The sequence below is a fragment of the Triticum dicoccoides genome, chromosome 1B (genome assembly GCF_002162155.2).
Source record: "Triticum dicoccoides isolate Atlit2015 ecotype Zavitan chromosome 1B, WEW_v2.0, whole genome shotgun sequence".
NCBI lineage: Eukaryota > Viridiplantae > Streptophyta > Magnoliopsida > Poales > Poaceae > Triticum > Triticum dicoccoides.
In genome coordinates, this window is record NC_041381.1 from 151024882 (window position 1) to 151096970 (window position 72089).

General features: G+C 42.8%; 1 protein-coding gene across 1 annotated transcript; it reads left to right on the forward strand.

Annotated features, from left to right (window-relative positions):
• Positions 1-34206: 34206 nt before the first annotated feature.
• On the forward strand, positions 34207-40267 carry LOC119324441 (mitogen-activated protein kinase 14-like). The gene is made up of 10 exons (XM_037598238.1): positions 34207-34361; positions 35430-35835; positions 36732-36859; positions 36947-37006; positions 37876-38025; positions 38097-38252; positions 38353-38564; positions 38931-39032; positions 39133-39293; positions 39416-40267. Exons 2-10 carry the CDS (start codon positions 35439-35441, stop codon positions 39697-39699), a joined length of 1650 nt encoding a protein of 549 aa, XP_037454135.1. The 5' UTR covers positions 34207-34361; positions 35430-35438; the 3' UTR covers positions 39700-40267.
• Positions 40268-72089: the final 31822 nt, after the last annotated feature.

The window sequence follows — 72089 nt, forward strand, 5'->3', positions numbered from 1 at the left end:
GTATCCAAGCAATTGATGCCATGGACTCCTTCGTACAACCTTGTAAGCAAAAAAGAAGTTGCAGTGTGCCTGTACAAAGAACTAGCATAAGTTCAGTTACCTGCTTTTCGGAATTTTAGTTAGCCACTTATTGCAAAATTGTTCAATTATATTGATTGGCTTAATTTAGTTTGCTACTAATTACATAATGCCATAGCCTGTTAATCATATTGTAGACTGCGCCTAGATATGTGTTTGATACTTACTATTAATAATTACATGTTTGCCTTAACTTAAATATCTACTTGTTTGTTTAACTGCTTTGCTGATGCAACAGCGGGTTACAATGATGTTAATAACTACTTTCCAGCATCCAATTGAAACTCTTTAATTCCTTGTTTGTTTAACTGGTTTGCTGTTATAACTCCCAGTTGAGATGTTTTGCTAGCTTCAACTTTTCTGAATCCAATCTGAACTTTAATGGCAAAACAGGTTAGCCCAAGATCAAAGAGCGAGGTCACCATGGATGTTGCATCATCCCACAGCAGTGGCACCGGCCCAATCGTGCATTATGAATTGCCAACTGCTGATGCTCTAGAGGCTAAACTAGTGGTAGAAAGAGAGTCTGCTTCTGCACTTAGAGATGAAGTTGACATGTTGAGGAAGCAAACACCACAATCACAAGCAGTACTCAAGATAACCATTAAATATTTGGTGGATTTCAAAACGAAGCAAACTGAGACTGACCAGATTGTTAAGGTCCTGAAGGAAAAAAGGAAATTAAATTCCTACTTGGTAAATCATAGGTGAAATGTTCTTTCCATCGTTGAATAACCTTTGTGTTGTCTGTTCATGTAATCAATCAAACCATTTGTTTTAGAGATCTTGTAATAAAAAAAATTTGGTTTTTTGGTTTGTAATTTTATTTGAGCACAAGTCCGTATTAATTGATAAGACTCGGAGACATTTCATTTGGATTGCTGTGCCAGACCTATAAATATGCCAATCGGGCTGAATGTGCATTCAGCAATAGTAGTAGTATAGATGGACCATAAGTGGCACGCATCGGAAAGGGCCAAGATGCTGGCTAAAAAAGGCTGTTGTTCTAGCCAAAAAAAAGTACAGCGGCCTGACTTATGTATGTTAGTTTATATTATTGATCCATATACTCTATAAGTGTTTATATGTCTGTTAGTTCTGTACATTCTTGGTTGATTGACTCGGTATTTGACTCTTGATACATTGCTTGTGTACATATCTAAATGGGAGTACACATTATGCTGCGTGTGACATTTGAGTTGGACATGAAGTGTTCCAAATATTCGAATTCACCTTAAACTGGATTCTAGCTTCTGAATTTGAGTATCGGCATTTTTAAACCATATTCATATATGACAGTGGAATACATCTTTGTCTTCCTTTTAAAGATATATAAAAACACGTAGAATAATTTATAAAGATTGATATAGGAATACAAAATGGATTTGAATTTAGTTGCCAGGGTAAACGTGGATGCTTATTGTCCCAAAATTCAAAAGAAGCGGCAAAATGTCCACTCCAACGTCGGCTGCCCGAAGCCAAGTGTTTGGGAGATGGAAGTTACTGTCTACCCATTACACGGACAATCCATCGGCCCGATTTCCACTGCTCTAAATAGGGGTAGGTCAGTAACTTCAATTAGACGTGACACGACCGCCTCTGAGCCCATTCCGACACGGTGGGTGTCAAACATGGGCGGAAAAACACATTTGATTCAAGCTCGTCCGAAAGACCTCTGTTTCTCCCTCCATTCCCCATTCATACACGGTGGGCGGCAAAACAAACTCGACTCGGCCGAAATTGATGTAGGCAAATATTTTCAATAGGGGCGGGTTTGTAACTTCACTCAAACGTGACACAATCGCCCTACCTGTCAGCCCCGTTCATACACCGTGGATGCCAACCATGGGCGCCAACCACCCTCTCCTCGCCTGAAATCGCTCTGGGCAAATATTGGCGAGATGCGAGATTACCTCCTATCCCCAACCAACGATACGTCCAAATTTTAAACGGGGGCTAAGTTCGTAACTTTCCCATATTTCAGACAGGCGCGTCCCAAAAACATTGTTCCCTGTACCTCTCCCTCCATTTTCCGATTCATACACCGTCCGCGCTAGAACACCCCATCCCCACACCAGCCTCCGTCCGCCACCCCATCCATCGCCGCCGTCCTCCACCACATCCATCGCCACCGTCCTCCACCATGTCAGAGCGCCTACCAAGACCACGTCGTCCACTGCTAGAGATGGAAGTTTCTCATCCACGGCGACAGACCAATAGCCTTGCATCGCGTCCTCTCGCTTCATCAGCGCCATCGTCCTCTTTGGCGGGGCCACTCACACGACCTTCTCTTCCACCGCAACGGGACTTATCCCCCGATGCACCCATCTACCGTCGCAGATCTGCTTCAACGACACCGACAGCCATCGCCCCCCGGATGCCTACACGGCGCCGCAAGAGAGGTGGTACTTCATATCTCCTCAACTTTTTGATCTCAACCAGAAAATAGATCTTAACTTGGTTACTCTACTTTCTTTTCAGCTCTTAGAATTTAGTTCTTAGTTCGAAGCAAACAATGGATGCTAAATATCATTTCTTCGATTTGCAGCTTCAAATCTGCCATGGCACAGCCATATATGGTTTAATTGATCATGCTTAGGGTTTAATTGATCATGTTGGTTCCATGGTGGTTTCTTTAATAGAAATCGGAGGGGAAACCCTCTTTTGCTAAAAAAATATGCTTAGAGTTTCCCCCTTTTATGATCACTATACGATCAGAATACGTGCTTCTTGTCATAATAACACTGCTCCACCCATCAAGCTAAACAAGCTTAATTGTTCAAATACGAATCTGATATTATTAAAACAGAGTTGTTTAATTGGTCAGCCAAATGTTCCTAAATTAGTTTCAAAAATGCATGTTCGCCACTCGGGTGTGTATCTCTACAAGGTGCCCATGGTGGGCCAGCCCACCCTGGGATTTTGGGTCGTCCCAGGCCCCGATTCCCCTCTGTTCTACTGCGCGCTTCCGATCTCTACTCGCCCCCAGCCGCCTGCCTCGCCGGCGACTTGCCGTCCCCGGACAGCATGACTCTAGGAGGAGACGCTCGACTAACAGGAGGCCAGGAGCCGCTCGCCCAACAGCGCAACCGCTCCCCGGGCGCGCCGCCGTGCCTACCTTACCAGTCTGTTCAGGGCTCAGGCGTGCAGCACCCACCAAGCCAACCCGCTTTATCCTGAGATACGTCCTCAACACTCAGCAGCCACTCCTCATCACTCATTTTCTAATTGATTCATTACTCATTAGGCAGGACTGTCATTAGGGTTTGTTGTGTGCTCAGTGCTACCTACACTTACTGGTTCAGATGTATTTCGGTAATCTTTAGTACCTCTCAAGTTCACAGGGTTTTCAAAATTCCGGCCCTCGGAACAGACACTAGTCATTTTGGATTCTTGGTCGTAGGGACATTGACCCAGATTACTGCTGCAAGCCAGGTTTGTTGACAATTTTACTTGTCTTTCTTACTCATTCGATATAATATCCAATTATTCATGTCGATTAGTTGCAAACAATAAGTGCTAGACAAACTTCTTCATTCAGATTTTGGACGGTCTCTTAGTGCAGTTACAATTCTGCATACTTGTCCTAGTAAGCTCACAAGTAAATGATTGATTCACTACATCTATGCGCCTTGTCATATTTGTTGTCAATATTCTTTTAGGGTGGACCACCCTGTTTCTAAATACTGGAACCGTAGACATGAGTGAATAGTATTTCTCTATATGATCTCTTCCATCATGTGTGGCCAACGAACACTGCATTGTATAGAAAGAAAGTGTCATTTCCCGCTTTTACATAGGTTTCGATCTTTTACATGAAATACAATCTGCCTACTTGCTTTGTGTCGCACTACCAACACTCCACCCTTGAAGCTAAACATTATGCCACTCATAATTGCTTAGTTTATTTGTTCAAATACGAATTTCATATGATTCTAATGTTCCTACTTCAGTTTTGAAATGTGTGCCTGCCTATTATAGAGACATAAGGGGTTTGTATTTCTGTGTGTGGTCTGGTCAGCATGGTTGGGGGTGAACTTTGCATATGCAGGGGTTTATAGGGAGACACTCTTCGAGTTGAATCCGCAATGCATTCCATAGATAATCTGACTACTTTTTATGTTTTCATGAATCTCAGATTCTGAACAGCATCATAATGATTATGAGCTTGCGCGCATGAAAAGAATAAAGCAGAACAATGCCATGGTTGTCAAACTTGGCATTAAGGGACTGAAATCAAGTCTGGGTGCAATGCAATGCAAACGCTCTCCACCTACAGATTCATGCTCAGAATATGATCCTAGCGGTGATTCTGAGCTAGAGGGAGACCTAAGTCAATGTAGCTCCCTAGTGGAGGAGTCAGAGGAAGATGCCCCATCTTATTCACCCATCAAGGTACTTGCTCTAACTTTCCAAGGTTACATTGCTCGCACATATCTTTCAGCTGATGCTTTGCATTGCTTCTACTTTGTTGAACTGCCATTAGCTTAGTTTACACGTCGTGTATGTGAATACACCCTGCCTATCCATTTTCAGTACATATTCCATCTGTCATCATACCATATTTATCCATTCAAATGTTGTTCTTGTGTATCAGACGTTCAAAAGGAAGAGGGCGATTGCTGATCGTGGAGGAGCACAAGCAAAGTATTTGGAAAAGGTAGTGGCACCTAATAAATCAAATAGCCCATTAGGTGTAGTTGCAATATCACCTGACCCACAAAACACCCCAACTCTAGCAGACTCTAGCCCTACTACACTGGTCATTTCTGATGCCCCAACTCAGCAGACCCCAACTGTAGCAAACAGTATGATTATGCCAGTTGACATAGCACCAGCTCTACGACGCAAAACCCCCATTCCAGCAAAGAGTACACCAAATCCAGTTGCTAAATCCCTTTTCGAACCAGAGAGAGCCCCAATTGCAGCAAATAGGACCCATGTTCCATTTCTTCCCAGTTTAGAAGACGAAGCTTATGCTGTTGTCAGGAACTTTGTGCGCATCTTTCCTTCATGGAAAGATTATACGCAGACACAGAACAATTTCCAGTCTTCCTCTGCAACTTACGCGTAAGTAATGTACTAATGTTATTCATGGTCATTACTGCATATGTTTCTGCTGACAGAAGACACAAGACTTCATTCTTTTAAATAGGCGAGGAGCAAACTAGATTGTGAAGACGAGCAAGGGTTGGTTGCACTTTTCAAGCACTCGTTGATGAAGTATCGTTCCTACCTGAGGCAAGCGCACTTCGATGGCAAGCCTCTGAATGAAATTTCTTTGGTGCTACATTTATCCGACGGTGACTGGAATAATCTTGTTACACATTGGTCTTGGCTGCAGCGTAATGTACTGTCTATGATATCACATCACAATTTGAACTACATTTCTGCATTTGTCTTAATGTCTCACTTGTACGAAAACTGTTAGCAGAAGAACATTGGTTCTCAAGGGACCACAGAATCTCGCAACTATACTGCACAGTGCATTGCTCTTGTGAGTACCTCTTGCCCTGTATGACCATACTTACTTTTATAGCTGTTTGATTATGTAGCATCACTGCACATGTTAGCCTTGTAATCGTCCATTTGGTGGACATTATAAGATCCGTATGGACTCTTACATAAATTTAGAATCAACCCAATGCTTTTGAAGAGGTTTAGCTTTGCAGTCCTCTTGTAAGGACTGAACGTGGTCTATCACTATACTTACATTAACAGCTACTCCCTCCGTCCCATAATATAAGAACATTTTGTACAGTACACCAGTGTTCAAAACACTCTTGTATTATGGGAAGAGGGATTGGTTCATTATGTAGCATTCTGCATCTTATCTCCCCCGCCCACCATTTACTAAAAAAGATCAGATCTATATTTAATCTTACCAACAAGTAGAATACAGACAATGCCAGTGCAAAAGTGTAGCCCATTGCTCTTGTCAGTATATTTTGTCCTATAATGCTTGTACTTCCAGGGATTGGTAGTTGATTATGTAGCATCAATCTGCATCTTATCTTCATTATCCTCTATCCCTTCCAGTATTATCATATCTTTAATTACTCTCTATAAAATATAGAGTACAGGCAATGCTTATGAAGAAGATTATGTGCTGAAATTCTTGAGTTATCCTTCCCTTGACATGGAGAAGGGCATTATAAAGCCGGTGTTAACTGTTAATGTAAGTCAGTCCTTCTAAAGCCTTTATCCTCAACTGCTGTTTAATTTGCTCATACTCCCTATCGTTTACTGCTGTTTAGTTTGTTGTTTCTACCAAAATGTGTTCGCAAGAACCGTAAGTTCTAAGTTTTACTTGTAAAACCAAATTCCTTATTCATACCATGCACATTACTTAATACTCCCTATATGTATGCTTGTTTTTGTGGATCTATAATCCAGTGTGTGGTGAAGCAGCCCAGGTTTGCACCTTGTCATCTCATGTTTTATCTTACTGATGTGGCTGATGATATGAACAACATGCCATGCACATTATCCAAAATAGATACAATGATTTTATTTGCCCTTCATCTATGCTTGTTATGTTGACATGGTAATCCAGTAGTGTGGTGAAGCTCCCCGCATTATGAACAATGCCAAATTATGCTATTGATATTTTGAACTTACTCTTTATTTTCTAATTTGAAATTGGATGGAATTGACAGCACAATTATCATCTTTGTTTATACACGTGCAAAACATGTCATCTCTCTGCTTTGTTTCAGGGTGATATGCCTGATGGCATGCATAAGTCTGTTGAAGGTTGTGAGACAAACCCAACATATATTGCAGCAAAGAAGGCAAAACATCTTGAAGATAGCGAGACAACCCCAAAGTCTTGTCTTGATGCAGTGTTCAAGTTACTTGAGACTAGCAGCCAGACAAGCTCACAGAATTCGTTATCTGAATCAGTTCGACTTCTTTAGTCCCAAGTTCTAGCAAAAAGGCATTCTACAACTCAACTTCGACTTGAAGTCCTATCTCTAAGAAAGATTGCGAAGAACACCAATGAGAACCTCATCGCTAAACAGCTACACCTGGAAGCTATGACCGACATGCTAGGCCGGTCTCACAGCCTTGCTCAGCAGCTTGCGCAACAGTTCCCCCGCAAGGCTAACCTTTCTTGAACTGTCTTGGAAGTGGTCTCGGTTCAGTATTATTTTGTTACGCTGCAATGGTGCCCAGTTTTTGTAATCTGCTTCTTCGTTGCGCTTTATGATCACTGGTGGCAAACTTCGATGCCCAGTGGATGTAATATACCTTAAATCCTTTATTGTATAGTGTAGGTTTATTCTTAGTTACTATGCCGTAATTTCTTTATTGTATAGAGTAGGTTTGTTCTTAATTCCTACTAGTTACTACCTTCATTCGCTATCTGAAAAAAAACAGATGTAGTCGACCGGGCCGAAACATTCGACTCTAATGGGCCTGGTTTTTAGCGGGCCACAATTGGGCCGGCCTGCATCTTTCTTGGGCCCGAATGATTGGGGCCTTCACACATTGCGCCAGGCCCAAACTTACACCGGCCTATATTTTAGTTGGGCCTTTTGTTGACCCAGCGCTTAGTTTGGCCCAGGTAGCGTTGGGCCATTAACATGCTGAATATTGTACTGGCCTGTTACGGCCGAGATGAAACCACGGGCCTTTAGCAGGCCAAAATGCATGTTGGGCCTCAATTTTCACTAGTCGTCGACGGGCCTTCAGCAGGCTGAAATGTAGACCGGGCCATTTTGGGCCCAGTTAGCTCACGGGCGGTTACCAGGCCGAAACATATCTCGGGCTTTAGTTGGCCCACTGATATCATGGGTCTTTAAGAGGCCGAAAGCTTAGTACAGGCATCAACGGGCCGAATTACGCGGCAGGCCTTTAACAGGCCCAAAGTCACGTTGGGCTTAACTGTTACCACCTTTAGCACGGACCATTAGTGGGCCCAATGTCCCGTCGGACCATATATGGCCCATGGGCAGCACAGGTCATTCCCAGGCCGAAAGTCACACCGGGCTGAAATGGGCCCATGTCTACATCAGGCCTCAAACAGGCCGAAAGTCACACCGGGCTAAAATGGGCCCATGTCTACATCAGGCTTCTAACAGGCTGAAAGTCAATAGGCCATAGTTGGGCCCAAATATTTAGCAAACAATTAACGGGCCAGATCTGGCTTCGGGCCGCAAATGGGCCCAATTATTGGGCGAACAATTAACGGGCCTGATCTGGCTTCGGGCCGTAAATGGGCCCAAATTTTGGCCGAACAATTAACGGGCCAGATCTGGCTTTGGGCCGTAAATGGGCCTTTATTAAGCAGGCTCTTGTTGGGCTGGCCCACTAGTACCTGATTAAGTACTACGGGCATTTGATTGGGCTGGCCTTTTTAACCTATATGGGCCTCTGTTGGGCCCAGCCACATGTCGACGTATCATAGACATGTCTCCTCCAATGGACGGGCGACATCTGGCCCACTGATGAGCTGACAGGTGTTCCCTTCGGCCAATCAGAATTTTACACGTGGAAATTTCCCATTGGTCTGGGCTGTTAACTGGTTATTGGATCTAAAACCCGACCCGATAGCTTAACAACGTTCCGTTACGGTGGATGCCACGTGTCGGTCACCCTTGATGAAAGCACTTCTGTGACGCGCGATTTATCGTCATGGAAGTGGACACTTCCGTGATGATAATTTTGGTAATGTCCTGGAACACTTCTATGACAGCACAGGTATGACTATCTTGATTCTGTCATAAAATCGTCATGGATGTACATGCATGACAAAAAACGCGACCTACTGTGACAAACACGTATCATCACGGAAGTGTATTTTTTTTGTAGTGTGTCGTGCTTATCTGTGGTGACAATGGGATATTCACGTGATCCACTTGATGTATGTTTTGGTGATCAACTTGCGGGTTCCGCCCATGAACCTATCGTATAATCATGCCCACGGATACTTGAGGTGACAATGGAGTATCTAGGTGACATTAGGGTTTTGGTTGATTTGTGTCTTAAGTTGTTATTCTAGTATGAACTCTTGAATAGATCTATCCGAAAGAATAACTTTGAGGTGGTTTCGTACCCTACCATAATCTCTTCATTTGTTCTCCGCTATTAGTGGCTTTGGAGTGACTCTTTGTTGCATGTTGAGGGATTGTTATATGATCTATCTATGTTATTATTGTTGACAGAACTTGCAGTAGTGAAAGTATGAACCCTAGGCCTTGTTTCCTATCATTGCAATACCATTTGTGCTCACTTTTATCACTCGTTACCTTGCTGTTTTTATAATTTTAGATTACAAATACCTTTATCTACTATCCATATTGCACTTGTATCACCATCTCTTCGCCGAACTAGTGCACCTATAGAATTTACCATTGTATTGGTTGTGTCGGGGACACAAGAGACTCTTTGTTATTTGGTTGCAGGGTTGTTTGAGAAAGACCATCTTCATCCTACGCCTCCCATGGATTGATAAACCTTAGGTCATCCACTTGAGGGAAATTTGCTACTGTCCTACAAACATGTGCACTTGCAGGCCCAACAACGTCTAAAAGAAGAAGGTTGTGTAGTAGACATCAAGCTCTTTTCTGGCGCCGTTGCAGGGGAGGTGAGTGCTTGAAGGTATATCTTTAGATCTTGCAATCGAATCTTTTTGTTTCTTGTTTTATCACTAGTTTAGTCTATAAAATAAAACTACAAAAAAATGGAATTGAGTTTGTCTCATACGCTTCATCTTTTTAATATCTTTCGTGAGAACGATGGTAAGGAAAATTGTGCTCAAGTGCTAGAAGAGGAAATCTATAAAATGTTTGGCACTAAATCTTTGAATAAGGAGCATGATTGCAATGTTATTAGTATGAATTCTTTGAATACCCATGATGCTAATGATATGCAAAGCCAAAAGCTTGGGGATGCTATGTTTGATAAAGATGATATGTTTAGTCCCCCAAGTTTTGATGAGAATATTTATTGTGATGAAAGCATGCCTCCTATTTATGATAATTATATTGATGAAAGTGGATTTGGAGAGGTCATGACTTCATTTAGTGATGAATCCACTATTTCTGAAGAGGTTCCAATTGATTATGAAAGTAAAGTTGCTATCTATGATGATTATTGTGATGACACGTATGCTATAAAGAATAAAAATAACCATGAAATTTGTCATCATGATTTTAGTTTTCAATTGGATTATGCCTCACATGATAGTTATTTTGTTGAGTTTGCTCCCACTATTATTCATGAGAAGAAATTTGCTTATGTGGAGAGTAGTAAAAATTCTATGCTTGTAGATCATGAAAAGAATGCTTTATGTGCTGGTTATATTGTTGAATTCATTCATGATGCTACTGAAAATTATTATCAGGGAGGAACATATGCTTGTAGGAATTGCAATAACATCAAGTTTCCTCTCTATGTGTTGAAAATTTTGAAGCTATGCTTGTTTTACCTTCCTATGCTAGTTGATTATTGTTCCCATAAGTTGTTTGCTCACAAAATCCCTATGCATAGGAAGTGGATTATACTTAAATGTGCTAGTCATATTCTTCATGATGCTCTCTTTATGTTTCAATTCTTAACTTTTATGTGAGCATCATTGAATTCATCATGCCTAGCTAGAAAGGCATTAAAGAAAATCGCTTGTTGGGAGACAACCCAATATTTACTCTTACTGTTTTTGTGTGTTCACATGATTATGCTACTGTAGTAATCATGTTTTATAGCTTTCGTTTCAATAAAGTGCCATGTAGAGCCTTTGGGAAGGCTTGGGTGAAGTCTATATGATCTTGCTGTAAAAAACAGAAACTTTAGCGCTCGTGATATTAGCTGCCATTTTTACTAGAGAGTGCTTTTAGGTTGATTATTTTTGCAGATGATTAATAGACAAATTCCTCAGGTCCACCAATGTATTTCAGAATTTTTGGAGTTCCGGAAGTATACGTTTGATACAGATTACTACAGACTGTTCTGTTTTTGACAGATTCTGTTTTCTATGTGTTGTTTGCTTATTTTGATGAATCTATGAGTAGTATCGGAGGGTACGAACCATAGATAAGTTGGAGTACAGTAGATATAACACCAATATGAATAAATAATGAGTTCATTACAGGACCTTAAAGTGGTGGTTTGTCTTCTTATACTAACAGAGCTTACGAGTTTTGTCTTGAGTTTTGTGTGGTTGAAGTTTTCAAGTTTTGGGTATAGACTCGATGGACTATGGAATAAGGAGTGGCAAGAGCCTAAACTTGGGGATGCCCAAGGCACCCCAAGGTAATATCAAAGGACAACCAAGAGCCTAAGCTTGGGGATGCCCCGGATGGCATCCCCTCTTTCGTCTTCGTTCATTGGTAACTTTACTTGGAGCTATATTTTTATTCGCCACATGATATGTGTTTTGCTTGGAGCATCATTTTCTTTTGTTAGTATTTTCTTGCTGTTATTTAGAATAATGTTTTGCATCTCTATTTTAAATAAGAATGTCAATGATAGCCTTTACCATGCTTATTTTGCTAGTATACATGTTGCTGTTTGAAAACAGAAAGTTTACAGCTGTTGCAAAAATTCCCTAGAAAAGTCAGAGAATGCTATAATGTTGAAACCTCTTGCATGATAAGCTCTGATAAATTTACTACAGTGAGAATTTTCTTTCATAATTTTTGGAGTTAGGGAATTATGATGAATCTTGCATTCTTTATAGACTATACTTTTTGGCAGATTGCTGTTATGTTTGCATTGTTTGCATATGTTTGCTTGTTTAATGATTCTATTTGAGGATAGGGGTATTAAATATGCAGAGACATTTACCATTAAATGTTGAATAATAATTTTAGTGATTTGTTACAGTAGAAGATTATTATGTTTTTGCATTGGTTTATACTAACCTATCTCACGAGTTCTTGTTGAGATTTATGTAGATGAAGTTTTTGAGAAATAGAAAAACCATGATATGAGAGGAATTAAGGAGACACAAAAGTTCAAGCTTGGGGATGCCCAAGGCACCCCAAGATAATATTTCAAGAAGTCTCAAGCATATAAGCTTGGGGATGCCCCGGTAGGCATCCCACCTTTCTTCTTCAACAACTATCGGTTAGTATCGGTTGAGCCTAAGTTTTTGCTTCTTCACATGAGTTGTTCTATCCTTGCAATGCAATTTTATTTTGTTTTGCTTGATGTTTGAATACAATACCAAGATCTGAAATTCTTAAATGAGAGAGAGTCTTCACATAGCTACATAATTATTTAGCTACTCATTGATCTTCACTTATATCTTTTTGGAGTAGTTTGTCATTTACTCGTGTGCTTCACTTATATCCTATGAGTAAATGTTTGAATGAGTTGAATGTCATAAATCTGAAATTATATAAGCCTCATTTTCTTATCCCATGGGGAGTAATGACTTCACATCTAAGAAGTGGAGGTTGTAAATTTATTGAAGGTTAGCAAGCATTGTATTGGTCAGTTGAACAATTCATGAAAGAATATTGAAGGAAGAGAGACTTCACATATAAATATACTATCTTAGACATCTTTTATAATTGTGAGCACTCATTAAGTATGACATGCTAAAGATTTGATGTTGTACAAGGAAGACAACATAATGGGTTATGTTTTCTCACATCTCAGTTAAAGTATATTGTCATGAATCATTCAAACATGTCGAGCTTGCCTTTCCCCCTCATGCTAGCCAAAATTCCTTGCACCAAGTAGAGATAATACTTGTGCTTCCAAATATCGTTAAACCCAGTTTTTGCCATGAGAGTCCACCATACCTACCTATGGATTGAGTAAGATCCTTCAAGTAAGTTGTCATCGATGCAAGCAATAAAAATTGCTCTCTAAATATGCATGACTTATTAGTGCGGAGAAAATAAGCTTTGTACGATCTTGTTATGGAAGCAATAAAAGCGACGAACTGCGTAATAAAGGTCCATATACAAGGGGCAATATAAAGTGATGTTCTTCTGCATTAAGATTTTGTGTATCCAACCCTAAAAGCGCATGACAACCTCTACTTCCCTCTGCGAAGGGCCTATCTTTTACTTTATGTCTTTTACTTTATGCAAGAGTCAAGGTGATCTTCACCTTTCCCTTTTTCATTTTATCCTTTGGCAAGCACCTCGTGTTGGAGAGATCCTGACATATATATCCAATAGAATGTACGTTAGCATGAACTATTATTGTTGACATCACCCAAAGGTGAATATGTTGGGAGGCGAAATTATAAGCCCCTATCTTTCTCTGTGTTCGATTAAAACTTTGGACCCATTAATATAACGTGAGTGTTAGCAATTGTAGAAGACTATATGATAGTTGATTATGTGGAGTTTGCTAAATCAAAGCTCTGACATAGACCCTTCCTGAAAATAAGATGAATTGCAATTGTTTGATGACTAAGAATGAAGTTTGCTAGTTTTCAAGAAAGTTTGTGGTCTCGGCTTTAACATGTGAATAGCTTGTTACTTGATCATGAAAAGTTCTATGAGATGAACTACTGTTATGACATATAAACATGCTAGAAAAGGTGATTGAAATTATCATTGATCAAACTTGTGCACCTGCTAGCATTCACACTTCATAAATTCTTTCTTTTATCATTTACCTACTCGAGGACGAGCAGGAATTAAGCTTGGGGATGCTGATACGTCTCCAACGTATCTATAATTTATGAAGCATTCATGCTATTTTATTATCTGTTTTGAATGATTATGGGCTTTATTATACACTTTTATATTACTTTTGGGACTAACCTACTAACCGGAGGCCCAGCCCATATTGCTGTTTTATTGCTTGTTTCAGTATTTCGAAGAAAAGGAATATCAAACAGAGTCCAAACGGAATGAAACCTTCAGGAGCGTGTTTTTTGGAAAGGATATGATCCAGGAGACTTGGAGTACAAGCCAGGGAAGGTTCGAGGAGGCCAGGAGACAGGAGGGCGCGCCCACCCACCCACCCCACCCCCCTGGGCGGCCCCCTATCTCCTGGGCCCCTCGAGGCTCCCCCGGCCGACTTCTTTCGCCTATATAAGTCCACGTACCCTAAAAACATCGATAAAGAAGATAGATCGGGAGTTCCGCCGCCGCAAGCCTCTGTAGCCACCAAAAACCTCTCGGGAGCCCATTCCGGCACCCTGTCGGAGGGGGGGATCCCTCACTGGTGGCCATCTTCATCATCCCGGCGCTCTCCATGACGAGGAAGGAGTAGTTCGCCCTCGGGGCTGAGGGTATGTACCAATAGCTATGTGTTTGATCTCTCTCTCTCGTGTTCTTGATTTGGCGTGATCTTGATGTATCGCGAGCTTTGCTATTATAGTTGGATCTTATGATGTTTCTCCCCCTCTACTCTCTTGTAATGGATCGAGTTTTCCCTTTGAAGTTATCTTATCGGATTGAGTCTTTAAGGATTTGAGAACACTTGATGTATGTCTTGCCGTGCTTATATGTGGTGACAATGGGATATTCACGTGATCCACTTGATGTATGTTTTGGTGATCAACTTGCGGGTTCCGCCCATGAACCTATGCATAGGGGTTAGCACACGTTTTCGTCTTGACTCTCCGGTAGAAACTTTGGGGCACTCTTTGAAGTACTTTGTGTTGGTTGAATAGACGAATCTGAGATTGTGTGATGCATATCGTATAATCATGCCCACGGAAACTTGAGGTGACAATGGAGTATCTAGGTGACATTAGGGTTTTGGTTGATTTGTGTTTGAAGGTGTTATTCTAGTACAAACTCTTGAATAGATCAATCTGAAAGAATAACTTTGAGGTGGTTTCATACCCTACCATAATCTCTGCGTTTGTTCTCCACTATTAGTGGCTTTGGAGTGACTCTTTGTTGCATGTTGAGGGATTGTTATATGATCTATCTATGTTATTATTGTTGACAGAACTTGCACTAGTGAAAGAATGAACCCTAGGCCTTGTTTCCTATCATTGCAATACCGTTTGTGCTCACTTTTATCACTTGTCACCTTGCTGTTTTATAATTTCAGATTACAAATACCTTTACTACTATCCATATTGCACTTGTATCACCATCTCTTCGCCGAACTAGTGCACCTAAACAATTTACCATTGTATTGGTTGTGTTGGGGACACAAGAGACTCTTTGTTATTTGGTTGCAGGGTTGTTTGAGAGAGACCATCTTCATCCTACGCCTCCCACGGATTGATAAACCTTAGGTCATCCACTTGAGAGAAATTTTCTACTGTCCTGCAAACCTGTGCACTTGCAGGCCCAACAATGTATACAAGAAGAAGGTTGTGTAGTAGACATCACTTACGAGCATGTCATAATTTGATTCGGCGGTATTTTTGGATGAAGCGGCTCATACCAACATTACGCGTACGCTTACGGGAGATTGGTTCTACCGACGTGCTACGCACACAGGTGGCTAGTGAGTGTCTATTTCTCCAACTTTAGTTGAATCAAGGGTGGCTATGCCCGATCCTTGTTGAAGGTTAAAACAGCACACTTGACGAAAAATCGTTGTGGTTTTTGTGCGTAGGTAAGAACGGTTCTTGCTAGAAGCTCTTAGCAGCCACGTAAAACTTGCAACAACAAAGTAGAGGACGTCTAACTTGTTTTTGCAGGGCATGCTGTGATGTGATATGGTCAAGGTATGATGTGATATAAATTGTTGTATGAGATGATCATGTTTTGTAACAAGTTATCAGCAACTGGCAGGAGCCATATGGTTGTCGCTTTATTGTATGCAATGCAATCGCCATGTAATTGTTTTACTTTATCACTAAGCGGTAGCGATAGTCGTAGTAACAATAGTTGGCGAGACGACAACGATGCTACGATGGAGATCAAGGTGTGGCGCCGGTGACGATGGAGATCATGACGATGCTTCGGTGATGGAGATCATGAGCACAAGATCATGATGGCCATATCATGTCACATATTTTGATTGCATGTGATGTTTATCCTTTATGCATCTTTCTTTGCTTAGTATGGCGGTAGCATTATAAGATGATCCCTTACTAAATTCAAGGTACAAGTGTTCTCCCTGAGTGTGCACCATTGCTACAGTTCGTCGTGTCGAGACACCACGTGATGATCGGGTGTGATAAGCTCTACGTTCACATACAACGGGTGCAAGCCAGTTTTGCACACGCAGAATACTCGGGTGAAACTTGACGAGCCTAGCATATGCAGATATGGCCTCGAAACACTGAGACCGAAAGGTCGAACGTGAATCATATAGTAGATATGATCAACATAGTGATGTTCACCATTGAAAACTACTCCATCTCACGTGATGATCGGACATGGTTTAGTTGATTTAGATCACGTGATCACTTAGATGATTAGAGGGATGTCTATCTAAGTGGGAGTTCTTAAGTAATATGATTAACTGAACTTTAATTTATCATGAACTTAGTACCTGATAGTATTTTTCATGTCTATATTGTTGTAGATCAATGGCCCATGATACCGTTCCTTTGAATTTTAATGCATTCCTAGAGAAAGCTAAGTTGAAAGATGATGGCAGCAACTACACGGACTGGGTCCGTAACTTGAGGATTATCCTCATTGCTGCATAGAAGAATTACGTCCTGGAAGCACCGCTAGGTGTACCACCCGCGCCCGCAACTGCAGACATTGTGAATGCCTGGTAGACGTGTGTTGATGACTACTCGATAGTTCAATGTGCCATGCTTTACAGCTTAGTACCGAGACTTCAATGATGTTTTGAACATCATGGAGCGTATGAGATGTTCCAGGAGTTGAAGTTAATATTTCAAGCAAATACCCAGATTGAGAGATATGAAGTCTCTAATAAAGTTCTACAACTACAAAATGGAGGAGAATAGTTCTGTCAATGAACACATACTCAGAATGTCTGGGTACCACAACCACTTGACTCAACTGGGAGTTAATCTTCCCGATGATAGTGTCATTGATAGAGTTCTTCAATCACTGCCACCAAGCTACAAAAGCTTCATGATGAACTATAATATGCAAGGGATGAACAAGACTATTCTTGAACTCTTCGCAATGCTAAAGGCTGCCGAGGTAGAAATAAAAAAGGAGCATCAAGTGTTGATGGTCAAGAAGACCACTAGTTTCGAGAAAAATGGCAAAGTAAGAAGGGGAACTTCAAGAAGAATGACAAAAAGGTTGCTGCTCAAGACAAGAAACCCAAATCTGGACCTAAGCCTGAAACTGAGTGCTTCTACTGCAAAGGGACTGGTCACTGGAAGCGGAACTGCCCCAAGTATTTGGCGGATAAGAAGGATGGCAAAGTGAAAGGTATATTTGATATACATGTTATAGATGTGTACTTAACTAATGCTCGCAGTAGCGCCTGGGTATTTGATACTGGTTTTGTTGCTCATATTTGCAACTCGAAACAGGGGCTATGGATTAAGCGAAGATTGGATAAGGATGAGGTGATGATGTGCGTGGGAAATGGTTCCAAAGTCGATGTGATCGTGGTCGGCATGCTACCTCTACATCTACCTTCAGTATTAGTTTTAGACCTGAATAATTGTTATTTAGTGCCAGCGTTGAGCATGAACATTATATTTGGATCTTGTTTGATGCGATACGGTTATTCATTTAAATCATAGAATAAATGGTTGTTCTGTTTATATGAGTAATATCTTTTATGGTCATGCACCCTTGATGAGTGGTTTATTTTTATTGAATCTCGATAGTAGTGATACACATATTCATAGTATTGAAGCCAAAAGATATAAGTTCAATAATGATAGTGCAACTTATTTATGGCACTGCCGTTTGGGTCATATCGGTGTAAAGCGCATGAAGAAACTCCATGTTGATGGACTTTTGGAATCACTTGATTATGAATCACTTGGTGCTTGCAAACCATGCCTTATGGGCAAGATGACTAAAACTCCGTTCTCCGGAACAATGGAACGAGCTACTGACTTGTTGGAAATAATACATACCGATGTATGCGGTCCAATGAGTATTGAGGCTCGTGGTGGGTATCGTTATTTTCTTACCTTCACAGATGATTTGAGCAGATATGGTTATATCTACTTAATGAAGCATAAGTCTGAAACATTTGAAAAGTTCAAAGAATTTCAGAGTAAAGTGGAAAATCATCGTAACAAGAAAATAAAGTTTCTATGATCTGATCGTGGAGGAGAATATTTGAGTTACGAGTTTGGTCTTCATTTGAAACAACATGGGATAGTTTCACAATTACCGCCACCTGGAACACCACAGCGAAATGGTGTGTCTGAACGTCATAACCGTACTTTATTGGATATGGTGCGATCTATGATGTCTCTTACTGATTTACCGCTATCATTTTGGGGTTATGCTTTAGAGACGGTTACATTCACTTTAAATAGGGCACCATCAAAATCCGTTGAGACGACGCCTTATGAACTATGGTTTGGCAAGAAACCAAAGTTGTCGTTTCTTAAAGTTTCGGGCTGCGATGCTTATGTGAAAAAGCTCCAACCTGATAAGCTCGAACCCAAATCGGAAAAGTGCATCTTCATAGGATACCCAAAGGAAACTGTTGGGTACACCTTCTATCACAGATCCGAAGGCAAATTTTTTGTTGCTAAGAATGGATCCTTTCTAGAGAAGGAGTTTCTCTCGAAAGAAGTGAGTGGGAGGAAAGTAGAACTTGATGAAGTAATTGTACCTTCTCCCTTATTGTAAATTAGTTCATCACAAAAATCAGTTCCACGATTCCTACACCAATTAGTGAGGAAGTTAATGATGATGATCATGAAACTTCAGATCAAGTTACTACGGAACCTCGTATGTCTTCCAAAGTAACATCTGCACCAAAGTGGTATAGTAATCCTATTCTGGAAGTCATGTTACTAGACCATGATGAACCTACGAACTATGAGGAAGCGATGATGAGCCCAGATTCTGCGAAATGGCTTGAGGCCATGAAATCTGAGATGGGATCCATGTATGAGAATAAAGTGTGGATTTTGGTGGACTTGCCCGATGATCGGCAAGCCATAGAAAATAAATGGATCTTTAAGAAGAAGACCAACGCAAACGGTAATGTTACTGTTTACAAAGCTCGACTTGTTGTGAAAGGTTTTTGACAAGTTCAAGGAGTTGACTATGATGAGACTTTCTCACCCGTAGCGATGCTTAAGTCTGTCTGAATCATGTTAGCAATTGCTGCATTTTATGATTATGAAATTTGGTAAATGGATGTCAAAATTGCATTCCTGAATGGATTTCTGGAAGAAGAGTTGTATATGATGCAACCAGAAGGTTTTGTCGATCCAAATGGTGCTAACAAAGTGTGCAAGCTCCAGCGATCCATTTATGGACTGGTGCAAGCCTCTCGGAGTTGGAATAAACGCTTTGATAGTGTGATCAAAGCATATGGTTTTATACAGACTTTTGGAGAAGCCTGTATTTACAAGAAAGTGAGTGGGAGCTCTGTAGCATTTCTGATATTATATGTGGATGACATATTGTTGATTGGAAATGATATAGAATTTCTGGATAGCATAAAGGGATACCTGAATAAGAGTTTTTCCATGAAAGACCTTTGTGAAGCTGCTTACATATTGGGCATCAAGATCTATAGAGATAGATCAAGACGCTTAATTGGACTTTCACAAAGCACATACCTTGATAAAGTTTTGAAGAAGTTCAAAATGGACCAGTCAAAGAAAGTTTCTTGCCTGTGTTACAAGGTGTGAAGTTGAGTCAGACTCAAAGCCCGACCACTGCAGAAGATAGAGAGAAAATGAAAGTCATTCCCTATGCTTCAGCCATAGGTTCTATCATGCATGCAATGTTGTGTACCAGGCCTGATGTATGTCTTGCTATAAGCATAGCAGGGAGGTACCAAAGTAATCCCGAAGTGGAACACTGGACAACAGTCAAAAACATCCTGAAATACCTGAAAAAGACTAAGGATATGTTTCTCGTTTATGGAGGTGAAAAAGAGCTCGTTGTAAACGGTTACGTTGATGCAAGCTTTGACATTGATCTGGATGACTCTAAGTCGCAAACCGGATATGTATTTTTATTGAATGGAGGAGCTATTAGTTGGTGTAGTTCCAGGAAAAGCGTCGTGGCGGGATCTACGTGTGAAGCGGAGTACATTGCTGCTTTGGAAGCAGCGCATGAAGGAGTTTGGATGAAGGACTTCATATCTGATCTAGGTGTCATACCTAGTGCATCGAGTCCAATTAAAATCTTTTGTGACAATACTGGTGCAATTGCCTTGGCAAAGGAATCCAGATTTCACAAGAGAACCAAGCACATCAAGAGACGCTGTAATTCCATCCATCATCAAGTGTCGGAGGGGGACATAGATATTTGCAATATACACATGGATCTGAATGTTGCAGACCCGTTGACTAAGCCTCTTCCATGAGCAAAACATGATCAGCACCAAAGCTCCATGGGTTGAATCATTACAATGTAATCTAGACTATTGACTCTAGTGCAAGTGGGAGACTGAAGGAAATATGCCCTAGATGCAATAATAAAGTTATTATTTATTTCCTTAATTCATGATAAATGTTTATTATTCATGCTAGAATTGTATTAACCGGAAACTTAGTACATGTGTGAATACATTGACAAAACATATAGTCCCTAGTATGCCTCTACTAGACTAGCTCGTTAATCAAAGATGGCTATGTTTCCTAACCATAGACATGTGTTGTCATTTGATGAACGGGATCACATCATTAGGAGAATGATGTGGTGGACATGACCCATCCATTAGCTTAGCATTATGATCATGTTAGTTTCATTGCTACTTCTTTCTTCATGACTTATATAAGTTCCTCAGACTATGAGATTATGCAACTCCCGAATACTGGAGGAACACTTTGTGTGCTACCAAACGTCACAACATAAATGGGTGATTATAGAGGTGCTCTACAGGTGTCTCCAAAGGTGTTTGTTGGGTTGGCATAGATCAAGATTAGGATTTGTCACTCCGTGTTTTGGAGAGGTATCTCTGGGCCCTCTCGGTAATACTCATCACTATAATCCTTGCAAGCATTGTAACTAATGAGTTAGTTGCGGGATGAAGTATTACGGAACGAGTAAAGAGACTTTCCAGTAATGAGATTGAACTAGGTATTGAGACACCGACGATCGAATCTCGGGCAAGTAACATACCGATGACAAAGGGAACAACGTATGTTGTTATGCAGTTTGACCAATAAAGATCTTCGTAGAATATGTAGGAACCAATATGAGCATCCAGGTTCCGCTATTGGTTATTGACCGGAGACGTGTCTCGGTCATGTCTACATAGTTCTTGAACCCGTAGGGTCCGCACGCTTAACATTCGATGACGATTGGTATTATGAGTTTATGTGATATGATGTACCGAAGGTTGTTCGGAATCCCGGATGTGATCACGGACATGACAAGGAGTCGCGAAATGGTCGAGACATAAAGATTGATATATTGGAAGGCTATGTTTGGACACCAGAAAGGTTTCGAGAGGTTCGAGCATTTTTCCGGAGTACCGGGAGGTTACCAGAACCCCCCGGGGAGTCAATGGGCCTTAACGGGCCATAGTGGAAGAGAGGAGGAAGAGGCCAAGGTGGGGGCGTGCCCCCCCCCCAAGCCCTATCCGAATTGGGAGGGGGGCCGGCCCCCCTTTCCTTCTCTCCCTCTCCCTCTTCCTTCTTCTCCTACTCCAACTAGGGAAGGGGGAAACCTACTCCTACTGGGAGTAGGACACCCCCACTAGTAGGAAAAAGCCTAGTAGTAGCGCGAGTTAAAAGCTAGCAGTAGCACGGGTGCCTGCGCTACTACTATGACGTTGCAGCTAACAAGTAGTAGTAGTGTGGTGCATTGCGCGCTACTAGTACATGTGTTAGTAGTAGCGCGGGTTCGACATGCACTACTACTAACTATCTGTAGCGTGTGTCTATGACCCGCGCTACTACTATTAATTTCAAAAACCAAAAAAAAACATTCGACCCCGTGCATGCTGTCAATGGTGTCAATGGTTCGATCCAGCGACGACAAGGGTCGCCGGTGGTCCGAACGGGCAGTGGAGACCAGATCCAACGACGGCTGTTGTAGAGGGACCGGATCCACTGTAGAGGAGAGCAAGACGATGGTGTGAGGGTCCTCTTCACGGCCAAGGCAGAGAGCTCCTTGTTGGCCATGTCGACGACCTGCGCGGGCATGGGCATGGGAGGTGAGTAAAATCGGAAGGACATGGAGAGGGAAAAGGGTAAACAAGGAAGAAAGGAATGAGATGGAGGGCGCACCGGGGCTCGTCGCCGGTGGTGAGGTGGTCTGATGTGGTGGCATGGATATGCGGGGAAGACTGGCGAGCTCCGGGACGCCGGCGGCGCGAGGCGGCCTCCCTCTTTTGGCGCCATGGAAGAGGAGGCACACGACGCGAGAGGTGAACTCGTTGGGCGCCATGGAGGAGAGGTGTGCAACACCTTGGGAGGGCCTATGGAGAGAGGGGGGAGAGTGAGGGAGAAAGGAGGGATTCGGCTGAGGTTATGGGGATTTCACCTACCTTGTACTTACTAGTAGCAAGGTGATACGTCTCCAATGTATCTATAATTTTTGATTGTTCCATGCTACTATATAACCTGTTTTGGATGTTTATGGGCTTTGCTAAACACTTTTATATCATTTTTGGGACTAACCTATTAACCTAGAGCCTAGTGCCAGTTTCTGTTTTTTCCTTGTTTTTGAGTTTCACAGAAAAGGAATACCAAACTGAGTCCAATTGACATGCCAATTTTTGACGAATTTTTATGGACCAAAAGAAGCCCCGGGAGTGCAAGAGTTGGACCAGAAGAGTCCCGGGCTGCCCACGAGGGTGGAGGGCACCCCCCAGGGCGCGCCCCCTGCCTCGTGGACAGCCCGGAGACCCCCCATGACGTGAGACCTACGCCAAAAATTCCTATAAATAACGAAACCTACAGAAAAGAACCTAGATCGGGAGTTCTACCTCCGCAAGCCTCTATAGCCACCAAAAACCAATCGGGACCCTGTTACGGCACCCTGCCAGAGGGGGGATCCCTCACCGGTGGCCATCTTCATCATCCCGGCGCTCTCCATGATGAGGAGGGAGTAGTTCACCCTCGGGGCTGAGGGTATGTACCAGTAGCTATGTGTTTGATCTCTCTCTCTCTCTCTCTCTCGTGTTCTTGATTTGGCACGATCTTGATGTATCGCGAGCTTTGCTATTATAGTTGGATCTTATGATGTTTCTCCATCTCTACTCTCTTGTAATGGATTGAGTTTTCCCTTTGAAGTTATCTTATCGGATTGAGTCTTTAAGGATCTGAGAACACTTGATGTACGTCTTGTCGTGCTTATCTGTGGTGAAAATGGGATATTCATGTGATCTACTTGATGCATGTTTTGGTGATCAACTTGCGGGTTCAATGAACTTATGGATAGGGGTTGGCACACGTTTTCGTCTTGGCTCTCCGGTAGAAACTTTGGGGCACTCTTTGAAGTACTTTGTGTTGGTTGAATAGATGAATCTGAGATTGTGTGATGCATATCGCATAATCATGCCCACGGATACTTGAGGTGACATTGGAGTATCTAGGTGACATTAGGGTTTTGGTTGATTTGTATCTTAAGGTGTTATTCTAGTACGAACTCTATGATAGATCGAACGGAAAGAATAGCTTCGTGTTATTTTACTACGGACTCTTGAATAGATCGATCAGAAAGGATAACTTTGAGGTGGTTTCATACCCGACCATAATCTCTTCGTTTGTTCTCCGCTATTAGTGACTTTGGAGTGACTCTTTGTTGCATGTCGAGGGATAGTTATATGATCTAGTTATGTTATTATTGTTGAGAGAACTTGCACTAGTGAAAGTATGAACCCTAGGCCTTGTTTCAAAGCATTGCAATACCGTTTATGCTCACTTTTGCTATTAGTTACCTTGCTGTTTTTATATTTTCAAATTACAAAAACCTATATCTACCATCCATACTGCACTTGTATCACCATCTCTTCGCCGAACTAGTGCACCTATACAATTTACCATTATATTGGGTGTGTTGGGGACACAAGAGCCTCTTTGTTATTTGGTTGCAGGGTTGTTTGAGAGAGACCATCTTCATCCTATGCCTCCCACAGATTGATAAACCTTAGGTCATCCACTTGAGGGAAATTTGCTACTATCCTACAAACCTCTGCACTTGAAGGCCCAACAACGTCTACAAGAAGAAGGTTGTGTAGTAGACATCAAGCTTTTTTCTGGCGCCGTTGCCGAGGAGGTGAGGGATTGAAGGTATATCTTTAGATCTTGCAATAGAATATTTTAGTTTCTTGTTTTATCACTAGTTTAGTCTATAAAAGAAAACTACAAAATAATGGAATTGAGTTTGTCTCGTACGCTTCATCTTTTTAATATCTTTCGTGAAAATGATGGAAAGGAAAATTGTGCTCAAGTGCTAGAACAAGAAATCTACAAAATGTTTGGCACTAAATCTTTGAATGATGAGCATGATTGCAATGTTATTAGTATGAATTCTTTGAATACCCATGATTCTAATGATATGCAAAGCCGCAAGCTTGGGGATGCTATGTTTGATAATATTTTTTGTCCCCCAAGTTTTGATGAGAAAATTTATTATGATGGAAGCATGCCTCCTAATTATGATGATTATATTTATGAAAGTGGATTTGGAGAGGTCATGACTTTATTTAGTGATGAATCCACTATTTCGGAGGAGGTTCCAATTGATTATGAGAACAAAGTTGCTATCTATGATGATTATTGTGATGACTTGTATGCTATTAAGAATAATGATAACCATGAAACTTGTCATCATGATTTTAGTTTTCAATTGGATTATGCCTCACATGATAATTATTTTGTTGAGTTCGCTCCCACTACTATTCATGAGAAGAAATTTGATTATGTGGAGACTAGTAAAATTTCTATGCAAGTAGATAATGAGGAGAATGCTTTAGGTGCTGGTTATATGGTTGAATTCATTCATGATGCTACTTAAAATTATTATGAGGGAGGAATATATGCTTGTAGGAATTGCAAGTTTCATGTCTATGTGCTTAAAGTTTTGAAGTTATGCTTGTTTTGCCTTCCTATGCTAGTTGATTATTGTTCACATAAGTTGTTTGATCACAAAATCCCTATGCGTAGGAAGTGGGTTAGATTTAAATGTGATAGTCATATTTTTCATGATGCTCTCTTTATGTTTCAATTCTTATCTTTTATGTGAGCATTATTGAAATCATCATGCCTAGCTAGGGGCGTTAAACGTTAGCGCTTGTTGGGAGGCAACCCAATGTTATTTTTGTTTCTTGCTTTTCGCTCCTGTTTAGTAATAAATAATTCATATAGACTCTGGTTAGATGTGGTTTTATGTTTTAATTAGTGGTTGTGCCAAGTAGAACCTTTGGGAAGACTTGGGTGAAGTCTTTGCAAGCTTGCTGTAAAAAACAGAAACTTTAGCTCTCACAAGATTAGCTGCCATTATTTATTGGGGAGTAGTTTTAGGTTGATTATTTTTGAAGATTATTAATAGACAAATTCCTCAGGTCCACCAATTTATTTCAGAATTTTTGGAGTTACAGAAGTATTCGAATGATACAGATTACTACAGACTGTTCTGTTTTTGACAGATTCTGTTTTCTATGTGTTGTTTGCTTATTTTGATGAATCTATGAGTAGTATCGGAGGGTATGGACCATAGAGAATTTGGAATACAGTAGATATTACACCAATATGAAGTTATAATGAGTTCACAACAGTACCTAAGTGGTGATTTATTTTCTTATACTAACGGAGCTTACGAGTTTTCTGTTGAGTTTTGTGTTGTGAAGTTTTCAAGTTTTGGGTAAAGATTCGATGGACTATGGAATAAAGAGTGGAAAGAGCCTAAGCTTGGGGATTCCCAAGGCACCCCAAGGTAATATTCAAGGACAACCAAGAGCCTAAGCTTGGGGATGCCCGGAAGGCATCCCCTCTTTCGTCTTCGTTCATCGGTAGCTTTACTTGGAGTTATATTTTTATTCACCACATGATATGTGTTTTGCATGGAGTGTCATTTTATTTTGTTAATATTTGTTTGCTGTTATTTAGAATAATGTTTTGCATCTATATTTTCAATAGAAATGTCAAGGATAGCCTTTACCATGCTTATTTTGCAAGTATACATGTTGTTGTTTCAAAACAGAAAGTTTACCGCTGTTGCAAAAATTCCCTAGAAAAGTAAGAGAATGATATAATATTAGAACTTTTTACATATTAATATATGATAAATATTCTACAGTCCAGTATTTTTCTCATAATTTTTGGAGTTAGGGAAGTATGATGAATCTTGTATTCTTTACAGACTATACAGTTTTGGCAGATTGCTGTTGTGTTTGCATTGTTTGTATATGTTTGCTTGTTTAATGATTCTATTTGAGGATAGGTGTATTAAATATGCAGATACATTTAGTATGCAATGTTAAATAACAATATTAGTGATTTGTTACAGTAGAAGATGATAAGGTTTTTGCATTGGTTTATACTAACTTGTCTCACGAGTTCTTGTTGAGTTTGGTGTGAATGAAGCTTTCGAGATTTAGGAAACCGAGATATAAAAGGAATTAAGAAGAAAAAAAAGCTCAATCTTGGGGATGCCCAAGGCACCCCAAGATAATATTCTAAGAAGTCTCAAGCACCTAAGCTTGGGATGCCCCGGTAGGCATCCCACCTTTCTTCTTCAACAACTATCGCTTAGTATCGGTTGAGCCTAAGTTTTTGCTTCTTCACATGATGTGTGCTATCCTTAAAATGTAATTTTGTTTTGTTTTGTTTTGCTTTCTATTTGAATAAAATACCAAGATATGAAATTCTTAAATGTTAGAGAGTCTTCACATAGTTGCATAATTATTAGAATACTCTATGTGCTTCACTTATATCTTTTGGAGTAGTTTGTCATTTGCTCTAGTGCTTCACTTATACCTTTTTAGAGCACGGTGGTGGTTTTATTTTTTATAAATTATTGATCTCTCATGCTTCACTCATATTATTTTGAGAGTCTTTTAGAACAGCATGGTATTTTCTTTGGTTATAAAATTAGTCCTAATATGATGGGCATCCAAGATAGGTATAATAAAAACTATCATATATAGAGCATTGAATACTATGAGAAGTTTGATACTTGATATTTTTTTTGAGATATGAGGATGGTGATATTAGAGTCATGCTAGTTGAGTAATTGTGAGTTTGAGAGATACTTGTGTTAAAGTTTGTGATTCCCGTAGCATGCACATATGGTGAACCGTTATGTGATGAAGTCGGAGCATGATTTATTTATTGATTGTCTTCCTTATGAGTGGCGGTCGGGGACGAGCGATGGTCTTTTCCTACCAATCTATCCCCCTAGGAGCATGCACGCAGTACTTCATTTTGATAACTAATAGATTTTTGCAATAAGTATGTGAGTTCTTTATGACTAATGTTGAGTCCATGGATTATACGCACTCTCACCCTTCCACCATTGCTAGCCTCTCTAATACCGCACACCTTTCGCTGGTATCATACACCCACCATATACCTTCCTCAAAACAGCTACCATACCTACCTATTATGGCATTTCCATAGCCATTCCGAGATATATTGCCATGCAACTTTCCACTGTTCTGTTTATTATGACACATTCCATTATTGTCATATTGCTTTTGCATGATCATGTAGTTGCCATCGTATTTGTGGCAAAGCCACCTTCATAATTCTTTCATACATGTTGCTCTTGATTCATTGCATATCCCGGTACACCGCCGAAGGCATTCACATAGACTCATATTTTGTTCTAAGTATTAAGTTGTAATTCTTGAGTTGTAAAGTAAATAAAAGTGTGATGATCTTCATTATTAGAGCATTGTCCCAAGTGAGGGAAGGATGATGGAGACTATGATTCCCCCACAAGTTAGGATGAGACTCCAGACTTTATGAAAAATAAAAGAGGCCAAAGAAGCCCAAATAAAAAGAGGCCAAAGAAGCCCACCAAAATAAAAAAAATAAAAGAAATGAGAGAAAATGAGAGAAGGGACAATGTTACTATCCTTTTTTCACACTTGTGCTTCAAAGTAGCACCATGATCTTCATGATAGAGAGTCTCCTATGTTGTCACTTTCATATACTAGTGGGAATTTTACATTATAGAACTTGGCTTGTATATTCCAATGATGGGCTTCCTCAAATTGCCCTAGGTCTTCGTGAGCAAGCAAGTTGGATGCACACCCACTTAGTTTCTTTTTGAGCTTTCATACACTTATAGCTCTAGTGCATCTGTTGCATGGCAATCCCTACTCACTCACATTGATATCTATTAATGGGCATCTCCATAGCCCGTTGATACACCTAGTTGACGTGAGACTATCTTCTCCTCCTTTTTGTCTTCTCCACAACCACCATTCTATTCCACCTATAGTGCTATGTACATGGCTCACGCTCATGTATTGCGTGAAGATTGAAAAAGTTTGAGAACATCAAAAGTATGAAACAATTGCTTGGCTTGTCATCGGGGCTGTGCATGATTAAATACTTTGTGTGATGAAGATAGAGCATAGCCAGACTATATGATTTTGTAGGGATGGCTTTCTTTGGCCATGTTATTTTGAGAAGACATGATTACTTTGTTAGTATGCTTGAAGTATTACTATTTTTATGTCAATATTAAACTTTTATCTTGAATCCTTTGGATCTGAACATTCATGCCACAATAAAGAAAATTACATTGAGGAACACGCTAGGTAGAATTCCACATCAAAAATTCTATTTTTATCGTTTACCTACTCGAGGACGAGCAGGAATTAAGCTTGGGGATGCTTGATGCGTCTCCAACTTATTTATAATTTTTTATTGTTCCATGCTATTATATTACCTGTTTTGGATGTTTATGGGCTTTACTAAACACTTTTATATCATTTTTGGGACTAACCTATTAACTTAGAGCCCACTTCCAGTTTCTGTTTTTTCCTTGTTTTTGAGTTTTACAGAAAAGGAATACCAAACGGAGTCCAATTGACGTGCAAATTTTTGATGAATTTTTATGAACCAAAAGAAGCCCCGGGAGTGTAAGAGTTGGGCCAGAAGAGTCCCGGGCTGCCCACGATTGTGGAGGGCGCCCCCCTAGGGCGTGCCCCCTGCCTCGTGGACAGCCCGGAGACCCCCCTGACATGAGACCTACGCCAAAAATTTCTATAAATACTGAAACCTCCAGAAAAGAACCTAGACCGGGAGTTCCGCCGCCGCAAGCCTCTATAGTCACCAAAAACCAATCGGGACCCTGTTCCGGCACCCTGCGAGAGGGGGGATCCCTCACCGGTGGCCATCTTCATCATCCCGGCGCTCTCCATGACGAGGAGGGAGTAGTTCACCCTCGGGGCTGAGGGTATGTACCAGTAGCTATGTGTTTGATCTCTCTCTCTCTCTCGTGTTCTTGATTTGGCACGATCTTGATGTATCGCGAGCTTTGCTATTATAGTTGGATCTTATGATGTTTCTCCCCCTCTATTCTCTTGTAATGGATTGAGTTTTCCCTTTGAAGTTATCTTATCGGATTGAGTCTTTAAGGATTTGAGAACACTTGATGTATGTCTTGCTGTGCTTATCTGTGGTGACAATGGGATATTCATGTGATCTACTTGATGTATGTTTTTGGTGATCAACTTGCGGGTTCAATGAACTTATGCATAGGGGTTGGCACACGTTTTTGTCTTGACTCTCTGGTAGAAACTTTGGGCACTCTTTGAAGTACTTTGTGTTGGTTGAATAGCTGAATCTGAGATTGTGTGATGCATATCGTATAATCATGCCCACGGATACTTGAGGTGACATTGGAATATCTAGGTGACATTAGGGTTTTGGTTGATTTGTGTCTTAAGGTGTTATTCTAGTACGAACTCTATGATAGATCGAACGGAAAGAATAGCTTCGTGTTATTTTACTACAGACTCTTGAATAGATCGATCAGAAAGGATAACTTTGAGGTGGTTTCGTACCCTACGAAAATCTCTTCGTTTGTTCTCCGCTATTAGTGACTTTGGAATGACTCTTTGTTGCATGTTGAGGGATAGTTATATGATCTAGTTATGTTATTATTGTTGAGAGAACTTGCACTAGTGAAAGTATGAACCCTAGGCCTTGTTTCGAAGAATTGCAATACCGTTTATGCTCACTTTTATCATTAGTTACCTTGCTGTTTTTATATTTTCAGATTACAAAAACCTATATCTACCATCCATACTGCACTTGTATCACCATCTCTTTGCCGAACTAGTGCACCTATACAATTTACCATTGTATTGGGTGTGTTGGGGACACAAGAGACTCTTTGTTATTTGGTTGCAAGGTTGTTTGAGAGAGACCATCTTCATCCTACGCCTCCCACAGATTGATAAACCTTAGGTCATCCACTTGAGGGAAATTTGCCACTGCCCTACAAACCTCTGCACTTGGAGGCCCAACAACATCTACAAGAAGAAGGTTGTGTAGTAGACATCATGAGGGGTATAAACCTGCGCTACTACTAAGTTGATAGTAGTAGCGCGGTTTTGTACCCCTCGCTACTACTATGGCATTGTCCCCGGGGGGCACGGTAGAGACCACTTAGTAGTAGCGAGGGTTATAAACCCGCGCTACTACTATCAACTTAGTAGTAGCGGTGGATAAAAACCCGTGCTACTAGTAAGTAGCAGCAGCGAGGGTTATAAACCCGCGCTACTAGTAAGCGTCTGCATATAAGCTTTTCCCTAGTAGTGCCCCCTTGGGCGCGCCATAGAGGGCCGACCCTCCCCCTCCTCCACTCCTTTATATACGGGGAAGGGGGGCACCCCATAGACACACAAGTTGATTGTTTAGCCGTGTGCGGTGCCCCCCCTCCATAGATTTCCACCTCGGTCATATCGTTGTAGTGCTTAGGCGAAGCCCTGCACCGGTAACTTCATCATCACCGTCAACACGCCGTCGTGCTGACCTCAGCTGGATCTAGCGTTCATGGGACGTCACCGGGCTGAACGTGTGCAGATCGCAGAGGTGTTGTACCTTTCGGTGCTAGGATCGGTCGGATCGTGAAGACGTACGACTACATCAACCGCGTTGTCATAACGCTTCCGCTTTTGGTCTACGAGGGTACGTAGACAACACTCTCCCCTCTCGTTGCTATGCATCACCTAGATAGATCTTGCGTGATCGTAGGATTTTTTTTGAAATTACCGTGTTACCCAACAGTGGCCCCCATCAGCTTCTCCGCCTTCAGGTCGTCCTCCATCTTCTTCATCAGTGGCCTCAACTAGGGGTCGGTGATCTTCTCAGAAGACCATCCCTTCTCAGAGGTCGGGAGCTCGGTCGACAGCTCCAGCAAGACATGGGAGCACTTGGCATCCATGAGGACCCATTTGTTCCGGACATCCTCCACCTTCTTCCCAGCGCGCGAAATCGCATTGCTGCCATGGGCCGCGATGAAGCCAGCACACCCAGCGGGCTGGTGGTCGTTCACACGGAGGTAGAAGAAGTGGCGGAGCATCGCGACGGAGGGCATCACTCCCACGAACACCTCGTAGTAGAAGGTGAAGATGGACAGAAGGAGGACAGAGTTGGGATGAAGGTGGAGTGCGTGGAGGCCGTAATGGTGGAGAACATCGTAGAAGAAGCGGGGAAAAGGAGGAATCAACCCTGCATAGACGCTGAGCAGGAAGAAGGGGTAGAAGGTGTTGTTCACGGGCTCCGACTTGGTGGAGGCGACATGGAGCGCCGTCTTCCCCCATTCGCCATTGTCGCTCGCCGTCAGGAGAAGCGCAGTCTGGAGCTTCTCCTCGGCGACGAAGGGCGAGATCAGCGCCGACTTGAACCAGGCGGGGCCGGCAGCCGGGGCAGGAGCTTTAGCTTTCTCGGCGGCCATCGGTCGAGAGCTTGGTGGGGAGGACTGGCATATCTGGAGGTTTTTTCTGGCGTGGAGAAAAGGGGATCTGGAGCAAGACGGAAGGAAGGCAATGAAAGCTCAATGGCAGGTGTCAGCCCCTTTTGGCAGCCAGGAACGGTTGCCGAGGCAGCGTGGGGAAGCGGAGACGCCTACGTCTCATCAATCGCCACGCGTCGTTCAAGGCCGCAGGCGGTTAGGGCCCGCGGCGCACCGCACTTGCCCCTTGGCTTCGCCTAGAAGCCAAGTCCGAGCACGCCTTGGGCCCGGGGGCTACTGTCGGCATTTTGGATATGGGGGTACCCAGACTTGCCTGCATGCGGCCCACTGCATGACTCCATCGACGGCCTGGTACGGCCCAGCTTCAGCATCAACAACTCAAGACCCTCGTGAGGGGCCAAGCCTCGCAAGGCGGACGATGCCAAGACCTCCAAGGGGATCGGCCTCCTCAGGCTGGCTCCCGAGGAGCGAAGACTTCTATGCAAGGTGCACCTCACGAGGTTCGGCTGACATGAGCCATGACGACCAAGGCCAGGCGGGTGCCAGCGAGCGCAGAGCGCTAGTTTCCTCTTTGGTGCAAAGGAGGCAAGCAACAGGCGCGGAGTCCCGAGGAATCAACCAAAGGTTTCCATTCTGGTGCAATAAGACCAAGACCGCCAGGACGGCAGGACGGAGGTCATCGCCGAGCCCACCGCAGCGTCAGGACCATAGGCTTTTGCAGGCGAAGACCACTTTAGTCAGGATAGGGTGTACTTCTTGTCCCCCTTCAAATCTGGCCGTTGTGGGATCCTTTCCCGCCAACATTTGGGAAGAGTACCAAGTCCACTATAAATAGGACTTAGCCGCCACCCAAGAGAGAGAAACAGATAGATCGATTCCACACACACCACCTCACCAGCTCATCCGAGCTCAAGAACACCTCGCCTCCTGAGGCTGTTCATCCATTGTACTAGTTCATCCTCAGCCCCTCGAGGCAATCCACCATAAAGTTGGAGTAGGGTATTACACCGCAAGGTGGCCCGAATCAGGATAAACTGTTGTGTCTCTCTGTCCCTTTGAGCTCGACGCGCTAGGCTGTAAGGATCGCGAGTAGGTAGGCTAGGCAGGTTGAGATCTCCGCACATACCCCAGAGTTCGAACCTCTCAAGGGTTTGCGGAACCCGAAATCCAGTAGTATGCAAATAAAAGAAAGAACATAACAGTTACTGCAAAATAAAAACAGAAAATAACCCAAAAGTTAATCCTATGAAATCATAAAGACGTAAACAACTCATGCTATTTTTCCCGTGGTTTTCTTATATGAACGCTTTCTTCTCTCACCAAGCTGCTTTCTGCATTTCCCCCAGTAAAGTTCGTTTTATCTTTTTTTGACCCCCGCTAGAACTCTTACTTCGGAATATACCTGGCCATAGGAAGCCCGGCCCGAAAAAGCCCGACCCGGCCCGGCCCGACGTTGCTCCCGGGCCTAGATTTTGAGCCCGATGGCCGCGCCGGGCCTGGGCCCGTCATTTTTGCACTTTTCTGAAGGGGCCCTGCCTAAGACCCGAGGCCCGGCGTGCTTTTTACGCATTCGGGCCGGGCTTGGGCCCAAAAACCAGGCCCGATGGCCGGGCCAGGCCCGGGCCTAGGTTTTTTTGCCTCGGGCTTGGCTCCCGAAGCCCGGCCCGGCCGAGGTTTGGCCAGGTATACTTCGGAACCTTGTCCGACTCACCGGCATATGTATTTCTTTTCTCTTTGATTTGACATCGGCTTTATGAAAACGTATCAACCCCAACAAAAAACATTAAACAAACCCAAAACGAGTCAATCATTGAATCGTGCCTTAACAACCTACGTGCTCCACTTTACTTAATGTGGCGACCAAAGCGAGCAAGACAAGAAGTTCAATCACCACAGACGCATTCCACTTTCCCAATTGCCATCCACACAACCCCTTAACCATACCTCGCCACACATCTTCACCGGAAAGCCAAAGACACATCATTCCCCAACCTAACAAAGTAACAAAGCCGTGCAAACGAGCTGTCCTCAACAAACCCAGCCTCATCGTTGCCAAACAGCACGTAAAACGGGAAAGGAAACGATGCGGCACGACGGCTGGCTCCACGCCGCCCCTCTCCCTCTCCCTATCGGAGTGGGTGCGCCTCCAAACCCAACGAGGCCAAGCGATTTCCTTCTCTGTTTTTATTGTATATATAAACAAACAGATAAACAGAAGCAGGCCCGGAAATCTAGTTAAACAAGGAGAGAAATAAATCTCGGGTATAAATTCCGAAAGCGGAGGCCACCGGTGGCCTTCTCTCTCCTGACCTCCCAGCTACCACCGCCCCCCTCCCCTCTGTCCTCGAGCTTCGCCTTGGATCGCAGCGCAGCGCAGCTGGACTCCTCCCCCTCGTCGTCGTGTGCGCGCGTGAGCGAGTGAGCTCCCTTCCCTCCCCTCCCCGCCCTGCTTCTCCCCCGTCCCCCCTCTCTCTTGCTGGATCGGGGCTGCTCAAAGATCTCGCCTTTCTCGCGCAAAGATCCCCTCTCCTCTCCTCTCCTCCTGGGAGAGATCTGCCGCGAGGAGTGCGGCAGGGGCGGGCGAACAAGGCCGCGCCCCTCTCTCTGTTCCGCGGAGACTTTCCGCCGTCCCCGTGCTGGGACTTGGCGGCGTTCTTTCTTTTCTTGGAGTAGATTGGTAGTGTGTTCTTCGCTCGAGATCTTGGCGAGTTTGGAGCTTCTGTTTGCCCAACCGCGAAGCTGCGGTGTTCTGGTATTAGGTCTGTTTTGTCCCTCGCTGTGAAACTTGGCGGCCAAACGGATCCACTCGATTCGGAGTAGCTTTGCTTTACAGATTCGCGAGCGTAATAAGATGCCAGCAGTACGTTTTGGTGCAAAGAATTGGCGCCGGCTGTTTTGCTCCTGTAGGCCTTGTCGGCTCCTCTTTTCTAAATCGATGACGCTCGGTAGTAATGGCGCTACTGTTCATTCACTGATGATGCCCTGCTACAGGGTTTCTTTTGAGTCACCTCAGTTCGAGCCATGAAATGAACCCAACTTGGTTACTTGAGTCGTTGCTGTTGTGTTTACATTTATTTTTTTTACCTGCCTCTCAGTGCGGCAATATGCATGCTTCATGTCAATCCCAATTCGGCAAAAGTTTCATCGTGTATTGGAGAACGAAAGTAATGAATGCCCCCTAGTCCATCATTGCACCATGTGGTTCTAGTGCTGTTCTTTTGCTTCCAAGCAACTTTTCAGATAAAATTTATTACTTGATGTTTAGATCATGCTAGTTTGCCTTGTATAAATTCTCCATGGAACTTAATTTTCCATGTGGTCATTTTCGCATATTATTTGGCTAGTGTCCTTTTGTACATAGTCCTCGTCGCTTGCCAAATTATGACTCTAATATCTATTTTGAGTGTCACCATCTCACCATGTCATACTAAAGAACACAATTCGTCAGTGCTCAAGCTGACTCGTATTCTGTTTCTTGTGACACAGACATCTCAAATGGACTTTTTTACCGAGTATGGCGAGGGAAACAGATACAAGATAGAAGAGGTTATAGGAAAAGGGAGTTATGGCGTGGTCTGCTCTGCTTTGGATACTCACACGGGTGAGAAAGTTGCTATCAAGAAGATAAACGACATCTTTGAACATGTGTCTGATGCGACACGGATACTCCGCGAGATCAAGTTGCTTAGGCTCCTAAGACACCCTGATATTGTGGAAATAAAACATATTCTACTTCCTCCGTCGAGGAGAGAGTTCAAGGATATATACGTTGTTTTCGAACTCATGGAGTCTGATTTGCACCAAGTTATAAAGGCGAATGATGACTTGACTCCAGAACATTATCAGTTTTTCTTGTATCAGTTGCTCCGAGGATTGAAATACATACATACAGGTAACCGATTTATTTTCGCATCAAAGATGGCTCTTCTGCATATTCCAACAGCTGGATGTCAGGCATTTCAATTTACTAATAATTGTAGCAGCCATAAATGGTCAATGTGTTTAAAAGTGATACACATGTCAGTAGATAACAATGCCATGTCAAATTCGAAACTATATTTCTAGTATCTGGTGACGATGTATTGGTCGTGTTGGTATTTGTGAAAACCTTTAAAACCCATGGTATGTTTCACAAACTTTGTAGTCAAGAGAGCAATACGGGTCACACAGTTCGCTATAGTGCTCAGAGAACTCTGGAAATCCAGGTCTTATTTGTGATTTGTTGAATTTGTGCTAGCTTGTCACAGCCTGAGTTGTGTGTTCTAGTCTAATCACCTAGTAACTGACCAATGCTGTGATGAAAAGTTACTGTTAATCATTTACGTAGCTACAATCTGGACGTGCTCCCAAAGCTTCTTGTGATGCTACAACAGAACTGTGGTCCTAGTGAGGATGCTATTGGTGCTGCTCTTTGTGCCAAAAGTCAGTGACTAGATAGGCATACTAATCTTGTGAAGCACTGTTTGAGGCTAGAGAACTTCTGTTTAAACTTTTTTATAAATATAAATAACTTATTTGTGATCAAGTAGTTATTTTCAGTTCTCTTTTTATGGCATGCTAAGAAATAATATTTTGCTGGTATAATAACAATGAAAAACGCATGCGTCATCTCTCCATTCAAAGAGCAATACTGTAGAAATCCCTATTTTTCAGATTATTTAAACAGATGAGAATTAATACTTTTGCTATAGATACAAATGTGGCATTATGAGTTGATTGGCAATAATATAAAACAAGACTCATAGAAAACTCATTTTGGCTGATGCATCTTCCAATAGCTTCTTGCAGCAAATGTATTTCATCGAGATCTCAAACCAAAGAATATCTTGGCTAATGCTGATTGTAAGCTCAAAATATGTGACTTCGGTCTTGCAAGGGTAGCTATAAGTGATACTCCAACCGCCATATTTTGGACGGTATTGCAATTTCCCCCTACCATGCTGACCATTTCTTTTGGCTACTCAATATCAATAACAGCAGCTAATTTCTTATCCTGTTTCTAGGATTATATCGCAACAAGGTGGTACCGAGCACCTGAGCTATGTGGATCTTTTTTCTCCAAGGTTTGTATATGTTAAATTTCATATGAATCATGGTATCGACAGTATTTTTCATTATTTTTCCCTCATGAATCTGATTTACTTCGTTTACTGTTTAAGGCTTTAAGGGTGCTGCAACTTTGTGACAGCAAAGCAAAGTAACCTCCCCCTGTCATTTCCTTAGTAGTTCTTTTCCTATTTCGTAACAGGTTATGTTCTAAGGGCCTCTTTGATTCAAAGGATTTTCATAGGATTTTTTAAGGATTCGAACCCTTAGGAATTTTTCCTGCATTGATCGTTTGATTCACAGGATTGAATCCCATAGGATTTTTTCCAATGGATTCATTTGTACTACATTTCATAGGAATTCCAGCATCCACTCCAACCTCTTGGAAGAAATCCTTTGTTTTTCCTGTGATACAATCAAACAAACTCAAATCCTATAGAAATCCAATGTGCATGTCATTTCAATCCTACATTTTTCCTATTCATGTGTTTTTGCAATCCTGCGAATCAAAGAGGCCCTAATATGTATTAGCTATGGGAAACAATGCCAATCAGCCAGCATGGTTAAAAAATAAATGTTTAAGAACACATTCCAACATCTGGCACAGTTCATGTTTCTTTTTGTCTTTCCACCCTCAACGGATCAAATATTTCTTAATGTGCATATTGTTTTTATGTTCAGGGTAATCATATTGCTTCAATGTCATTCAGGAACGACCTTGTTTTCTGTATTTCTTTTCGCAAACCGAATGCTTGAGCTGTCAAAGGAATAAGGGCACCTCTAGTTGTAACTCAAGTACTCTATGTCTAGGTTTGATTAGTCCAGCTAAACATATTCTGGAATATCTTGAGTGCTGTATAACATTATGTTCTTCAATATCTTGCAGTACACACCAGCAATAGATATATGGAGTATTGGATGTATATTTGCGGAACTTCTAACTGGCAAACCTCTTTTTCCTGGGAAAAATGTGGTGCATCAACTTGATATAATCACAGATCTACTGGGAACGCCTGCTCCAGAAACAATTGCTAGGGTCAGTATGGTTGGCATAAATAAGCGTGTTGTTTCCAATACAATCCTCTGATGTTTGTAGCTATCCTACAGATTCGAAATGAGAAGGCCAGACGCTACTTGAGCAGTATGAGGCGGAAAAAGCCTGTACCGTTTACACAGAAGTTTCCGAATGCAGATCCACTTGCATTAAATTTGTTAGAGAGAATGCTAGCATTTGATCCAAAATACCGGCCAAGTGCTGAAGAGGTAGCTTGTTCTAGTACCATGTCTCCCAGCAATTTTCCTGTGTTTCTTCTTTCCTTATAACCTTGAGTACCATTAGCTCATGTATTGGGCATGTTGACAGGCTCTTGCTGATCTTTATTTCAAGAACATAGCTAGTGTGGATAGGGAGCCTTCTGCACAGCCCATTACTAAGCTCGAGTTTGAGTTTGAGAGACGAAGAATTACGAAGGACGACATAAGGGAACTCATATACAGAGAAATTCTGGAATATCATCCAAACATGCTGAGGGAATTCCTTGAGGGGGCAGAGCCAACTAATTTCATGTACCCAAGGTGCGAAGTTCTCTTTCAATACTTTAACATCCTTAACTGGAGTGGAGTGCCTTGTTTAATTCCAGAGACAATGTAGTGGCATTATTCTTGTGGGTCAGTCTAGTTCTACATTTTTTTTTGTATCAATAATGTCTGTGCAGGTTCATGAATAAATATCAAGTGTTATACCCACACTATTATGGTTTTTTTCTGCTGTTTTGGTGATATTGCTGAATAAAGCATGCGAAAATTGTTTTTGTTTATTGTTGATTAGGTAGTGCATACCTATTCTCTGTGTTCTTATTTGTTGCTTGGAGTCAGTCGCGCACTGCATAAGATACTGACCGATTCATCGATCTAACATCGTTTGCTCTATTTGGATTTCAGTGCAGTAGATCATTTCAAAAAGCAATTCACATTCCTTGAAGAGCATTATGCAAAGGGATCAACAGCAGCGCCGCCTGAGAGGCAACATAATTCATTACCAAGGTATGATATTGACTTTGCTTTAACATTGTATGATGGAGTGATGTCACTTCTAGACACAAATTGGAAGTGTGGTTCTTGACTATCTATTTTCTGTTAACAGGCCGAGTGTTATCTATTCGGATAATCGGCCACAGGGTTCAGATAGCCGACCACAGGGTGCTGCCAACATTACGGATGATCTTTCCAGGTGTATAATCAGAGATAATGCACAAAAGCCACGCAGAGATCCTGCTTCAGTTGGTGCAAACAGAGTTCCTCAAGGTAAGCACCTGGGCCGTCCAATATTTTTGAATCTGCAAACAAGCCTGCATGACTGTATCCTTAACTGTATCTATCGGGCCTCGTAACTCGAGACTAACTTGATACGCCACTTCATCATACAGGTGCTGCTGTCGCAAGGCCTGGTAAAGTGGTTGGTTCGGCACTTCGTTATGGTAACTGTTCAACATCTGGTACTGAGCAATATGAACAGCGAAGGGTCATCACAAGCCAAGGAATTGTTCCAAACGGCGTTCCTTCAGGCAGCTCATACCCTAGAAGAAATAACACCTGCAAGAGTGAAACAGGTGAAGCTGAAAGGATCGACGTGAGCCAAGCCGTGCCACCAAAGCCATATACCGGAAATAAACTACCTGCAACTGTGGATGGCCGCAATGGGCACTGGTAGACTGCTGTGACAATGCCAGAAAATCCTTGTCACCTCATTCCAAGGACACACCTTCAAACATGCCATTCTGTACAGAGTTATATTATCTGTCAAGCTTACATCTCCCAGAGACGATAGAACTGTATGAGAGGCCTTTGCGACAGGCTAGTCTCCTGTTAAGCTCAACTCTGGTCTGGTTACCTGCAATTGGGTAGATCCAGTTCAACTGTTCAACAAGTATAACAAAAAAACTGGAAACTTTGAGCGGCATTCGCGACAAAGGACTGTTACTGACCTGACTGATGGTGTTCCTCGATTTGTTTCTCCCAAGCTGGTGGCCTTGAGGGAGGTTCAGAGAGCCCACTGTACACTATCTAATGTTGTAACACGGAGTTAATTAATTGACTTTAAAGTATGTTCTTGTTGCTTGTAGTCTGTCATCAAGCTGTAGTATTGAACTATTAAACACGGCTATTTCTGATAACACATTATTTGGACCCTGCTCGCTATTGAGTGCGGAATTTATAATGATGTATGCAGTAATCAAGTAGCCCGAGTAAAAATGGAGTTGCGACGTATGTTTCTTGTATTGCATAACATGTTTACTGTCCTGTTTTTCAAGAAATTAACCTTTCTAGCAACTTCAAGAAATTAACTGTTTTTCTAGGAATCTTCAAGAAATTAACTTTTTTTAGGGGTAAAGCCAAGTTTATCCATCTAAATGCACAACAAGTGGGATACAGATCAGACAGTGGGGTTGGCCAAATTATACATGATGCCCTGGACCTAGAGAGAGTGTATACTTGGCTAGTCTATGTGCTCCATGATTGATAGCATTACCTTTAAAAACAAAATTACAATTAAAAGACGTTTGAAAAAAAAATTACAATTAAAAAGTGTTGATGAAGATTGTATTTCTCTAACTATAGCACCATTCTTTTCCTGTTCCCTTTGATAATATCTGAGTTGCTCCGAATAGGAGATGACAAAGTTCTGAAGATTATGGTCTTGTCCTAGTGCAACCAAAATATTCCTTGATAAATCGGTCGAAAACTTGAACTACGCACATACAGTATATGTCTTTTAATAAAAAAAATAAAGCCAAAAAGATTTAAAAACAGGCGCAACTTGCGGCTACACTTCCCACTTTGTCAGGTATGTTGCCAAGAATGGTATGGATCGATAGGAAACACCACTCCGACACATATGAGACGAGATGGGCATAGATTAGCGGGTACTTCCTTCATCCCAAAATAAGTGTCTCAACTTTGTACTAACTCCAATATAAAGTTGTACTAAACTTGAGACACTTATTTTAAGACGAAGGAAGTATATAATTGTTGGTGTTATAGTAGTATATATAGCCATGTAGCCTTTTGTCTTTACCCCATTGTATAAGGGGTTTTCTGCATATTTCTTGCACCTGTACATGTATATATACCGGCCTATGGCCCCATGGGAATACAAGTTGCATATTCCTAACATGGTATTAGAGCTTAGGCTTTTTTTAGCATGCGCAACTCGTGCTTGATCCTCTCCCCGCGTCGCCGTGTTCTTCTTGCCGGCTGTCGCTATTTCTGTCGCCGCCGCGTTTTCTCTCCCACCTATCTCGGTCAGTTCGCCTCGTCCAGATCCGATTAGCCCGCCTCGAGCACTCAGATCGAGCCGACGGACTCCTTCGTGCTGACTACAGATCGAGCCCGAGCGCCGCAGGACTCCTCCACCCGTTACTGGCGCGATCGAAGGACTTCTTCATCTCCATCCCCTGAGTCTACCTCGGCGATTCCTCCTCGTATTTTTCCATCTTTTCCTCAGTATTATACTCGCCGTTCGCGTCCTATGGATGCGTCTACTGATGCGTCTACTGACGCATCTACTGATGTGCCATCTTCCTCCTCTCAGCCTACTTATGGCCTACGTCCTCGTCCGCTTCCGCCTGTTGATCGTCTTGGTTTTCCAAGCGCTGGTGCTGCTGTTCTCGAGCCGACTACTTATCGTCAAGCTGTTGTTCATCCTGAATGGCAGTTTGCGATGGCAGAGGAGCTTGCTGCTCTTGAGCGCACCGGCACGTGGGACCTTGTTTCTCTTCCTCCCGGTGTTCATCCAATCACTTGTAAGTAGGTCTACAAGGTTAAGACTCGCTCCGATGGATCTCTTGAGCGCTACAAAGCTCGCCTTGTGGCTCGTGGCTTTCAGCAGGAGCATGGTCGTGATTACGACGAGACTTTTGCTCCTGTGGCCCATATGACCACTATTCGCACACTTCTTGCCGTGGCCTCTGTTCGTCATTGGTCTGTGTCTCAACTTGATGTTAAGAATGCCTTTCTTAATGGTGAGCTGCGTGAGAAGGTTTTCATGTAGCCTCCACCTGGGTATTCAGTTCCTGATGGCATGGTCTGCCGTCTTCGTCGCTCTCTCTATGGCCTTAAACAGGCCCCTCGCTCCTGGTTTGAGCGTTTTGCCTCTGTGGTGACTGCCGCTGGGTTTTCAGCGAGTGCTCATGATCTAGCGCTGTTTGTCCACCTTTCAGCTCGTGGTCGGACTCTTCTTCTTCTCTATGTCGATGACATGATCATCACTGGTGACGACCCCGAGTATATTGCCTTTGTGAAGGCCCGTCTTAGTGAGCAGTTTCTTATGTCTGATCTTGGCCCTCTTCGGTACTTTCTTGGGATAGAAGTCTCATCTACCTCTGATGGCTTTTTTATTTCCCAGGAAAAGTATATACATGATCTTCTTGCTCGTGCTGCGCTTACTGATGAGCGCATTGTTGAGACTCCCATGGAGCTCAATGTTCACCTCCGTGATACTGATGGTGACCCCTTGTCTGATCCGGCGCGTTATCGTCATCTCGTTGGGAGTCTTGTCTATCTAGCTGTCACTCGTCCGGATATCTCTTATCCAGTCCATATTTTGAGTCAGTTTGTCTCTGCTCCCACTTCAGTCCACTACAGTCACCTTCTTCGTGTTCTCCGATATCTTCGTGGCACGATCTCTCACTGTTTGTTCTTTCCTTGCTCCAGTTCATTACAACTTCAGGCCTTTTCGGATGCTACGTGGGCTACTGATCCCTCGGATCGCCGTTCACTTTCTGCTTACTTTGTTTTCCTTGGTGGTTCTCTCATTGCCTGGAAGACGAAGAAACAGACCCCAGTTTCCCGTTCGAGTGCAGAGGCTGAGTTGCGAGCTATGGCTCTTTTGATGGCAGAGGTGACTTGGTTACAGTGGTTACTTCAGGATTTTGGTGTTTCTGTCACTACACCTACTCTGCTATTGTCTCACAGTACATGTGCTATTAGCATTGCGCGTGACCCTGTGAAGCATGAGCTCACCAAGCATATTGGTGTTGATGCTTTTTATGTGCGCGCTGGTGTGCAGGATCATGTTATTTCTCTTCAGTATGTGCCTTCCGAGTTACAGCTGGCGGATTTCTTTACGAAGGCCCAGACTAGAGCACAACATGACTTCTATCTCTCCAAACTCAGTGTTGTTCATCCACCATGAGTTTGAGGGGGGGTGTTAGAGTAGTATATATAGCCATGTAGCCTTTTGTCTTTACCCCATTGTATAAGGGGTTTTCTGCATATTTCCTGCACCTGTACATGTATATATATCGGCCTATGGCCCCATGTGAATACAAGTTGCATATTCCTAACAGTTGGGATGTCCCAAAACATTAGGAGCACAAAAGTCCAAATGGAACAAAAGATAGCAGAAGCTACCCGATCCTACCAAATCCTTTCCATAAAAATAAGGTACTCCCTCCATCCTATAATACTACTCACTCCTCAAAATAAGTGTCTCAACTTTGTACTAGCCCTAGTATAAATTTATACAAAACTCAAGACACTTATTTTGAGACGGAGCGAGTATAATATAAGAGCATTTTTGGGTAGTGTTAAAAATACTCTTATATTATGGGATGAAGGATGGAGGGAGTAAGAAGCAATTTTATCCATTCTGAGAATGTACACCCGGTGGATTATTTGATTGATGTGATCTACTCCCTCTGTCCGGAAATACTTGTCGGAGAAATAGATGTATCTAGACGCATTTTAGTTCTAGATACATCCATTTTTACCCATTTCTCCAGCAAGTATTTTCGGACGGAGGGAGTACGACATTTTTCTGAACACATGAGATTGCACAACCAACCGACGCGCTTAGGGCGCGTTTGGTTGCCCGCTTGCAGCCCAACCAGGCCCGCACGGGATGTGTGTGGCCTGTTTGGTTGCCTGAGCTGCATGCGTTTTGTGGCCCGCACGGACCGTAAAGCAGGTCGTGGCCTGGCCGGGGGAAACTGCCGAATCGGTAGTTTCTCGCGAGCCTGGCTCGGCACGGCCACGCATGCGAGGGGGTTGCACACCTCGAGCAGCGGGGGAGACAGACGAGACGCCTCAGAACTCCCCCCACTCTCCTGTCACCGCCTGGTCGCACTGTTCCCACCTCTCCCTCTCTGCCTCACCGCCCCTCCCTCTCCTCTCCTCTGATGGCTCCGCCACGCCCACTGTTGCGCCGTCCTCTGACCCTCGTCGACCAGCGCATCGCCAGCATCCAGGACCGCAGGCTGGCCGGGCTCCAAAACTCGGGTAGGGACCTGGCATCAGCACTGCGAGCGGCGTCCCCCATCTGTTGCCGGCCACCACGAGCATCGGCCAATGCGGTGCCGGCCGTTCCTGCTCTGCCGCCGATTCCGGACCTCGTGCTCTTGGGCTCGGCACCGGCGCCGTCCACGGAGCCGCCGCTTCTTGGGACCCCATTGGGCAGGGTTTTTTTCTTGACCCCCGTCCAAGGGTTTTCTCCTGTCACCGTGCCGTCCTCCTCGACCTCCGGCGTGGCCATGAGCACGGGGCCGATGTCGCAGGCCGTCGCTAGGGCCGACTCCTCCTCTGCTTCGTCACCTCTCTCCTTCCCGCCGGGGTTTTCACCCCGGCCTCGGTTCGCTGCGACTGCGGAAGCTCCCGTCAGACCCCCCAATGCTTGCTCGTAGATGTAAATTAGGGGTTTATTTCTTAGGCATGTGCTAGTAGTTAGTGGATTCGATAGGATTAGATAAGATTCGAGTAGATCCGATTGGATGCGATCCCAATCGAATCCAATCCGACCGATCTGTTCTTGTGTGCTACAGTGTGTGTCCTAGGATAATGTTCTTCTACTAGTGCTTTCCTAGGATCCGCGTTCATGCTAGGAGCTGTGTTCATGCTAGAATTCCCAATGCTAGTGTGCTTTGCTACAATCTATGTTCATGGTAGGGCCTTGCTAGGATCTATGTTCATGCAAATGGCATGTTCATATTCAAGTTAGGATCATCTTCATGTTGTTATTCATGTTGCATGCTCTAGATTGTTATACATGTTGAAGCTAGGTTTTGTGTTGCATGCTCTAGATGAAGGAATGCCCTAGAGGCAATAATAAAGTTGTTATTTTATATTTCCTTATTTCATGATAAATGTTTATTATTCATGCTAGAATTGCATTAACCGGAAACTTGATACATGTGTGGATACATAGACAAAACTCTGTGTCCCTAATAAGCCTCTACTAGACTAGCTCGTTAATCAAAGATGGTTGAGTTTCCGAACCATAGACTGTGTTGTCATTTGATGAATGGGATCACATCATAGAGAATGATGTGATGGACAAGACCCATCCGTTAGCTTAGCATAATGATCGTTTAGTTTTATTGTTATTGCTTTCTTCATGTCAAATACATATTCCTACGACTATGAGATTATGCAACTCCCGGATACCGGAGGAATGCCTTGTGTGCTATCAAACGTCACAACATAACTGGGTGATTATAAAGATGCTCTATAGGTATTTCCGAAGGTGCTTGTTGGGTTGGTGTTGGGGATATGACTATTGGGCATGACCCGCCCAGGAGGGGCCGGGTTATACCAATGGCGGTTCATCAATGCAAAGCCCATGAAGATGTTGAAGATGGTGGTTCATGAAGCAGACTAGTTAAGGGCCCAAAGCCCAAAGGAGACTTAAGGCCCATAGGGGTAAACCACCATATGTGTATGACTTAGATTGTAAGGCAAGTATATTTAGTCACCGAGCCGGACATGTTGTTTATGAGCCGGCCGGGACTCCATGAGCCGCTGGGTGTCAACCTGTGTATATAAAGGGACGATCCGGCGGCGGTTCAGGGCAAGAAACAAGAGATCGAAAGCTAGATCAAGCGGATTCGCTCCCTGGTAATCGAGACATAAGCAATACCACCTCAAACTGGATTAGGCCTTTACCTTCACCACAAGGGGCTAAACCAGTATAAACTCCCTATGTCCTTTGTCCCGTTTAACCCCTTTAATCTAACCTAGTTGAGATGGCTCCATGACTAAGTCCTCACACTAGGACATCTGCCGTGACAATTCCACGACAGTTGGCGCTCACCATGGGGCCAGTGCATGGTGGTTTCGAGTTCTTGAAGGGCAGCTTCGAAGGGATCAAGGGATACGCTGTGGGCCGAATGACCAAGAGTCGTCGCGACAAGCTCTACATCGATGATGCAGACTGGGGCCCCAAGGCCAGCTCAATTGAGTACGGGTACCGGGTCCCCTTCGGCGGAATCCATTTTTTCATCGGCAAGATCGATGAACAGGGCCCTAAGCCGGACATCTGCACCGACATCATCGAGATGGCTCAGCATGCGTGACCCGCCCGAGTACAACCTGCCATGAAGCATGCCTTCGTGGGATTCATCTATGGGGCGGAATCTGAGGATAGATCAGTGTCTAGTGGTGAGACGGTTGTCTACTCCGATGGCGAGTCGTCCACTGGTGACACTGATTCGCTGTACCAACTGCAAGATGGCTGGCTTGGGGGCTATTCCGATGGCGATAGTATTCCGGACCCCTATGAGCCGCCAAATATGGTTGCGATTTTCATGGCTAGTACACAGCCCGTGCAGAATTCTTCAACAACGGCAGCGATGGTCTCCGGGTCAGCAACGACGATGGCAGCTAGGGCAGGAGGCCCTGTGCGCCTGTCGGCTCAAGTTTTGATCGATTTGCTGGATAATCTGACAACCTTGTTAACAGCGGAGGTTAACCCGGCAAATCAAGTTAAGCACAACACGGAAGTTGCAAAGTTGCATGATGAGATAACACAGACTAAGGAGGAGCTGAATGCAGAGAACATCAGGATGGCCACGGAGTGGGCTGCCTTAGATGCTCAAGCTCAGCGGATTCAGTCAGAGGCCTTCCGGCTTACGATGATCAAAATGCTTCAAATGAAGTCATGAGGAGGAGGCATCCGTCTCATCTACCCCCGATTTATGAGGCAAGAAAACCTCTTTTGCACGCCTGGAGCAGGGACTAGTAACCAACCAAAGATAAACTGGGTTGAGGTGCCTGGGGCTGGAGCGCCAGCTCAACCACGCACAACGGAGCCACCTCGTCTGAATACTACTCCACCCCAGTATGTGCCGACACCACCGAGTCATTATTCTAATCCTTTGGATAACATGATTGCTGCGGCGACACAGCTGGCGGCTCTGCCGGTTGTGGGTGAATCACCGGTAGCGATGGAAATACGACGAGCCGGGGAGCTGCTCTAGATGGCTGTGGCTCAACAGGAGGCTTATTCATACAATCGGGACCGTATCCACTCCACGTCGTGTCCGAGCAAAAGTTATAGCAGGCATATTGATGAACCGGTCGTGTCAAACAATGGATGAAACCACAACCCGCCTCGTGGGCATGAGCCGGCGTGTGGTGGAGGTAATGCTCAGAATGTTGTGGATCAGGGTAGAGTGCGCCGGGAGGCTGAGCTGGCGGCTCAATACGCGGCTCGTCGGCACTCTCCGCATCTGACAAATTCGGCGGAAACATGCTTGACCTTCAGAACTTTGGGTGTGCCATGTTTAGTGACGGCTCTATGTAATGAGCGTTTGCCTAAGGATTTCAAGGGTCCTCGCAAGGTGCCTAACTACACCGCTGACTTACCCCCTGAAGCTTGGGTTGAGAGTTACGAGATGGCCATGGAACTGCTGGATGTTAGCAATGCCGCATGTGCTAAGTATTTCACCATGATGTTGGATGGAACGACTCACACTTGGTTAAAAGGGCTACCTGCCAACTCCATTGGTTTGTGGGCCGAGTTAAAGGCTCGGTTTATTCAGAATTTTAAAGATACGTGTAAGCAGTCTATGTCAATTGTGGATTTGGATGCCTATGTCCAGGAAGAGGGCGAGTCAATAACCCATTGGGTGCGCCGGGTCTCAACTATCCTGCACTCATCGGATCACATCAATGCCGGTTCAGCAGTATTGATGTTAGAGAAGAATTGCCGTTTTCTGCCCCTTAAACAGAAGCTAGGGCGGCTCAAGCGCCACTGCAGCAACATGGGGGAACCGATGGCGGCTCTGGTTAAGTATGCCGACTCTGATGGTACCGAGGACCCCGAGTCTGACGATGAAAAGCCGGGAAAGGGAAAGAAGAGTGGCAACACTAAGAGCCAGCATCATAACCCGGTGAATCAGGGGGGCAATGGTAAGCGCAAGGCTGATAACAGTTTGGACTTTGTGGCTAATACCAACAGGCAGAATAATGGTCAGCGTCGTATGGGAAAGCCGCCTCCCCGGTTTGGAGGGTCAAGTTTCAATCTTGAGCAGATGCTGAATCAGCCCTGCCCGAAGCATAGTATACAGGAAAGGCCGTCCGCTCACCTCTGGAAAGATTGCTTCATCATGAAAGAGTACAAAAATTCTGGTCTTTTCCAGAATAATCATGGGCCGGGCGGTGGCTCAGGTTCCGGTTCTCATGGTCCGGGTTACGGTGGTGGTGGTTCTAATTCCAGTTTCCAAGGCCAGGGCAATCAAGGCAATCAGGGTGGTTATAATCAACAGCCTGGTCAGGGGGCTCACCAGCAGCAGTCGGGTTATCAGAGTAATCCAAAGTAGTTGAACAGTGGGCAGTATCACGTCTTCACCACAAGTCTATGCAAGCGGGATCAAAAGCTCCATAAAAGGGCTGTGAACGCCGTTGAGCCGGTGATTCCCCATTACTTATGATGGTCCGAGCAGCCCATTGTGTGGAGTCGAGAGAATCACCCGCCCTGGGTTGATAATTCGGGTCATTTGGCTTTGGTGCTGGCGCCTCAGGTTGGAGGATATAAGTTCACTAAGGTACTCATGGATGGAGGTAGCAACATTAATATCCTTTACTATGATACTTTCCATCGTATGGGGTTAACTGATAAAAATCTTAAGCCGTCCAATATTGTTTTCCTTAGAGTGGTACCTGGTAAGTCAGCGTATCCTGTAGGCAAGATTGTTTTGGAAGTAGGCTTTGGGGATGAACATGATTCCAGGGTCGAGATACTAACCTTTGAAGTGGTCAAGATTAAAAGCTCGTATCACACTCTGTTTGGACAGCCGGCTTATGCCAAGTTCATGGCACGACCTTGTTATGTTTATCTGCAGCTCAAGATGCCGGGTTACAAGGGGACCATCACAGTGCATGGAAACCGGAAAATAGCTTTGGAGTGTGAAGAAGGTGATGCTGCTTATGCTGAGTCTGTCTGTGCAACAGTGGAATTGAAGTTCTACAAAGACAATGTTGATCCGGCGGATATGACATCTTTGAAAAAGCCAACTACAGAGCATGATCCGGTATTGAAGTTTAAGTCGGCCGATGACACTAAGCTAGTCGAGTTTGTTCCTGGTGATTCACCCAAGCAGTTCATTATCAGTGCTAACCTAGATCCAAAATAGGAAAGCGCGCTCATCGAGTTCATCTGTGAGAACCGGGACATCTTTGCATGGAAACCTTATGATATGTGATACGTCTCCAACGTATGTATAATTTTTGATTGTTCCATGCTATTATATTACCCGTTTTGGATGTTTATGGGCTTTACTTTACAATTTTATATCATTTTTTGGGACTAACCTACTAACCGGAGGCCCAGCCCGTATTGCTGTTTTTTTGCCTATTTCAGTGTTTCGAAGAAAAGGAATACCAAACGGAGTCCAAACGGAATGAAACCTACGGGAGCGTGATTTTTGGAACAAACGTGATCCAGAGGACTCGGAGTGCAAGTCAAGAAGCAATCGAGGAGGCCACGAGGGTGGAGTGCGCCCCCTACTGGGTGCGCCCCCTATCTCGTGGGCCCCTCGGGCATCCACCGACCTACTTCTTCCTCCTATATATACCCACGTACCCCGAGAACATCAGAGGCGACCACGAAAAACTATTTCCACCACTGTAACCTTCTGTATCCGCGAGATCCCATCTTGGAGCCTTCGCCGGCGCTCCGCCGGAGGGGAGATCAACCACGGAAGGCTTCTACATCAACACCATAGCCTCTCCGATGAGTTGTGAGTAGTTTACCACAGACCTTCGGGTCCATAGTTATTAGCTAGATGGCTTCTTCTCTCTCTTTGAATCTCAATACCATGTTCTCCTTGATCTTCTTGGAGAACTATTCAATGTAACTCTTTTTGCGGTGTATTTGTCGAGATCCGATGAATTGTGGGTTTATGATCAAGTTTATCTATGAGAAATATTTGAATCTCCTCTGAATTCTTTTATGTGTGATTAAGTTATCTTTGCAAGTCTCTTCGAATTATCAGTTTGGTTTGGCCTACTAGATTGATCTTTCTTGCAATGGGAGAAGTGCTTAGCTTTGGGTTCAATCTTGCGGTGTCCTTTCCCAATGACAGCAGGGGCATCAAGGCACGTATTGTATTGTTGCCATCGAGGATAAAAAGATGGGGTTTATATCATATTGTATGAGTTTATCCCTCTACATCATGTCATCTTTCTTAATGCGTTACTCTGTTCTTTATGAACTTAATACTCTAGATGCATGCTGGATAGCGGTCGATGTGTGGAGTAATAGTAGTAGATGCAGGCAGGAGTCGGTCTACTTGTCATGGACGTGATGCCTATATACATGATCATGCCTAGATAATCTCATAATTATTCGCTTTTCTATCAATTGCTTGACAATAATTTGTTCACCCACCTAATACTTATGCTATCTTGAGAGAAGCCACTAGTGAAACCTATGGCCCCCGGGTCTATCTCTTATCATATAAGCTTTCAATCTGCTTTTATTTGCATCTTTACTTTTCCTATCTATATTATAAATTACCAAAAATATTTTTATCTTATCATATTATCTCTATCAGATCTCACTTTTGCAAGTGGCCGTGAAGGGATTGACAACCCCTTTATTGCGTTGGTTGCGAGTTCTTGTTTGTTTGTGTAGGTGCATGGGACTTTTGAGGAGCCTCCTACTGGATTGATACCTTGGTTCTCAAAAACTGAGGGAAATACTTATGCTACTATTGCTGCATTACCCTTTCCTCTTCAAGGAAAACCAACGCAAGCTCAAGACGTAGCAAGAAGGATTTCTGGCACCGTTGCCGGGTAGGTCTTCGCTCAAGTCAAGACATACCAAGTACCCATCACAAACTCATCTCCCTCGCATTTACATTATTTGCCATTTGCCTCTCGTTTTCCTCTCCCCCACTTCACCCTTGCCGTTTTATTCGCCCTCTCTTTCCCAATCTCCTCTCTCTTTCGTTTGCCTCTTTGTTTGCTTGTGTGTTGGATTACTTGTCGCGATGGCACAAGATAATACCAAATTGTGTGATTTCTCCAATACCAATAATAATGATTTCCTTATTACTCTGATTGCTCCTCTTAATGATGTTGAGTCTTGTGAAATCAATACTGCTTTGCTGAATCTTGTTATGAAAGATCAATTCTCCGGCCTTCCGAGTGAAGATGCCGCTACCCATCTAAACAACTTTGTTGATTTGTGTGATATGCAAAAGAAGAAAGATACAGATAATGATATTGTTAAATTTATTCCGTTTTCACTTAGAGATTGTGCTAAAGTTTGGTTTTCGTCTTTGCCTAAGAATAGTATTGATTCATGGAACAAGTGCAAAGATGCTTTTATCTCTAAGTATTTTCCTCTCACTAAGATCATCACTCTTAGGAACGATATTATGAATTTTAAACAACTTGATCATGAGCATGTTGCCCAATCTTGGGAAAGAATGAAATTGATGATTCACAATTGCCCTACTCATGGTTTGAATTTATGGATGATCATACAAATTTTTTATGCCGTATTGAATTTTGCTTCTAGAAATCTTTTAGATTCGGCCGCGGGAGGCACGTTTATGGAAATCACCTTAGGAGAAGCTACAAAACTCCTTGATAATATTATGGCTAATTATTCTCAATGGCACACCGAAAGATCTACTAGTAAAAAAGTGCATGCTATAGAATAAATTAATGTTTTGAGTGGAAAGATGGATGAACTTATGAAATTGTTTGCTACTAAGAGTGCTCCTATTGATCCCAACGATATGCCTTTGTCTACTTTGATTGAGAATAATAATGAATCTATGGATGTGAATTTTGTTGGTAGGAATAATTTTGGAAAAATGCTTATAGAGGAAACTTTAATCCTAGACCGTTCCCTAGTAATTCCTCTAATAATTATGGAAATTCCTACAATAATTCTTATGGTAATTTTAATAAGATGCCCTCTGATTTTGAGAATAGTGTTAAGGAATTTATGATCTCTCAATAGAATTTTAATGCCTTGCTTGAAGAAAAATTGCTCAAAGTTGATGATTTGGCTAGGGACGTTGATAGACTTTCGCTTGATGTTGATTCTTTGAAACTTAAATCTACTCCTCCTAAGCATGATATCAATGAGTCTCTCAAAGCTATGAGAATTTCCATTGATGAGTGCAAAGAAAGAACCACTAGATTGCGTGCTAAGAAAGATTGCTTTATAAAGGCGTGTTCTTCTAGTTTCCATGAAAATAATGATGAAGATCTTAAAGTTATTGATGTGTCCCCTATTAGATCTTTGTTTTGAAATATGAATATTAATAATGATGGGACTGGAGATGAGTCAACTTTACTTAAAGTGCGTCCCAATGATTCGGAGTTTTTAGATTTTGATTCTAAAATTGGTAAAAGTGGGATTGGAGAGGTCAGGACTTTAAATAGCATTGAACCCACTATCTTGGATTTCAAGGAATTTAATTATGATAATTGTTCTTTAGAAGATTGTATTTCCTTGTTGCAATCCGTTGTGAATTCTCCTCATGCTTATAGTCAAAATAAAGCTTTTACCAAACATATTGTTGATGCCTTGATGCAATCTTATGATGAAAAACTTAATTTGGAAGTTTCTATACCTAGAAAACTTTATGATGAGTGGGAACCTACTATAAAGATTAAAATTAAAGATCATGAGTGTTATTCTTTATGTGATTTGGGTGCTAGTGTTTCCATGATTCCGAAAACTTTATGTGATATTCTAGGTTTCCATGATCTTGATGATTGCTATTTAAATTTGCACCTTGCGGATTCCACCATTAAAAAGCCAATGGCGAGGATTAATGATGTTCTCATTGTTGCAAATAGAAATTCTGTGCTCGTAGATTTTATCATTCTTGATATAGATTGCAATCTTTCATGCCCTATTATTCTTGGTAGACCTTTCCTTAGAACGACTGGTGCGATTATTGATATGAAGGAAGGGAATATTAGATTCCAATTTTCATTAAGGAAAGGCATGGATCACTTTCCAATATAGAAAGTTAAATTACCTTATGAATCTATCATGCGAGCTACTTATGAATTGAGTGCCAAAGATGGCACTACTTAGATCTATCCTCGCTTTTATGCCTAGCTAGGGGCGTTAAAAGATAGCGCTAGTTGGAAGGCAACCAATTTTATTTGTGTTTTTTATTTTTGTTTCTGTTTAGTAATAAATTTTGCATCTACATTCTGTTTAGATGTGTTTTTATGTTTTAATTAGTGTTTGTGCCAAGTAGAACCTATAGGATAACCTATGGTGATAGTTAATTTGATTCTGCTGAAAAACAGAAACTTTGCACGCACGAAAATAATTTTGTTAATCCACAGAAACTTGCTTTTGCGTTGATTATTTTTGCTGTAGATCAATAGACAAATTTCCCAGGACTTCCTATTTTGGTAGGATTTTTAGAGTTCCATAAGTATTCGAGAGTTACAGATTGCTACAGATTGTTCTGTTTTTATTCTGCCTTTCGTGTGTTGTTTGCTTATTTTGATGCATCTATGGCTAGTATTAAGTGGTATGAACCATAGAGAACTTGAAATACAGTAGGTTTAACACCAATATAAATAAAGAATGAGTTAATTACAGTAGCTTATGTGGTGGTTTTTCTTTCTTTCACTAACGGAGCTTATGAGATTTCCTGTTGAGTTTTGTGTTGTGAAGTTTTCAAGATTTGGGTAAAGATTTGATGGACTATGGAATAAGGAGTGGCGAGAGGCTAAGCTTGGGGATGCGCAAGGCACCCCAAGATATTAAAGAATAGCCAAAAGCCTAAGCTTGGGGATGCCCCCGGAAGGCATCCCCTCTTTCGTCTTTGTTTATCGGTAACTTTACTTGGAGCTATATTTTTATTCGCCACATGATATGTGTTTTGCTGGGAGCGTCTTGTATGATATTAGTATTTGCCTTTTAGTTTTCCACAATCATCCTTGCTGTACACACCTTTTGGGAGAAGCCCACTTGATTGGAATTTATTAGAATTGTCTATGTGCTTCACTTATATCTTTTGAGCTAGATATTTTTTGCTCTAGTGCTTCACTTATACCTTTTAGAGCATGGCGGTGGCTTAATTTTGTAGAAATTGTTGATCTCTCATGCTTCACTTATATTATTTTTAGAGTCTCTTATAACAGCATGCTATTTGCTATGGTTATAAAATTGGTCCTAGAATGATGGGCATCCAAGTTGGATATAATAAAAACTATCATAGGAAGTGAATTGGATGCTATGATCAATTTGATACTTGATAATTGTTTTGAGATATGGAGGTAGTGATATTAGAGTCATGCTAGTTGGGTGATTATGAATTTAGAGAATACTTGTGTTGAAGTTGGCAAGTCCCGTAGCGTGCATGTATGGTAAAAGTTGTGTGACAACTTTATTGCATAGGGTGCTCTTTTGATTGCCTTCCCTTGAGTGGAGGTCGGGGGTGCGTGATGGTTAACTCCTACCAACCTCCCCCCTAGGAGCATGCATAGTAGTACTTTGCTTCGAGGGATAATAAAACTTTTGCAATAAGTATATGAGTTCTTTATGACTAATGTTGAGTCCATGGATTATACGCACGTTTACCTTTCCATCATTGCTAGCCTCTTCGGTACGGTGCATTGCCGTTTCTCACCTTGAGAGTTGGTGCAAACTTCGCCGGTGCATCCAAACCCCGTGATACGATACGCTCTATCACACATAAACCTCCTTATATCTTCCTCAAAACAGCCACCATACCTACCTATTATGACATTTCCATAGCCATTCTGAGATATATTACCATGCAACTTTCCACCGTTCCGTTCATCATGACACACATCATCATTGTCATATTGCCTTGCATGATCATGTAGTTGACATCGTATTTGTGGCAAAGCCACCATGCATAATTTTTCATACATGTCACTCTTGATTCATTGCCCATCCCGGTACACCGCCGAAGGCATTCATATAGAGTCATATCTTGTTCTAGTTTTGAGTTGTAATTCATGAGTTGTAAATAAATAGAAGTGTGATGATCATCATTATTAGAGCATTGTCCCCCCCAAAGGAAAGTCCATATAAAAAAAGAAAAAGAAAGGCCAAATAAAAAAAGAAAGGCCCAAAAAAAATAAAATAAAAAAGGGGGCAATGTTACTATCTCTCTTTCCACACTTGTGCTTCAAAGTAGCACCATGTTCTTCATATAGGGAGTCTCATATGCTGTCACTTTCATATACTAGTGGGAATTTTTCATTATAGAACTTGGCTTGTATATTCCTATGATGTGCTTTCTCAAAATGCCCTAGGTCTTCGTGAGCAAGCAAGTTTGATGCACACCCACTTAGTTTCTTTTGTTGAGCTTTCATACATTTATAGCTCTAGTGCATCCATTGCATGGCAATCCCTACTCCTCATGTTGACATCAATTGATGGGCATCTCCATAGCCCGTTGATTAGCCTCGTCAATGTGAAACTTTCTCCTTTTTGTCTTCTCCACACAATCCCCATCATCATATTCTATTCCACCCATAGTGCTATATCCATGGCTCACGCTCATATATTGCGTGAGAGTTGAAAAAGGCTGAAGCATGTTAAAAAGTATGAACCAATTGCTTGGCTGAAACCGGGGTTGTTCTTGATGGGAGTACTTTGTGTGATGAAAATGAAACATAGCCTAACTATATGATTTTGTAGGGATGAACTTTCTTTAGCCATGTTATTTTGAGAAGACATGATTGCTTTGATTAGTATGCTTGAAGTATTACTATTTCTTATGTCAATATGAACTTTTATCTTGAATCATTTGGATCTGAACATTCATGCCACAATAAAGAAAATTACATTGAGAATTATGCTAGGTAGCATTCCACATCAAAAATTCTGTTTTTATCATTTACCTGCTCGAGGACAAGCAGGAATTAAGCTTGGGGATGCTTGATACGTCTCCAACGTATCTATAATTTTTGATTGTTCCGTGCTATTATATTACCCGTTTTGGATGTTTATGGGCTTTACTTTACACTTTTATATCATTTTTTGGGACTAACCTACTAACCAGAGGCCCAGCCCGTATTGCTGTTTTTTTTGCCTATTTCAGTGTTTCGAAGAAAAGGAATACCAAACGGAGTCCAAACAGAATGAAACCTTCGGAAGCGTGATTTTTGGAACAAACGTGATCCAGAGGACTTGGAGTGCAAGTCAAGAAGCAATCGAGGAGGACACAAGGGTGGAGGGCGCGCCCCCCTACTAGGCGTGCCCCTATCTCGTGGGCCCCTTGGGCGTCCACCGACCTACTTCTTCCTCCTATATATACCCACGTACCCCGAGAACATCAGAGGCGACCACGAAAAACTATTTCCACCACCGTAACCTTCTATATCCGCGAGATCCCATCTTGGAGCCTTTGCCGATGCTCCACTGGAGGGGAAATCAACCATGGAGGGCTTCTACATCAACACCATAGCCTCTCCGATGAGTTGTGAGTAGTTTACCACAGACCTTCGGGTCCATAGTTATTAGCTAGATGGCTTCTTCTCTCTCTTTGAATCTCAATACCATGTTCTCCTTGATCTTCTTGGAGATCTATTCGATGTAACTCGTTTTGCGGTGTATTTGTCGAGATCCGATGAATTGTGGGTTTATGATCAAGTTTATCTATGAGAAATATTTGAATCTCCTCTGAATTATTTTATGTGTGATTAAGTTATCTTTGCAAGTCTCTTCGAATTATCAGTTTTGTTTGGCCTACTAGATTGATCTTTCTTGCAATGGGAGAAGTGCTTAGCTTTGGGTTCAATCTTGCGGCGTCCTTTCCCAGTGACAGCAGGGGCAGCAACGCACGTATTGTATTGTTGCCATCGAGGATAAAAATATGGTGTTTATATCATATTGCATGAGTTTATCCCTCTACATCATGTCATCTTTCTTAATGCATTACTCTGTTCTTTATGAACTTAATACTCTAGATGCATGCTGGATAGCGGTCGATGTGTGGAGTAATAGTAGTAGATGCAGGCAGGAGTCGGTCTACTTGTCACGGACGTGATGCCTATATACATGATCATGCCTAGATAATCTCATAATTATTCGCTTTTCTATCAATTGCTCGACAGTAATTTGTTCACCCACCGTAATACTTATGCTATCTTGAGAGAAGCCACTAGTGAAACCTATGCCCCCCGGGTCTATCTCTTATCATATAAGCTTTCAATCTACTTTTATTTGCATCTTTACTTTTCCTATCTATATTATAAAATACCAAAAATATAATTATCTTATCATATTATCTCTATCAGATCTCACTTTTGCAAGTGGCCGTGATGGGATTGACAACCCCTTTATTGCGTTGGTTGCGAGTTCTTATTTGTTTGTGTAGGTGCGTGGGACTTTTGAGGAGCCTCCTACTGGATTGATACCTTGGTTTTCAAAAACTAAGGGAAATACTTACGCTACTATTACTGCATCACCCTTTCCTCTTCAAGGAAAACAAACGCAAGCTCAAGACGTAGCAATATGCCAGGTGTACTGAGGGAACTCGCTGAGCACACTCTTAATATTGATCCAAAGTTTAAGCGGTCAAGCAATTCCTTCGTCGCTTCAATGAGGATAGGCGTAAGGCAATTGGTGAAGAAGTGGCCCGGCTCTTGGCGGCTGGTTTCATTGTTGAAGTCTTTCATCCTGAGTGGTTGGCTAATCCGGTGTTGGTACTTAAGAAGAATGTCACTTGGTGTATGTGTGTGGACTACACGTATTTAAATAAGGCCTGTCCGGCTGATCCTTTTGCTCTCCCTCGTATTGATCAAATCATTGATGCTACGGTGGGTTGTGAGTGTTTGAGTTTTTTGGATGCTTATTCGGGTTATCATCAGATCAAGATGGAAGTTAAGGACCAGGAGAAGACGACTTTCATCACTCCTTTTGGAGCCTTCTGCTATGTGTCTATGCCTTTCGGGCTCAAGAGTGACCAGGCGACTTACCAACGCTGTGTACAGAATTATTTTCATGATCAGATTGGGCTCAATGTTCATGCTTATGTGGATGATATTGTGGTGAAATCTAGAAAGAAGGAAACTTTGATAGATGATTTGAAGGAGACCTTTGACAATCTCCGGGTCTATAAGATGATGCTTAACCCAACCAAGTGTGTCTTTGGTGTGCCAGCAGGCAAGCTTTTGGGCTTTCTGGTTTCTCAACGGGGTATTGAAGCTAACCCAGAAAAAAATAAAGGCTATTACTTCCCTGGCTAAGCCGGCGTGTGCCAATGATGTTCAGCATTTGGTGGGTAGTATTGCGGCTTTATGCCGGTTCATAAGCTGTAGGACCTTCAAGTATGTCTAGAGGGGGGATGATTAGACTACTTGACCAATAAAAACTTAACCTTTTCCCAATTTTAGAGTTTGGCAGATTTTAACTATTTTAGGACAAGTCAAGCAATCATCACACAATACAAGAAAGCATGCAAAGAGTGTATAGGCAGCGGAAATTAAAGCATGCAACTTGCAAGAAAGTAAAGGGAAGGGTTTGGAGGATTCAAACGCAATTGGAGACACAGATGTTTTTGGCATGGTTCCGATAGGTGGTGCTATCGTACATCCACGTTGATGGAGACTTCAACCCACGAAGGGTAACGACTGCGCGAGTCCACGGAGGGCTCCACCCATGAAGGGTCCACGAAGAAGCAACCTTGTCTATCCCACCATGGCCGTCGCCCACCAAGGACTTGCCTCACTAGCGGTAGATCTTCACGAAGTAGGCGATCTCCTTGCCCTTACAAACTCCTTGGTTCAACTCCACAATCTTGTCGGAGGTTCCCAAGTGACACCTAGCCAATCTAGGAGACACCACTCTCCAAGAAGTAACAAATGGTGCATTGATGATGAACTCCTTGCTCTTGTGCTTCAAATGATAGTCTCCCCAACACTCAACTCTCTCTCATAGGATTTGAATCTGGTGGAAAGAGGGTATGAGTGGGAAGCAACTTGGGGAAGGCTAGAGATCAAGATTCATATGGTAGGAATGGAATATCTTGGCCTCAACACATGAGTAGGTGGTTCTCTCTCAGAAATGGTAAGTTGGAAGTGTAGGTTTAGTCTGATGGCTCTCTCCACGAATGAAGAGGAGGTGGAGGGGTATATATAGCCTCCACACAAAATCTAACTGTTACACACAATTTACCAAACTCGGTGGGACCGAATTGTTAAACTCGGTCGGACCGATTTAGTAAACCTAGTGACCGTTAGTGATTTTCGATGGGACTGACATGCATCTCGGTGAGACCGATTCGGTTAGGGTTAGGGCATAACGTAATCTCGGTAGGACCGATTACACAAACTCGGTGAGACCGATTTTGGTAATTAGCTAACCAGAGAGTTGGTCAGGTAAACTCGGTGGGACCGATTTGCTCTTTTCGGTGAGACCGAAATGTTACAAAAAGGAAACAGAGAGTTTACATTGCAATCTCGGTGGGACCGATCGCTCACTTTGGTTAGACCGAAACGTTATGAAGGGAAACAGAGAGATTACAATCCCATCTCGGTGAGACCGAGATCCCTATCGGTAAGACCGATTTGCTTAGGGTTTGTGGCAGTGGCTATGACTTTTTGGAATCGGTGGCGCCGGATTGGAAGAATCGGTGTGACCGATTTTGGCTTTGGGTTTAGGTCATTTGTGGATGTGGGAAAGTAGTTGAGGGTTTTTGGAGCATATCACTAAGCACATGAAGCAAGAGGCTCATTAAGCAACACCTCATCCCTTCTTGATAGTATTGGCTTTTCCTATAGACTCAATGTGATCTTGGATCACTAAAATGTAAAATGAAGAGTCTTGAGCTTTTGAGCTTGAGCCAATCCTTTGTCCTTAGTATTTTTGAGGGATCCACTTTCATCATCCATGCCATGCCATTCATTTAGCTTCCCTGAAACAATAGTCTTGAAATAGCATTAGCTCAATGAGCTATATGTTGTTATGAATTACCAAAACCACCTAGGGATAGTTGCACTTTTAATCTCCCCCTTTTTGGTAATTGATGACAACATATAGATCAAAGCTTCGACAAATGATAATAACATTTAAATAATATCGTCACTTTGAGAAGTATGTGATAAGCAAGAGCCCCCCCAAAATTTGTGCATAGTTTTAGATTTGCTTTGGACTACAAATGCACAATGAATTAGGCTCATGGGTTACTCTTCCATGTCACATACATCTTGGTGGAGCGCTCAAAATAATAGACAATGAATACATGCACTCATCACCAAGCATAGTGAGTGATCACATAAGATAGATAGGATAATATCATCAAACATGCATAAGTGTATCTTATGATCAAACACATGATCATGAATGTCTCACAAGCATAGTATCTCAACCAAAAGCAAACAAAGATTGAAAAACCACCAAATAAAGCAAGAGAGAACAAAAGCAAAACTCTCTCTCTCGAAGCCTATGATCTATACATTTTCTCCCCCTTTGTCAACAAGTTACCAAAAAGTTCATAGAAAATGCATAGTGCTAGATCGACTCTCAGGCTTGATCTTCTGGTGGTGGTGTCCTGATAACTCCAAGGACGAAGGCTTCAGTTGATGTAGAGGGTGCTGGAGTTGATGTTGAAGCTGGTTGCACTAGAGTTGAAGGGGCAGTAGCTGGTGCTGAAGTTGTTGCTCTAGTGTCTGTCACTGGCACTGCAACTGACCTATGGGCTCTGGGCACTCTGGCAAACACATTGGTGGTAGTCTTGCCCTTCCTCTCCTGCATGTCATCCTGCAGCTGCTCCACAACTGACTGAATCTCAGTTACCTTGACATCTAGATCATAGAATTTTTGTTCCATGATTCTTTCCAGGCTCTCCTGGTTTTGAGTTAGGGTGGCCAACCCCTTCTCAATCCTCAGAGATGATGCTATCAAGTAACCAAGCTGCTCCTGTTTGGTTTTCAAGAAATATTCAGATGCCTCCTCTTGAGTTGGCATCTTGGCAGCCTTCTCCTTCCTTGCATTCTCCTTCTTCTCCTGAGCTTGAACTAATGATGGATCATCCTCATTCATGACAACCTCATTGTCCTCAAAGTCTGGATAAAGTGGAAAGTGTTCCTTATCCAACTGATATTTTCCTGTGCCCATCTTTGAGTTTATCAATTCTTGAATCTGAGGTGCATATCCACAGCTCCTCTTCTGATCTACTGCAGTCCTCTTGATTGTTTCAACTATAAGGCTCATGACTTTGAATTTTTGTGGCACATCAAATAAATGCAACATATTGATGGCATGCCCTCTGATCATGTTATGGTCACCTGACTTGGGCAACAAAGTGTGCCTCAGAATCCAATTTATGGTTGTCAACCCTCACAGCAGAAAGTGGACTGATCCAAAAGTGAAAGTCTCTAGGGCTTTGTCTGGGATCTCCTTGTACATGTGTGCCATGGTATTGTGTCCCATTTTCTTGTTGGCATATACATCCAGATCATCATCATTTTCCTTTGGGGCATTTATCAGACTTGCCCATTCTTCTACAGTGGACTGGTACCTTGTACCTTCAGACATCCAAACCATTCTACCATCTGGGTAAAAATGTGCTGTGGAGTAGAATTGCATGATAAGTTCATCATTCCAATTTGTGAGCTTTTGCCCAACAAAATCTGCAACTCCACAAGCAACAAATCTGTCTTGCACTCCAGGATAGTGCTCTTCATTCTGCTTGATGTATTTCCAGTCAACCCACCTCATGTCACAGACTATGGGCTTCTTGTCCAACAGAATTGTTTCATAGAAGTCCTATTGTTCCTTTGTATGGAACCTGTAGTCAACAACAGTTCTTCTCCTTGTGGCATATGGATCTGCCATTCTCCACAGTCTCAGCCCTGAATCCTTCCTGATTCTCATGTCCTCAGCCACATGATGGGCATCATTGTGGTCTGGTATCTTGGGCTTGAGCTTCCTTAGAACCTTTCCTTCTTCATCTTCCTCCTCAGCAACCTCAGGCACTGGGGCCTTGTTATTCTCAGCAGCTGGAATACTCCTAGTATTCCTCTTTGGTGCAGACTTGGCCTTGGGGGCAACTTTGGGTGCTTCCTTGGGCTTAGATGTTGCAGCCCCAGATCTGATTGCATCACCCATAAGCTTTGGTGCCTTTGGTGCTGGTGCAGAAGGCTCTTCCTCTTCCATCATTGAAGGTTGCCCTACAACTCTAGCTATGGTCTTCTTGACCCTTTCCTTCCTCTTCTTGCTTTCATCAGCTGGCTCTTTGGGATCAGGATTTTCTGGCAGTTGAGTTGATGCTCTGGCCTTGGGCATAGGTTGCCTTCTTGCAGGCCTTTTAATTTTCATGCCTGGCTTTATGTCCTTTGCTGAGCCATATTCCTTCTTGAGCACCACTTTCTTGGAAGTAGCCTCATCTTCCTCAGCTTTGTAATCTTCATCCTCTGAATCTGAAGTTCTTTTCCTCCTTTGCCTAGTTGCAGCCTTAGGAAAATTGCTAGGAGTACTTCTGCTCCCTTCATCTGAAGTACTGGAGGGACTAGTGCCCTCACTCAAGTTCATCTGCTCTTCTGCCCTGTTCTGGCTGTCACTTTGATCAGACATTCTGCACAAGCTGACTGCTGACCCTGTGAAGAGTTATAGATGAGATAGAAAAGATGAGCATCACAAAATGCAGAGGTTTTTGCAAAAGAATGACTCAAAAGTTCAGTTTTAGTTTTCCACAGAAAGCATTTCGGATCCACCGATTTTCAAACTCGGTGATACCGAAGCAGTTTTGGAACCTAAACTGATGATCTCGGTTGGACCGAGTTTCAGTTTGGTGGTACCAAGACTGCTAGGGTTTCACAGAATTCTCAAATCGGTTGCACCGATTAGTAATTCTCGGTCAGACCGAGAGTCACTAGTGCAATGGCATAAGCCAAATCGGTGAGACCGAGTTTTTCAACTCGGTGGGTCCGAGATGGTTTCGGCGGAAACCTAAACCTAAAAATTTGAATCACATATAATCTATGAACTACTTTGGCTGGATAGAAGAGTTTCAATCGTGGCAAGAATCAATATGAAAACAATGTGTCAGGAATCAGACGTGGATAGCACAAAGATTAAGTCCATACCCTAACTTGGTGGTGGACTTGCTACGGCGGCAACGGCGGGGACGAAATCCATTGACGGCGGTGGAGACCAGCGACAGGAGGCTGCTGGCGACGAGGAGACGATCCGGAGACCACGATGGCAGAGCGAGCTGTTGCGCGGGCGAAGGGTTTCGGAGAAATTTCCAAAATTTTGCCTGTGTCTATATATAGCCTAACCCTGTCGGTGTGACCGAGTGGAACAACTCGGTGGCACCGAGATGCATAACTGTGTTCAGTTACAGCAACTCGGTGTGACCGAAAAGTTCAAATCGGTTGCACCAAGATTGAAAACTCAGATCAACTTAATGAACTCGGTAGGACCGAAATGGAGGAATCGGTCAGACCGAGAATCACAAAGAGGTTTTGGAAGTTTAAGTCCATGATGAATCGGGGACTCCGAGTGCTCCTCACACAGAGTGGTTCGAATCTGACTAGATCAAATTTTGTGATGTAGCATGAATAGAGTTTGAGACGAGAAAAGCATATATAGCTAACGAAGGTTCTTAGGCATTCTTGTCGATCCACTTGGCACAAAGAAAAGAATCCAAACAAACAAAACAACAAGTGGATGTCCTTGAATGAGTAAAATATGCACCAACATGCTCACACAATAAGATGGCAATTGAAATATGTGGCAAAGCATGCACAACCAATTTTAGCATCTATCAAACAATTGGCGATGACTAGGTCATCTATATATGAGTATATTGACTTAGGAGTCAAATGAAAGACATTTGATCATAGGTCATACTCATCATTTAAGCTCAAGTGGGGTTACCACTTTTACATTATGCATTAATGTGTTCACACCATTAGAGTTGCTTTGACTCAATTCTTAGAGTTAAGCTCCCCCTAGATGTGAGATCCCCCCTTAGAGGGATGAACTAACCTTGGGTTTTGTCGATGATGACTTCATGTAGGTGTTGAAGATGTAGATGCTCAATGTTGATGTAGATCATTTGGAGCAATCCTTTGGAGTGAGTTGCACTTTCAACTTGCCTACATGGGTTAGTCCCACAAGGAACAAACAAGAATATCCATAGACATAGAGTGATGCACACGCAAGATTATGTGCATGAAAACATTAGGTTACCTTGTCCCTTGCCTTACCAACATGAGGGTTTGTGACTCCTTGAACTAGTGCAAGATGTGAAAGTTGATTGCACTTGTTCTTGCCAAAATGATATGAGTGAAGAATGTTGGCGGAGTCACCCTCAAGAACTCTCTAGTTCTTCTTCTTCAGGATCCACATCATCTTGATGGGAATCCTTGGAGTTGTAGTTGTACTTGATGAAGTAGAACTTGACGTAGTCTTGGGAACCCACTTGACCAAGGCCTTGGGTGCTTCTTCAAATGCATCAATCTCTTCTTGAAGCTTGTCCTTGCCTTTGTTCTTGTGGTCTTGTGGTGGAAGATCATCTTGAGCTTGTGTCCCTTTGAAGGAAGTAGGACCATACTTCTCTTGTTGAGGAACAAACTTTGTCTTGGGGTATTGATCTTCTTCCCACTCAACTCCATTGGCGTTGAACTTTCGTTCAAAACCAACACCTTGATTCTTCCGGTGCCTTCCTTGCTTGCGTATGATTTCCTCGAATTGCTTACTCCCGGCAAGGCTCTTGTAAACACCTTTCTCTATAATTCCCTTCAATAAACTATTTTCTTGCTCAAGTGTAACTTGGCTAAGAGAATCATTAGTGGAATCAAGAGAACTACTAGAAGCAACAATATTGGATTTGACATTATTGTTGTTACTACTAGAGGAAGTATCTTTCTTGTACTTGTTACTAGACTTGACTTGAGGCATGTAAGTAGATAAGAGTAAACACTTGGCAATGTAAGAAGAACTTTTCTTGCGGAGATCATCATTGATTGCCTTTAAGAACTCATGCTCTTGCTCAAGATTGAGCTTTTCAAAGCGTAACTTCTCATGAGCCCTTAAAAGTTCTCGATGATCTTCGAAGATAGTTTCATGAGCCAACTTAAGAGTGTTTAGTTCTTTAGTTAGAAGCTTAATTTTCTCCTTATCATTGTCATTTGTTTGATTAGCATGATTAATTGACGTTTCATCATAGTATTCATCACTAGAGTTGTCAATAAGTAAATCATCATCCACAAGCAAGTCATCTTCATCACTATTGAAATCAACATACTCGGGATGTGTTACCTTTGGACCTTTGGCCATGAAGCATCTTCCAACACCTTGATTTGGTGAATCAAATATGTCGTAGGAGTTGGTTGACACAAGTGCTAGACCGGCAACACCTTCATCTTGAGTATATTCGGAGTCGGAGTGATAGCTTCTCTCGGAGTGTTTGTCGGAGTCGGAGCCGGAAACCCATTCACCAACATGATCTTGATGTCTTTGTTTTGTGTAGCTCCTTGATGACTTGTCCTTTCTTTTCGAATCCTTGCTTCTCCGTGAGGGTCTTCGTTCATAACGATCATCTCTACTCCTCCTCTCTCTTGGTGGTGATTCTTCTCTTTTGCTCCTTCTTCTTGGAGAATCTTCTCTTCTTTTGTAGGGTGCCGTACACTCATTGGAGTAGTGTCCAGGCTTCCCACAATTGTAGCAATTGCGCTCTCGACTAGAAGATCTCTTGTCATGATAAGACCTTGACTTGGAGCTTCTTTCTTTGCTTCTACTCTTGTAGAATTTGTTGAAGTTCTTCACCATTAAGCTTAATTGTTCATTGAAGGTTTGTTTCTCACTTGATGATGTGGGGGCTTCACTTGAGGCTTTGTAAGCACCACTTGACTTGTTGTGAAGTTCCTCCTTATCCTTGAGTGACATCTCATGAGCAACAATTCTTCCAATGACTTCCGTTGGCTTGAGATCTTTGTAGTTTGGCATCATTTGGATCAATGTGCACACGGTATCATACTTTCCATCCAATGCTCTTAGGATTTTCTTGATGATGAATTTGTCGGTCATCTCTTCACTCCCTAAGCCGGCAATTTCATTTATGATAAGAGCAAGCCTAGAGTACATTTTAGCGACACCTTCACCATCCTTCATTTTGAACTTGTCAAGCTGACTTTGGAGCACATCCAACTTGGATTCCTTGACGGGCTCGGTACCTTCGTGCATATCAATCAAAGTATCCCAAATTTCCTTTGCATTCTCAAGACGGCTGATCTTGTTGAATTCTTCGGGGCACAATCCGTTGAATATGATGTCACATGCTTGAGCGTTGTACTGCAGCATCTTCAATTCTTCCGCATTAGCTTCACGGTTCGGTTCTCTCCCATCAAAGAATTCGCCTTGCAAGCCAATACAAATAATTGCCCAAACGGCGGGGTTATGTCCAAGAATATGCATTTTCATCTTATGCTTCCAACTAGAAAAATTAGTACCATCAAAGTAAGGACCTCTACGGTGATAATTTCCCTCGCTAGACGCCATACTCTCCTAGGTTGTGAAACCAAGGCTAAGACCACCAAAAGCTATGGAAATCAAAGCAAATGGAGACCAAGGCTCTGATACCACTTGTAGGACCTTAAAGTATGTCTAGAGGGGGGTGATTAGACTACTTGACCAATAAAAACTTAACCTTTTCCCAGTTTTAGAGTTTGGCAGATTTTAACTATTTTAGGACAAGTCAAGCAATCATCACACAATACAAGCAAGCATGCAAAGAGTGTATATGCAGCGGAAATTAAAGCATGCAACTTGCAAGAAAGTAAAGGGAAGGGTTTGGAGGATTCAAACGCAATTGGAGACACGGATGTTTTTGGCGTGGTTCCGATAGGTGGTGCTATCGTACATCCACGTTGATGGAGACTTCAACCCACGAAGGGTAACGGCTGCGCGAGTCCATGGAGGGCTCCACCCACGAAGGGTCCACGAAGAAGCAACCTTGTCTATCCCACCATGGCCGTCTCTCACGAAGGACTTGCCTCACTAGCGGTAGATCTTCACGAAGTAGGCGATCTCCTTGCCCTTACAAACTCCTTGGTTCAACTCCACAATCTTGTCGGAGGCTCCCAAGTGACACCTAGCCAATCTAGGAGACACCACTCTCCAAGAAGTAACAAATGGTGCGTTGATGATGAACTCCTTGCTCTTGTGCTTCAAATGATAGTCTCCCCAACACTCAACTCTCTCTAATAGGATTTGGATCTGGTGGAAAGAGGGTTTGAGTGGAAAGCAACTTGGGGAAGGCTAGAGATCAAGATTCATATGGTAGGAATGGAATATCTTGGCCTCAACACATGAGTAGGTGGTTCTCTCTCAAAAATGGTAAGTTGGAAGTGTAGGTTTAGTCTGATGGCTCTCTCCACGAATGAAGAGGAGGTGGAGGGGTATATATAGCCTCCACACAAAATCTAACAGTTACACACAATTTACCAAACTCGGTGGGACCGAATTGTTAAACTCGGTCGGACCGATTTAGTAAACCTAGTGACCGTTAGTGATTTTCGATGGGACTGACATGCATCTCGGTGAGACCGATTCGGTTAGGGTTAGGGCATAACGTAATCTCGGTAGGACCGATTATACAAACTCGGTGAGACCGATTTTGGTAATTAGCTAACCAGAGAGTTGGTCAGGTAAACTCGGTGGGACCGATTTGCTCTTTTCGGTGAGACCGAAATGTTACAAAAAGGAAACAGAGAGTTTACATTGCAATCTCGGTGGGACCGATCACTCACTTCGGTTAGACCGAAACGTTACGAAGGGAAACAGAGAGATTACAATCCCATCTCGGTGAGACCGAGATCCCTATCGGTAAGACCGATTTGCTTAGGGTTTGTGGCAGTGGCTATGACTTTTTGGAATCGGTGGCGCCGGATTGGAAGAATCGGTGTGACCGATTTTGGCTTTGGGTTTAGGTCATTTGTGGATGTGGGAAAGTAGTTGAGGGTTTTTGGAGCATATCACTAAGCACATGAAGCAAGAGGCTCATTAAGCAACACCTCATCCCTTCTTGATAGTATTGGCTTTTCCTATAGACTCAATGTGATCTTGGATCACTAAAATGTAAAATGAAGAGTCTTGAGCTTTTGAGCTTGAGCCAATCCTTTGTCCTTAGTATTTTTGAGGGATCCACTTTCATCATCCATGCCATGCCATTCATTTAGCTTCCCTAAAACAATAGTCTTGAAATAGCATTAGCTCAATGAGCTATATGTTGTTATGAATTACCAAAACCACCTAGGGATAGTTGCACTTTCATAAGCCGGTTGGGAGAGAAGGCTATCCCTTTGTATCAGATGATGAAAAAGACAGATAATTTTGTCTGGAGTGATGCTGCTAATGAGGCGTTTGAAGCCTTGAAGAAACAGCTGGCCGAGCCACCGGTTCTTGCTGCTCCTATTGATAAAGAGCCGTTGTTATTATACGTGGCTGCTAATGCTTGGGCTGTCAGCGTAGCTATTGTGGTGGAACGGAAGGAAGCATGCAATTTCAGAGGCCGGTCTATTACATCAGTGAAGTGCTTATTGAATCCAAGTAGAGATATCCGCATTGGCAGAAGCTTGTCTATGGGGTGTTCATGGCTAGTCGAAAGCTCAAGTAGTATTTCTTCAGTCATCCTATCACTATGGTTAGTTCTGCTCCTTTAGGGGATATTATTCAAAACATAGAAGCCATAGGTAGAGTAGCCAAGTCACTACAAAAAAAATACACTTCCGTGATGATACGTGTTTGTCACAGTAGGTCGCGTTTTTTGTCATGCATGTACATCCATGACGATTTTATGACAGAATCAAGATAGTCATACATGTGCTGTCGTAGAAGTGTTCCATGACATTACCAAAATTATCATCATGGAAGTGTCCACTTCCATGACGATAAATCACGCGTCACAGAAGTGCTTTCATCAATGGTGACCAACACGTGGCATCCACTGTAATGGGACACCGTTAACCGCCGTTAAGCTATCGGGTCCGGTTTTGGATCCGATAACCCGCTAATAGCCATGACCAATGCCGATTTTCCACGTGTAAAATTCTCATTGGCTGATGGAACCACGCGTCAGCTCCGCGTTGGCACAGGTGTCACTCATCCAATAGTCGAGATGGGCATATGATATGTTGACACGTGGATGGGCCCAAAAGTGGCCCATAAAGTTTAAATGGGCTGGCCCAACTAAAGGCCCACAAGATTTAGCGGGCCATAATGGGCCGGCCCAGCAAAGGGCCCACAAGATTTTGCAGACCATAATGGGCCAGCCCAGCTAAAGGCCCACAAGATTTAGCGGACCACAATGGGCCAGCCCAGCTAAAGGCCCACAAGATTTTGCAGACCATAATGGGCCGGCCCAGCTAAAGGCCCAACATTCTCCGTTAAGGCCTGTACGGCTAGTGTCAAATCGGGCCATCAACGGCCTGTCCTAAACTTGTCATCATCACGACCCATGGTCACTTCTGGCCCGCTAACAGTCCGCTAAGTATTTGGCCGAATTACAGCCCGGTGTATTTTCGTCCTATTAAAGGTCCTGTTTCATTTGGGCCCATTTACAAGCCATTGAAACTATCGGCCCATAAACGACCGTGAAGGATTTGGGTCATATTCGGCCATGTCTGACATTCGGCCTGTTAGAGGCCCACTATAGATTTGGGCCACTTTCGGCCTGATGTGATTTTCGGCCTGTTAACGTCGGACGAAGTCGACGGGCCATATGTGGCCCAATGACACATCAGGCCCATTAACGACCCATATAAAAATGATGATAATCTAGCCTGACCGAACTTCCGTCCTGTTAAAGGCCCGTGTATTAGGTCGGTGCATTTACGGCCCGTCTGAATTTAGGCCTATGAAAGATCCGCATCGTAAATGGGCCACCATTTCGGCCTGCTAAGACCAGTGGGTTATTTGGCACAATCAAGGCCCAATCTCACTTTTGGCCTATTAAAGGCCCATGTTTTTAATGGGCTCGAGATATTTACACCTGTAAACGGCCGATTGTTACTGAGGGCCCAAATTATCTTTAGGCCTGTTAAAGTCCCACTATGGGCACAAGCCTACCAGAAAAATATGAAAGCTTATGCTGATTTAGGCCCAGATATTTTTAGTGGGCTACATGCAAATTTCGGCCCATAATCGTTTTTAGCCCAATTGGAATGGGCCTGATGAATGTTGGCATGTTAGGCTCGTACGAAGCTTTCGGCCGAATACATTACTAAGATAAACCTACACTATACAAAAATAGCGTCGTAATTACTGCAACCTTTGGCAGAATCATAAATGCTGTATCACAACAAAATAAATTCCAACCATACAACAAAAGGCCTGTTGGCATAAAGTTTACAGTCCTTGCAGATAAAAGCACCATCAGATGTATAGAAGCACAGGTCATTTGACCTGAGTGCTAATGTTTCAGGCTGTAGAATCTGATGGAGCAGCACGATCTTCACATTTTTTCCGCCATTGCTCTTGAACAACGAAGCGAATGTCTGATAGTCTAGTTTCAAAACCATTCATATCTTGACGACATTTTTCAACCACTATTCTTGTTTCCGAAACGACGTCCATTAGGGATTTGACTTGTGTCTGGAGCACATATATATCACTCTGTCTAGCAGGAAGATTTTGTTCAGTAGGCAATTCGGACGAGGTTACCTTGACAACCAACCCAGAATTACACAGGAAGGTGCTTTTTGCACTATTAGTGGAGAGATACCGATACACTACAGCAAGAGGTGACATTATGCCTGTGGTAGCCCCGTCACCTTCAGGTGGTTGTGGCTGTTCAATCATTTGTTCCATAGCTTCCTGAAAGTTTGAACTTCTAGATTAGTGTACCAGATAAGTTACTAACGAGACAAAAACAAACAAAGTAGGTTACACATTTATACATAACTTATTTTGGTGAACTACTGTAATACATTAGCATGTATTGTAGTGCAAACTACATAATAAAATCACTTACGGAACATATGTCCATGTAGCATGCCTACTGTATTGTCTATTTCCTCAAATTCATTGACATCTAAGGATAAAGAGACATGGTTTAAAGTAGGATGAATATAGTATGACATCATTCATATCATGGGCAAACAGATATAAAACAAACATGCTATTTTATCATTGTGTGCGCACGTGAACATAACAAGTAGATTATAGATCAAGACCAAAAGAATATCCTTCATCTCTTTTAAACCATGTAAGGTGAAATGACACGTTAAGACAACTGTGTATAAAAGTGAACAGAGTAACTGACATTAGCTGCAAACCAAGTAGTTAAATGAACACATCATAGTACCAATCAGTTCAAAGGCAGGAGGAGTAAGGACTTACAACAGCGGCTTAAACTGGTGTGCTCATGCCCTTCATCTTGCTGGTGTGGCAATCGTTGAAGATTTGCACTACATTCGATTCAGGTTCTTTTTGGTTCGCACGGGCTTTCCTCTGTATTTGGAACAAGTCAATATAGATACGATAATATGACAAAGAAAAAGAAGGAAGTAGCAGCTATTTACAAGAGCCTCGTAGTGTGCAATATAGCTATGAGATCCTGTTGTCTGTTGGAATTTCACTTTAGAATGGTTGGTCTTGTTCTTCAAACAGTTAGCCTAGAAGAAGATACACTTGTAAGGCACATACATAAATACTAGTTCAATATGTGGTCTGATCAAATACATATAGCCTACCTGATACTTTGGATCAAACCAGTGTTTAACGAGGGCTGTCCAGTCTTCATCTATAATATATTCCACTGGAGATGTTTGGGCGATTTCATTGTTAGCCTTGCCTTCAAAGTGATATTTTCTAAGGTGGTACCGATACTATCACAGAGCAGACTGAAA

Coding starts and splice junctions, on each gene's coding strand:
- LOC119324441 (XM_037598238.1), top strand. CDS start 35,439: ATGGACTTTTTTACCGAGTATGGCGAGGGAAACAGATACAAGATAGAA. Junction 36,860..36,946: donor CAACCGCCATATTTTGGACG/GTATTGCAATTT, acceptor TCCTGTTTCTAG/GATTATATCGCAACAAGGTG. Junction 39,294..39,415: donor TGCAAACAGAGTTCCTCAAG/GTAAGCACCTGG, acceptor TTCATCATACAG/GTGCTGCTGTCGCAAGGCCT.